This window comes from Podarcis bocagei (genome assembly GCF_964188305.1).
Source record: "Podarcis bocagei genome assembly, chromosome: W".
NCBI classification, from domain to species: Eukaryota; Metazoa; Chordata; class Lepidosauria; order Squamata; family Lacertidae; genus Podarcis; species Podarcis bocagei.
In genome coordinates, this window is record NC_138131.1 from 87,122,459 (window position 1) to 87,192,805 (window position 70,347).

General features: G+C 51.4%; 2 protein-coding genes and 1 pseudogene across 3 annotated transcripts; 1 reads left to right on the plus strand and 2 right to left on the minus strand.

Annotated features, from left to right (window-relative positions):
- Positions 1-11,757: 11,757 nt before the first annotated feature.
- On the minus strand, positions 11,758-13,374 carry LOC308578314 (zinc finger and BTB domain-containing protein 9 pseudogene; annotated as a pseudogene). The gene has a single exon. The product of its transcript is annotated as a zinc finger and BTB domain-containing protein 9 pseudogene (transcript).
- Positions 13,375-21,674: 8,300 nt separating this feature from the next.
- Positions 21,675-29,884, minus strand: LOC308578316 (carboxy-terminal kinesin 2-like). Its single transcript, XM_081178594.1, has 17 exons — positions 29,840-29,884; positions 29,581-29,718; positions 29,312-29,426; positions 29,163-29,228; positions 27,987-28,028; positions 27,668-27,884; positions 27,378-27,576; positions 26,413-26,559; positions 26,202-26,333; positions 25,434-25,550; positions 24,811-24,984; positions 24,236-24,403; positions 22,926-23,064; positions 22,607-22,746; positions 22,203-22,276; positions 21,936-22,011; positions 21,675-21,756 (listed from the first exon to the last, which is right to left on the minus strand). Exons 1-17 carry the CDS (start codon positions 29,855-29,857, stop codon positions 21,715-21,717), a joined length of 2,004 nt encoding a protein of 667 aa, XP_081034720.1. The 5' UTR covers positions 29,858-29,884; the 3' UTR covers positions 21,675-21,714.
- Positions 29,885-30,432: 548 nt separating this feature from the next.
- Positions 30,433-33,023, plus strand: LOC308578166 (PHD finger protein 1-like; the record flags this gene model as incomplete). Its single annotated transcript, XM_081178424.1, has 8 exons — positions 30,433-30,622; positions 31,279-31,490; positions 31,590-31,671; positions 32,085-32,180; positions 32,279-32,364; positions 32,453-32,601; positions 32,710-32,805; positions 32,901-33,023. 8 exons carry the CDS (start codon positions 30,433-30,435, stop codon positions 32,971-32,973), a joined length of 984 nt encoding a protein of 327 aa, XP_081034550.1. The 3' UTR covers positions 32,974-33,023.
- Positions 33,024-70,347: the final 37,324 nt, after the last annotated feature.

Sequence of the window (70,347 nt, forward strand, 5' to 3'; positions counted from 1 at the left end):
AGTTCTTAAGTTGGGTCTTTTCAATCTCTGACTTTGGTATGAGTGAAATATATGCTTCTTTCCACGATTCTGGTGCCTTTTTTCCCTCAAGAATCTCGTTACAAACTTCTTTTAGTGGTTGAATCAACCATTCCTTCAACGATTTGTAGTATCTGGAAGTCAGTCCATCTGGTCCTAGAGATTTGCCCAATTGCATATTCTGAATGGCAGCCTCTATCTCTTGTTCTGAAATTCTCTGGTTCAGATCCATCTTGCCTTGATGAGAGATTTTTTGTAGTCCATATTTATCAAGGAATTTGTCTATATCTTCTTCATTTTGCGGGCCTTGAGTGTAAAGTTTTTTAAAGTAACTCAAAAAGCAATTTCTAATTTCATTGGGTTTAGATATATTTTTTCCATCCACCTCTAGGCTTGTGACTGTATTTAATTTCTGCCTTTTCTTCAGTTGCCATGCCAAAAGTTTACCACATTTATTTGCTGATTCAAAGGTCTTTTGCTTCATTTGCTTTATCTTCCATTCAATCTCTTGATTCATCAATTCCATATATTGTGTTTGATATAGCTTGATCTCTCTTAAAATCTCCTGGGACTTTGGTTTTGTTCTTAATTTTCTCTCTCCTTCCTTTATCTTTTCCAAAATCTTTTCTTTTTTCTCATTTTGTTTTTTCCTCTTTATTGAATTTTGTTGAATCAAGAAGCCTCTCATCACCGCTTTACTTGCGTCCCAGATCACTCTTTTCTCCACGTCGGCCCTCAGATTTATTTCAAAATAGTCTTTTAAAGTCTTTTGGGCCTTCGTAAGGATCTCCTTATCTCGAAAGAGGGTGTCATTCATTCTCCATCTAAATTGACCAGTTATTGTAAGTTTCATCTCCATCCTCACGGCATTATGGTCGGAGCAAGTTTTTGGGCAGATTTCCACTTTCTTAATCTTTGGAGCCATACCACTAGTAATCCAAATTTGGTCAATTCTGGTCCAGGTCATCATTGCTTGAGAGAAAAAGGTTCCCTCTCTCTCCAGAGGGTTCCTTGTTCTCCATATATCTATCAAGTCCATGTTTTCCGTCATTTCAAAAAAAGTCTTAGGAAGTCTCCCTTCCTTACTAACTGTTAGTCTTTGTGCCTTGTCCATGTTAGTGGAGACCACGCCATTCATGTCTCCCATGATTATCATATTGTAATCCAAATAGTCCGTCAGGGTTTCATGGAGTCTCTTAAAGAAGTCAGATTTACCTTCATTTGGTGCGTAGATTCCAACAACTAAAAATTTTTCTCCTTGTACTTGTATCTCCACTGCCAGGTATCTCCCTTGTTCATCTTTAAATATCATTTTTGGGGCCCATTTCTCTTTCACATATATTACGACTCCTCTTTTCTTAACTTTATCTGATGAAATAAATTCTTGTCCTAGCCTTTTATTTGTGAGTAGTCTCCTGTGGGCTCTAGTTATATGAGTTTCTTGTAGGCATATCAAGTCCAGTTGTTCTCTGTTCAATATATGAAATACTTGTCTTCTCTTCAAAGGCCCATTGAGCCCATTACAATTCCAACTAAGGAATTGCAGAGCCATCTTGTTATTTTTCTAAAACTCCTCCAACAGCTCCAAGTTGTTGCTCTTCTTCTGATGGTGGTGGTTTTTGTCCAATCGAGAGATTCAGAATGTCTAGTGCTCTCCTCTGTTCTGCAAGTACGTCCACAGTCCCCTTCTGCAGGTCCTCCTGATTTCTTGCCAAAAATTTGTCTTTGTCTTGAATTGTCTTTATTTTCACCTTCTTTCCCTTGTAGTCAAATGACAGTCCTTGTGGAAATTCCCACCTGAAGCGGATGGAGTTTTTCTTTAACAGAAGAGCCAAGTCCTTGTAAAATTTTCTTAGATCCAAAATATATTTTGGGATGTCTTTAAAAATCTGTATAGCTGAGTTTCCAATTTGCAAGGCCTTTTCAAAGTGTAGTCCTAGTATTTTGTCTCTTTCATCCTTGGATCTGAATGTAATCAGGCAATCTCTCGGGGTCTTTCTGTCTTGCTTAATATCCTAGCCCTGCTCCACCTTTTCCGCCTGACTGTTCTCCTCTGGGTCCCTCTGCCCCCCGGGGTCTCTTCCCTCCGGGATTCCTCTGACGCCGACCCCCCGGACCCTCCTGTCTCCTTGCGCCGGGCTTTAGGACCTGGCTCCCTCTCCGGGCTGCCTATTGCGTCACTTTCCTGTGCATTTGAACTTGGCGCGCGCGCCCAACCTTCCACTTTCTGCTGACCGTTTCCTCGCTCCCCGATGGAGGTGTGGCCACTCCTGACTCGTGCCCTCCCTCCTGTTGTGAGCTGCCAGCGCTTGATCCCTGGCGCCCTTCCTCTTCCCTGCTCTCTGTTGGTGACGCTGGTCCCGATTTCCAACTGCTCCCCTCTGAGTCCCCTCTGGCCCTATCTTCCTGGGATGTCCCCCTAGGCTCCCCCCTTGCCCTGGCCACTGGTGCTCCTTTCTGTGAATCTTCTGATCTCGGGTCGTCGTCATCACTCATCTTTTCTTCTGCCTCCTCCCCCTCGCTCTCTGTTTCCTCCCTTGCCCTTGCCTTTGCTCCTGAACCCCTGACATATTCTTATTTGAAAAGCTAATAAAGAAGTATTATACAAAAAACCCCAAAAGCCTGCAGAGCACTGGCAAAACCCCCCAAAAATGTTCATACTCACATAAGAAACCATATCAGTGCCAAAGATTTCAGGCCTTCATCTGCCCAGATGCAACAAAACATGTCTCCCCCACATTGGTCTCTGCAACCACAGCAGGCGCTGTAACTCTTCAATGGTTTTTCCTCAATGACACACTCTCCCATTGTCTCTCAAGACAAGGGAGATGGATGCCTCACCAACAGGGAGGAACTGATCGATGAAGTAGAAGTACTGGGAAACTTGGGAGGAAGTGATCATGTTCTCCTGGGTTTCATGATACAGAGGCAAGGGGAAGCGGAGTGTAATTGTGTGGGAATGTTGAGGGTGGCAGGAGAGGATATATTGATTATCAATATCCTTCCTAACTTAGCAGAGTGCATTCCTCTTCTGATGCACCAGAAACCTGGTTGCAAACTCGTGTGAGTTTCTTAAGGCAATAAGCAATTCAATCTGGCTTGTCCAGATTGAAATATGTTCTACTATTCCTGCTAAGATCCCCTTTTAAATCCCTCCTAAAAGAATAAAGACACCACAGTCTTGTTCATAAGTAACAAAAAGTAAAAAAAAATATCCGTCTAGTAGCACCTTAGAGACCAACTAAGTTTGTTATTGGTATGAGCTGTTAACGACTGCAATTGGTCTTACAGGATAAAGCAAGGGATGAGATGGCTAAAAATAGCTTTATCATGTATAATGAGATAAGAATCCAATATCTCAATGTCAGAGGTTAACAGTCATCAACAGGTTTACCACACCTATCAGCCAATCACCCATTCCCACCACCCTTCTGAGTAATACCCCTCCCCACCTTCTCACTATATAGAAGGGTCTGGTGACTTCTGTTGCAGTGTAGCTGAAGAAGTGTGCATGCACACGAAAGCTCATACCAATAGCAAACTTGGCTGGTCTCTAAGGTGCTACTGGAAGGAATTTTTTTATCTTGTTTCAACTACGGCAGACCGACACGGCTACCTACCTGTAACAAAAAGTAGTTTTACTTACGAGCAGGCAAAGCACAGTGTGATCCCTGAAGGCAAGCTTAAAGCTTAAAGTTACAAATGTACAAACAGGTTTACCCCATATGGAAGATGACCTGGGGACTGCTGTGGCAGCTAGCAGTCCAGTCCAGGTGATGCAGGGAGGTCAAAAAGGAGAGAAGTAGAAGGTAGCAGCATGACTTGGCCTTTTACCAGGTCTGGAAGGGTCACATGCGAGGAAGGCTGCTCCAGGCCAGGAGGAACAGGAAGTTTCAACTGGCTGGACCAAACATTCCCTTGCATGCCCACTCTAGCAAAACAAGGAATATTGTACATGGCTGCTCCCAGTGGATTATATCCCACAAATTGGACATTGACCCTGGACTTTAAAAAAACTGAAAGAGTTACTGGGGATGTTCCCATGGTCAGAAATACTCAGAAAGAAGGGAGTCCAAAAAGGATGGGGATTTATTTAAGGTGAAATATTGAAGGCCCAAATGCAGACAATATCAACAAGAAAGAAAAGTGGGAGGCATCTAAGGAAACCGATGTGGCTGCATAAGGAGCTTACAGATGAGCTGAGAGTTAAGAAGGGAATGTGTAAGAAATGGAAGGAAGGGGAAATCACAAAGGAGGAGTAGACATGAGTAGCCAGCAGTTGCAGGGTGAAGGTCAGGTTGGCTAAAGCTCAGAATGAGCTCAGGCTTGCAAAAGAGGTTAAAAATTATAGGAAAGGTTTCTTTTACTATGTCCAAAGTAAAAGGAAGAGCAAGGAAGTGGTAGGAGAAGTCAAAATAAAAAAAATTGCAATTCAGTTGCAATTCAGCAGCTTCTCTTTCCAGTCTATTTCTGAAATTCCTTTGTAGTAAAACAGCTACTTTGAGATCTTGTATAGAATGTCCTGGGAGATTGAAGTGTTCTCCTACTGGTTTCTCTGTTTTGTGATTCTTGATGTCAGATTTATGTCCGTTTATTCTTTGGCGTAAGGTTTGGCCTGTTTGTCCAATATAGAGAGCTGAAGGACACTGTTGGCATTTGATGGCATACACAATGTTAGACGATGAGCAATTAAATAGTCCCGAGATGGTATGTGTGATGTTGTTGGGGCCAGTAATGGTGTTGTCCGGGTGTATGTGCCGGGTGTATGCAGCTGCTGAATTGCAACTCATTACCAAACTTAAAACAATGGAGACACCTGGTCTGAACAAAGACATTGGATTCTTATCTCATTATACATGATAAGCCATTTCTCACCTTCTCACCCCTTGCCTTTTCCTGTAAGACCTATTACAGTTGTTAAGAGTCGTCAACAGGCTCATCTCAGCTATCTGCCAATCTCCCATTCCCACCACCCTTCTGAGTAACACCCCTCCCCACCTTCTCACTATATAGAAGGATCTGGCAACTTCTGTTTCAGTGTATCTGAAGAAGTGTGCATGCACACGAAAGCTCATACCAAGAACTAACTTAGTTTGTCTTTAAGGTGCTACTGGAAGGAATTTTTTTATTTTGACTATGGCAGACCAACACGGCTACCTATCTGTAACTGGTAGGAGAAGAAGGGGGTATGCTATTGGGTGACCAAGAGAAGGCAGAACTGTTCAACACCTATTGTCTTCATCCAAAAGGAAAGTGATGCCCAACCTGGTGATAATCAAATAAATGATGTAAGGAGGGAACTGCAGCCCAAGTTAGAAAATGAGGTAACAAGAAATGAATTCAGATCTCCAGGGCCTGATGGGCTGCATCCAAGGCTACTAAAGGAGCTTGAGGATGTACCGTATGTTTCGCACCATAGGACGCACCGGACAATAGGACGCACTTTGTTTTAGAGGGGGGAGAACAAGGGAAAAAAATTCTCCCCCTCTCTGCCCAGTGCCCCTTCAGTGAAGCGGCAGGAGGCGCTGCACAGAGAGGGGGAGAACTTTCCCCCTCTTGTTTTCCTGCTCTAAAACAAGGTGCCGTTTAAGGTGCGTTCAGGCGGCTACCTTGGAAGCCTGGAGAGCGAGAGGGGTCGGTGTGCACTGACCCCTCTCGCTCTCCGGGCTTCAGGTTCCTTTCGACCTGCTCTTTGGGGCTGGGGGGGGGAAGCCCACCACCAGCCCCAAAGAGCAGGTCAGGGAGCAGCGGAAAGGCGCAGCAGAGAGGCTTCTGCCATAGCCGCATGCCACCTCTTCAGCCGGGCGAGGGTCGCGGGGCTATGGCGTCTTCGCTCCATAGGACGCACACACATTTCCCCTTCATTTTTGAAGGGGAAAAAGTGCGTCCTATAGAGCGAAAAATACGGTAATCTCAGAGCCTTTGTCTGTGATCTTTGAGAATTCTTGGAGAACAGGTGAGGTCCCTACAGACTGGAGGCGGAAAAGGATCTAGTAGCACATCTAGGCCACCAGCCCAAGTTGATCTAATGGAAATGAGATTCTGACTAAACAACAGGGAAAACATTCTGATGGTAAGAGACAGTGGAAAGGAACTACCTTGGAAACTGTGCTTAAAACACCATCTCTGCTTAAAAGCTCTTTCATTGGCAGAGCTTGAGATCCAACAAATATGAGGGAAGTTGAAGTCTCCCACGAGTTCTGTATCCCTCCTTTTGAATGTTTGGGAATCTGCTCTAGGAAGGCGTCATCCAAGTCTTCAGTCTGGCTTGGCAATCTATAACAGACACCCACCGTGAAGCCACTGCTGTTTCTCCTACCATTTTTATCCCTATACTCTCAATCTGCTTTCCATGCTCCCGGTCATGGATTTCTTCACAAGTGTACACAGTGGTACCTCAAGTTACAGACGCTTCAGGTAACAGACTCCGCTAACCCAGAAATAGTACCTTGGGTTAAGAACTTTGCTTCAGGATGAGAACAGAAATTGTGTGGTGGCAGCAGCGGGAGGCTCCTGGTACCTCAGGTTAAGAACAGTTTCAGGATAAGAATGGAGCTCCAGAACGGATTACCGTATTTTTCACTCTATAGGACGCACTTTCCCCCTCCAAAAATGAAGGGAAGATGTGTGTGCGTCCTATGGAGCAAATGCAGGCTTTCGCTGAAGCCCGGAGAGTGAGAGGGGTTGGTGTGCACTGACCCCTCTCGCTCTCCAGGCTTCAGGAACACATCCGCAAGCCTTCGGAGCGCAGCGGGAGTTCCCGCCGGGCTCCGAAGGCTTGCAGATAGCAGCCTGCAGCCCGGGGAGCGCAGCACTGCGCTCCCCGGGCTTCGGGCAGCTATCCGCAGCACTTGCCACCGCTCCCAGACCTGTTCTGGGGGCTGGGGAAGCTCGGGCTTCCTCCGCCCCAGACCCGCGGCTAAAAACGAAGCCGCGCGCAGCCTCTCCCGGCTGGAGAGGTTGTGCGTGGCTAAAGAGGAAGCCAAGACAGCCAGCAGGATGGATCCCTCTCGCTGTCTTGGCTTCTTTGCTCTTTGGGGCTGGGGGAGGGAAATAAAAATGTTTTTCTTTATTTCCCCCCCAAAAAAAACCTAGGTGCGCCCTATGGTCCGGTGCGCCCTATAGAGCGAAAAATACGGTAAGTTCTTAACCCGAGGTACCACTGTACTACTCCCTTCCAGTTTGGTCTGTTCCTTTTAAACAGGCTGTACCCCTCAGTTTCCACGTTCCAGTCATGAGTCTCATTGTTAGGGAATCATTCTGCCAGAAACAGAGGAGGTTCCAGAAAATTCATTTACATATGGGAGTGGCACTCTAAGCATGCATGGCTCTGGCTGGTAGTGCCAATAAGAAAGAGGAACTATCAGTTTCATTTTTTGCAGACGGCAAATGTCTACCCAATGAGTGCTGCCTGTAAATTCTGCTTTGCTGGGACTGCTGATGGACGCCGTTGCTGGAAAGAGAGACTTTTAACTCAAAGCGTGCTATTATAGCTGTTTGCTTTCAGAGTCTGTGAGTGATTCATCTCTAAGAATAACTTCAGTTACTGTTCACTGTTTCCGAGGAAAAACTCTTCTAAACCATTGAAAGCATGTTACTGAGGTGCCTTCACACAATTATCTACGAGCAGAGAAAGTGTAACGAACCATTAATATTCATTCCAGCAGGTTTCAGTAATGCCTTCTGAGTGATATTTGCCACCCTGTAGTGGAAGCGCCAATTTGTCTTGCTGAACTGAAACCACGAGTCGCTCCCTCCAGCTGCTTCCTTCTTGTACAGTCATACCTCGGGTTGAAGTTGCTTCAGGTTGAGCGTTTTCAGGTTGCGCTCCGTGGCAAGCCAGAAGTAACGGAACACATTACTTCCGGGTTTTGCCGCTCATGCATGTGCAGACGCTCAAAATGACGTCACGCACATTCACAGAAGCGGCAAATCGTGACCCATGAACACGCAGACGCGGGTTGCGTTTGCTTCAGGTTGCGAATGGGGCTCCGGAACAGATCCCGTTCGCGTCCAGAGATACCACTGTAGTTTCTTGCCCTTTATCGGGTTTCTGGAGCATCGCCTCAGTTTCCTGTGCATCAATGAGGCTAGAAATCCCCAGTACCAGGAGTTCTTCTGTCTTCTGCAATATCATCTCCTTCCCCCTCAAGATCTAGTTCAAAGCTCTCCTCATCAGGTTTGCGAGACTCTGCAAATGTTCTTGTCACTGGCCTAGTCATATGGAACTCCCTGCCACTGGAGATTCAGCAGACGCCTTCTGGGCTGACTTTTAAAACGCCTCCCAAAGACTGTTCAACCAAGCCTACGCAGGCAGCTAAGAATACATGGTCTGTGGAGGTTTTTAATTTCTCTCTTTTTTCCACTCATTACAATTTTTTGTTTGGGTTTTGTGTTCTTACATTGCTGTAAACCACTTTAGGATAAAGCGGCATATAAATATTTTTATAAACCAATAAATGATTGTCAGACAATGCGACTAGAAGTGTGTTTATTTGCTCCAAGCGAGACCTGCCATGAAGACACCCCCCCCCCCCAGGATGGGCTTGCCCCTTGTGGGCCTCTGGGATATCTGACCCCCCCCCCCACGCGCCTCTGGCCATTCCACAGCTACTGACTCTTTGTCCTTTTGCTCCCCCCTTTCATTAATATACTGGGTGTTCCTCCCCGCCCCCAGCATTTGCTTCTCACTGCTTTGGTTCTGCTGCTGATGGCACTGGATGTTCTAGCAGGCAGTGAGAGAAGCAACACGCGATGCAGAAAGGTGTCTAGCTGAAACACAGAAAACCAGTTTTAGCACCAGAACTGAGTGCACCCTCATCTTATTTTATTTTAAATAAATCTTCATGCCCTGGGCAGCTTCCGCCTCCTGCAGACTTCCAAACAAACCTTTCTCCTTTTTTGACATCTATGCTGCTCCTGCTCAGAACGGGGAGGTTGAAGAAACAGCAGGGCCCTGAATTTCTCCACCCGCCATAAACCCCCCACCATGGAAGAATTAAGTCTTTCCAGGCTTTTCCTGTACTGTCCAGCCATACCTAAAGGTAAAGGGACCCCTGACCGTTAGGTCCAGTTGCGGACAACTCTGGGGTTGCGGCGCTCATCTCGCTTTATTGGCCGAAGGAGCCGGCGTGCAGCTTCCGGGTCATGTGGCCAGCAGGACTAAGCCGCTTCTGGCGAACCAGAGCAGCGCACGGAAATGCCGTTTGCCTTCCCGCCGGAGTGGTACCTATTTATCTACTTGCACTTTGATGTGCAACTGCTAGGTTGGTAGGAGCTGGGAACTCGCCCCGTTGCAGGGATTCGAACCGCCAACCTTCTGATCGGCAAGCCCTAGGCTCTGTGGTTTAAACCACAGTGCCACCCGCGTCCCACACTAGCCATACCTAGGCCGCCATAAAAAGCCAGGTGGCAGAGGGGCGACATAGGAGACCCCAAATAAACAGCAAGAAGAACTTTCTGACAGTGGAAGCGATTCCTTGGGAAGGAGGTGGGTTCTCATGGAATCGGAGAGTTGTAAGGGACTCCCAAGGGTCATCCAGGCCAACCCCCTGCAATGAAAGCCCAGGTCCCTGGGGGTGGGGTTTGCAACCAACACAAAGACCCACACTTTCACTGCCACCTCCATGGAACAATGGTGGCCAGAAGCCAGGGCTCCTTGGCACCATTCAAGGTGCTGCTTTTGACCTGCTTTTAGAATCACGGAGCTGGAAGGGACTCCAAGGGTCATCTAGTCCAACTGCCTGCAAGGCCAAAAGCCTCTCCTGGGGGGCGCCTTCCTCAACTGTGTCTGCCTTTGGATGGTGGAAGTGAGCCGCCCCAGCAAGAGAAGCCCTCCAGGGAGAGAGGCGGCCAGGGAGCAGTCAAGGGGCGACTGGTTTACCTCTAGAACCTGCCGGCGACATCTGAAAAGGCCGAATGCCGGAAGATACAGGGCAGACGTGTGCAAACCATGGGACTGGCTCCCACAAGAGACAGGGATGGCCACCAATTAGGCAAATTAACGGAGGATCGGGGCCACCCCCCCCCATGGCTCGTTTCTCCGTCTGTGGCCAGGAGCTCTGGGTCTGAAGGGTAGCTTCTCGCTGGGGAGAGGGTTGCGGCAGTCTGGCGCTCCTCTGGGGCTCCTTCCCTTTGGGGCAGGATGCTGACCCAGAGGAGCCACTGGCCTGATCCGGCTGCAGGGGTCCTCTGTGCCTCTGGCATTCCTCAAAAAGACGCCCCCTGCTGGAAGGGGCTCCTTCGTGATTGTTGCGTTATATTGCTGGGAATCTTCTCCCTGGTCTGAACCTCATTTCGTGGGAGAGGGCCCCTCCCGTGGTTTTTGTGTCCTTGTGTTTTTCACTTCTCTCTCTCTCTCTCTCTATGTAATAAATTAAGCTAAACTTTCAAAAGAAAAGGGGGAAAGACCTGTCCTGCCCCATCTCCAGGATCTCTGCTCCCTACCAATCTCCACCCCACAATTTAATAGCAAAGACAGCTTTGGGGCTGCCTGTGCAGGGAAGTTTTCAAGGTGGGACGTTTGGTTCTGCTTCCATCTCTCTTGGAAGCCGCCCAGAGTGGATGGGCCAACCCAGAATACAGAATGAAATAATAAACATAGTTAGTATTTCTATATCCAGTCTGTTTCCCCCTCTGCAGTTCTGGGAAGCTTTGGAAGTTAGCATAGTATCCCAGAGTCAGAAGGGACCATCAGAGTCACGCAGCCCAGCCCAGCCCAAGATCCTTCTTTGACCAACGTGGGACTCGAACCCAAGAATCTCGCGCTCCACTGAGTTATCCCAGCTTATGAACGGAGGGGGGGGGGGAGAAGCCACCCTAGACAAAGTCAAGGCCATTGGGTCTGGTGAACCCAGGGCTGCTGACACTGGCTGGCAGCAGCTCTGCTGGATTTTGGACCTGTGGCCTGGAGATGCTGGGGACTGAGCGCCTGCTGCCACACTACAGTCCTGCGCTTCCCCCTGAGACAGCCCCTCTCCCTCCTGTCCTTCTGCACACAGCTGTGGGGCATGTGGGGCACCTGCAGCCTGCCAGCTCTTCTGGGAAAAGGGCGCTGGAGACCCCCTGGCTGCCGGCTGCCCTCCCTGCAGCCCCAAGGGCCAGACCCCTGGGCCGGCAGCAGGAGGAACCCGAGGGGCTCCTCTGCCCACCAAGCCCTTCCCCTGCCCAGGTCCTCTCAGAAGCAGCGTCCAGAAAGGCAGGGCAGCTCATTCTTACCTGGGGAAATCATAAGAGGGCAGAACAGCGGGGAGGGTTGCCGCCAGGGGCCCCAGGGATCTGGGACAGACGCGCTTTGGGGCACAGCGAGGCCGGGGGGCACAGGGCCGTGTGCAGGCCAACAACCAAAATGGATGTGAGGGAGGAAGAGGAAGAGCAGGGCAAGGCCACAGTGGAGCCTCCATGTCCAGAGCCAGTCCACCGGAAGACCAGGGAGGGCAGCAGCCGGGGAGGCCTCTCTCAGCCCCCCGTCTCCCCCCTGGAGCCGTTGGAGGGGCTGAACGAGAGCAGCTTTCCACGTCCTCATCCAGCAGCCAGTTTGTGTGAATGGCGGGGTTTTAATGTCGATTTCAAAATTGTGCATTGAATTAGATTTTAAATGGTGTCCAGACAGAGGCAGAGAAGTGGGGGGTGCGCAGACGCCACCTGGGGGCAGCAGGGACTCCCCCCCAAGAAGGTGGGGCAGGAAGAGCAGGCCTGTACAAGGCCCCACAGCTTACATGCCTGGGAAGGGGGGACTGTCCAGGAAGGGGAGAGCCCTCTTGACGGAGCCCCCCTCCCCATCACCTGGGGCTTAACCCTTCGCTCCCTGCCTTTCACGCCAGCCTGATCCCCAAAGTGGCGGGGCTGGCGAAGGGGGGTCTTTGGGCGTGTCTATGCCATCGCCCCCCAGCACAGGGGGAGGTGCCCTGCCCACCACACGTACTCTGGCCCCCTGACCCCCAAACCCGCCTCCGTGCCCCCAAGAGGGTCCACAGGGATTCCCATCCCTCCATCCATCTCTGGGTGGGCCTCTCCCCCCTGCTTCTACTTGTAGGTCCAGCAGGCGGTGGCCCAGCCCTGCCCCTTGCAGATCTCCTTGTGCTTGAGGAAGCAGCTCTGGACGCGGAACTTGCGCCCGCAGTCCTCGCAGGCGTACAGGTTGCCGCCGTGCGTCTTCATGTGCTCGGTCAGGTGGTGCTTCAGCTTGAACTTCTTGTTGCAGACGGAGCAGCCAAAGGGGCGCAGGCTGAAGGTCAGCATGATGTGGCGGTCCCGCTTGGGCTTGACCGCAAAGCGCTTCCCGCACAGGCAGCCAAACTTCTTGCCGTCGGGCGCAGACATCAGCTTGACGGGCGCGTGAACCACCTGCCCGTGCACGGCGTGCGCCAGGATCTCGTTGCCATGGAGGTCCACGGGCTTCCACGAACTCTCGGGGAAGGCCACCGAGTCCGCCTTTGTCGAGAAGCCGCCGCCAGGGCCGCTGGACGAGGATGCCGCCGGGGCGCCAGGGAGCAGGTAGCTGACCTCGCCGCTCTCCTGGATCTCGGCCGGGCACAGCCCCGACACGGCCAGCGGCCTGCCCAGAGACTTGAAGAAGCCAGCCTCCGACAGGCACGAGCTGCTGCCGGATCCGCCCAGCACCGAGGCCGAGGCGGCCGCCTCCTCAGCGTCAAAGCGCTCCTGCTTGATGTAGAAGACCTTGGGGGCCTCGTGGGCCGAGGCAAAGGGCGGCTCCTTGACTCGGCTCTCCTCGGCCTTGGCCGGCCCGTCGGTGGAGCCGCTGCAGATCTGCGCCTGGTGCTCCTCATCCTCCTCCTCCTCGTCCTCCTCCTCGTCAGGCGGCACGCGGATCTTCAGGACCTCGCCGTCGGGGCAGGTGCGCCGCCGCCGCCCAGGAGCCTCGGCTTCAGCCTCGTCCCTGGAGCCAAAGTAGTTGCTGCTGCTGGGCGACTGGCTCTCGCTGGCGCGGCTGGACCAAGGCCGGCAGGCGCCGCCCTCCAGCTCCTTGAGGATGCCTGAGCACTGGTCCACCACCTGCCACATCTGGAGCCCGCTGGCCACCAGGAGGTGGCTGGGCAGGGCCTCCAGGAGCAGCCTGAGGCGCCCCGAGTAGATGAGCTGCAGGAGGTTCTCGAAGGCGTCCGGCTCGATGACGCCGGGCAGCACGATGCAGTTGGTGTCGTGCAGGAGCAGCTTGTCGTGGAAGTAGGGCGAGGAGGCGGCCAGGACGCTCTTGTGCGCCTGGAAGACGCGGCCCTGGACGTGGATGGCGATGTTGCAGAACTTGCCCTCCAGCCGGTGCTTGTTGAGCGACTCCAGCAGGACGGCGGCGTAGTGAGGGAACTCAATCTGCACGCTGCGCGTCTCGGGCTCCATGGCCGCTGCAAGGAGGAGGGAGAGGGTGAGGGGCCAAGGGGGGAGGAGAGGGCACAGGGGGCTCCGCAGGCCAGGCGGGAGGGAGCCCAAGGGTCATCTAGCCCAACCCCCACAAGAGGCTTGCTTTATCAACTGTATTGCAGGGGGCTGGGCTCCTTTCCAAACCTTTCTCTCTCCTCTGCTGCTGCCTTGTCTCAGAAGCCTGGGCAGCCGCCCACCAGGGATTCCTGATGATACAAGGTGTTGGGATAAAAAACCATAAAACAACATTGTGATGCCCCCCTTTGGGAACGCTGCCTTCTGTAGGTGGCCACGGGAAGCCACAAGTTTGGCCAGGAGTTCCCTGTTTGACAGAAATCATATTTCTCTTTCGGAGGCTTCTGGCTGGACAAATTTTGGAGCCTCCTTGAGTCTGTTCATTTTCTAGTGCTGATTTGTGGGTTCATTTGTCTGTTTTACAGCACTGTTGCTGATATTTCACAGTGCTCCTAATTGTGTTCTGTGATTTGGAACAATGTGATTTGTTTATTTCTGTTAAAGTAAGCTGCTTTGAGCTTTCAGTAAACAAAAAATGGCATGTAGGCACATTCAATAATTTACACAGAGAGAGGAATTGGTAGGGACCTCGAGGGTCATCTTTTAAAATATTTTACTGCAAGCCGCCCAGAGTGGCTGGGGCAACCCTGTCAGATGGGAGGCACATAAGTAATAAAATCTTGTCCAGCCCCCTAGATAACCTTCAGGGTCCCTTCTGACCCGACATTTCTACGCTCCTCAGCTGCTGCTGCTGCTGCTGCCTGGCCTCCGGTGAAGCTCCAGGATCTCTCCAGCCACTGGAGCAGGACGGGGCAGGAGGAGAGTCCAGAATAGAATAAGGGGAGGGGTCTTCTTTTGCTGTTTACTTATTGACTTGTTTTCCTCTTGTATATTATGGTGTGAAACACCCTGAGATCTGAATGTGTTTTTTTTAATTCAGGAGTGTACGCCCGACAATGGAGGCGTTCCACAACCGAGGTTCCACTGTAATAATATGAATAATAAAAGCACCCTGCCTATCAGAGACGGAGGCGCCTTTGGGGCTCTCTTGGCTTCTCTCTTCTCGCCCCATCTTTCAAGGGGAATCTCTGCCACTTCATGTGCCTATATGCTCCCCCCCTTTCTTTCCTGAGATTTCCACTATTTACTTCCAGTAGCACCTTAAAGACCAACTAAGTTAGTTCTTGGTATGAGCTTTCGTGTGCATGCACACTTCTTCAGATACACACATACTGTACATACATACACACACACACACACACACACACACACACATACATACAGTGTATCTGAAGAAGTGTGCATGCACACGAAAGCTCATACCAAGAACTAACTTAGTTGGTCTTTAAGGTGCTACTGGAAGGAATTTTTTTATTTTGACTCTGGGGTGTTAGCGGAAAAATCCGAGGGCTCCCTTGGACGAAAACAAAGACACCAACTAGGATTACTTGGAGCAAAACAGCAGCCTGTAGGCTTGGCCTTGATTGAACTGTTGCAACAGGGTGCTCCCCTCACTTGCAGGAGAGAGGAAGGACCCAGAACAATGGTGCGCAAGGCCTTATAAAGACTTTTGAAATTGCCACCCTGTAGACCAAGACCACCCCCTGGAACATCATACATACATCACAGAAGGGGTGTAACCTAAGACCACCCCTCAGATACATCACACCTACATCACAGACAAGGCAGTCCAAAATAGAATTTTTAATATTGTTTTTCTCCCTTTTTTGTTTATCTCCTGTCTGGCAGGTTCCTTGATTGGATTGCCTGGGGAGCCTGGCCAGTCTTTTGTAATGATAAATACTTAGTTCCTGGGCCAGGTCACAGGCTGACACCCTATTCAAACACAGACATACCCTTAAGACAGGATTTGTGAAGGAAAAGACAATGGGGAGGCTTTTCCGGTTTGACCTTGCAGAGAAAACATTTGCTCAGTTTAGGAACCAAAAAGGTTCCAGGCGTGTCTTCCTGTGCTGATCTATATATGTGCTTGGTTGGTACACTTATGAACATTATCATATATTTAAGAGCATAAAATTCCTATTACAGGGTTGCGGCAAATGTTATGTGCAAATGGCTTTAGATACCTCTTAGGTCCATATACCATATATTCAACCAAAAAACAGCGACAATTTGTTATTGACATAGGATGGACATATTGGCTGGACATATTCTTATGAAAATTATGGGGGGGCACATCTTTAAAGTTGTTAAATGTTACAAATATTATGCCTGAATGTATTCTTTCAACTTGACAGCTTAGGTAAGTTACCTAGCTTTAAAAAATCATAAAATCAACTCCTTTGCCATTTTCCTCTATTCCAACGCTATTTTGCCCTTGGAAAAGGGACTCCAGGAAGTGCCCAGAGGTGACAATTGCTGAGCTGATTGTTTACAGGTGATGGATGAAGTTTATTCTAGTACACCTGATTTGAAGGACATGCCAAATCCTGCCTGGCCTTCCTGGTTTGTGGATGGTAGCAGCTTTCTGGAGGGAGGCCAACGAAAAGCGGGGTACGCTGTAGTAGCCCTGGAAGGGGAAATCATTGAAGCCTCCCCACTTCCCCCTTCTTCATCCGCTCAGCTTGCACTACAGTTGGCTGAAGGCATAGACATTAATATATATACTGACTCAAAATATGCTTTTCTTACCCTGCATGCCCACAGAGCACTTTGGAAGGAGCGTGGCATGCTCACGTCAAAGGGGAGCCAGGTGCAGCACCCCCAAGCCCTTATGGATCTTTTAACTGCAGTATGGGCTCCCAGCCAAGTGGCTGTGATACATTGTTATGGACATCAAACTGGACTAAGTGATGCGGCCAGGGGCAATCGCCTAGCCGACAAAACAGCTAAACAAGCAGCTAGACAAGAGGCACCTGCTCTCTTCCTGGGATCCCTGATACCAGAGAAGATTGTGGATACTAGCCTTAGACCACCATACACCACACAGGAGCGACAAGTGGCAGAAGCTGAGAAGTTGGCAACTACTGATGAGGGATGGTATCTTACACCTGACAACTGCCTATGGGTGGCAGAGTCCCTAGCCCCCCAAGTTGTGCGTCGGTACCACGACTCCTGTCACGTGGGGCCCGATGCTCTGGCCAAAGATCTTGGGAGCAGTTACTATAGATCCAAGGTTAGCGTCTGAGGCCTGGAGGCGTTGTGTTCTCTGCCAGAAAAAGAATCCCAGAACAGGACCCTTACCTCCTTCCGGAATTCAACATCAAGGGACAGCTCCCATGGAGGACTTAATTATTGATTTCACTGAACTGCCCAGGTGTGGCTTATACCATGATCTCTTAGTGGCTGTCTGCACTTACACAGGAAGGGTGGAAGCTGGAAACTTCACACAGCCTACAGGCCTCAAAGCTCTGGGAAAGTTGAACGTATGAATAGGACTTTGAAAAACCAGCTGTCAAAACTAACCCAAGAAACGAACTAAAATTGGGTTAGCATGTTGCCTCTCGCATTGCTTCGCGTTCGAAGTATTCCCGCTAAGCATATTCATCTGAGTCCTTTTGAATTAATGTTTGCTAGGCCCCTGCCTTATGTGCAAATGATATCTCCACATTCAACTCATGATATGCATATTGAAAACTATTTGCAGTCTCTCTCGCGTGTGTTTTCTTCTCTCAACAGGTGGCAATTTGCCAGGACGCCTTGCTCCTTGGTTGAGCCCCTCCATTCGTTTTTACCGGGTGATGAGGTCTGGATACGTGATTGGGCCCAGACGCCGCTCCAGCCCTGTTGGAAAGGACCACACATCGTCTTACTTTCTACTCCCACGGCTGTTAAAGTCTCCGGCATAGCTCCTTGGATACATCATACCCGTGTAAAGAAGGCCTTCTCGGATTGGACTGTTACACCGCATCAACAAGAGCCGCTTCGACTCACCATTTCCAGACGTGCTCCAGACTGCACTCCAGCTCCTGCAACCAGCGTGGATTGAAAGGGGACATTTTCTTTCCTTTCCTTTTGCATAACTGAACTTTATTGAAGGTACCTGGGCCTGGTTTGCTTTACGCCACCCCTGCAGAGGGGGGTGTCTAGTGGGTCTTTTCTTTCAGCGTAATTACACCCCAGCCCGCTCTCTGGCACTTACCTAAGCCCCTCCCCGTGCATAAAATGGCTCAGATACGACTGTTGGTACCCGTGCTGGTATTTTTGTTGCCTTTGACCTTAGAAATGCCAATACCACTCACACTGACCAGACAACTGCTTCAATCGTGGGGGGCCCACCACACAAATAATAAGTGGGTTCAGGTTGCCGAGATGGTTGCGTTCTCTGCGAATTGGACCAATTGTGCCGTCTGCACCCTGGCCCCTGTAGATGCTCTGGGAGGAATGCCACTCCTCCCTGTGCCTTGGAATGAGTCCTTGGTCACAACTCCACTTGTTGCCTTCCAGCCTCTGGGCAACCATTCTTCTTTATGGAATCATTCTGTCCCTTTCCTGGTTCACCGGATCACTGGCTGCCTTTGTGTCAACAAATCGAATGACGCCAGTGACGCTCAGACCTATGTGGGCACTTCCCACTGTGATCGTACCTTCCCAGCCCCAACAAACATGCCTGAGTCCGAGACAGGAACTTTTTCTGGTTCCAATTTGACTGCATGCCTGGCCCGCTTGCTAACAGGCACCATATCTGCCCATGGTCAGGACGTTTACTGGGTGTGTGGCAGGAAGGCCTATCAAGGGCATCCTGATCAAATTTGCAGATGACACCAAACTGGGAGGGGTGGCTAACACCCCAGAGGACAGGATCACACTTCAAAACGACCTTGACAAATTAGAGAACTGGGCCAAAACAAACAAAATGAATTTTAACAGGGAGAAATGTAAAGTATTGCACTTGGGCAAAAGAAATGAGAAGCACAAATACAAGATGGGTGACACCTGGCTTGAGAGCAGTACATGTGAAAAGGATCTAGGAGTCTTGGTTGACCACAAACTTGACATGAGCCAACAGTGTGACGCGGCAGCTAAAAAAGCCAATGCAATTCTGGGCTGCATCAATAGGAGTATAGCATCTAGATCAAGGGAAGTAATAGTGCCACTGTATTCTGCTCTGGTCAGACCACACCTGGAGTACTGTGTCCAGTTCTGGGCACCACAATTCAAGAAGGACACTGACAAACTGGAACGTGTCCAGAGGAGGGCAACCAAAATGGTCAAAGGCCTGGAAACGATGCCTTATGAGGAACGGCTAAGGGAGCTGGGCGTGTTTAGCCTGAAGAAGAGGAGGTTAAGGGGTGATATGATAGCCATGTTCAAATATATAAAAGGATGTCACATAGAGGAGGGAGAAAGGTTGTTTTCTGCTGCTCCAGAGAAGCGGACACGGAGCAATGGATCCAAACTACAAGAAAGAAGATTCCACCTCAACATTAGGAAGAACTTCCTGACAGTAAGAGCTGTTCGACAGTGGAATTTGCTGCCAAGGAGTGTGGTGGAGTCTCCTTCTTTGGAGGTCTTTAAGCAGAGGCTTGACAACCATATGTCAGGAGTGCTCTGATGGTGTTTCCTGCTTGGCAGGGGGTTGGACTCGATGGCCCTTGTGGTCTCTTCCAACTCTTCTATGATTCTATGCCCTCCCAAGAGGATGGTACGGGGTCTGTTTTCCAGCCTACTTAATACCCCCCCATGTGGATTCCTGACCAGATTGCCTCTGCACTCCCTAGAAGGAGGCGTTTCGACTGACCTGGCAACAATTGCAGGTGGGAGTTCCCAGAATTGGGGCAAAAATCAGTGGCCTCCAGAAAGGATACTGGCCCATTATTCTCCAGCCTCATGGAATCGGGGAGAGAAAATCTCTGGGGCAAGGGGGCTGATCTAGAACTTGAACCGCGTAATCAGACTCCAGGCAGTGGTAGAGATTGTTGCTAACACAACAGCCACGGCCCTTAGGTTAATTGCCACGCAATTGGATGAGACACGCGTTTCTCTCAGTCCGCTTAGCGTTGGACTTTCTCCTGGCGCAATATGGCGGCTTTTGTGCAGCGTTAAATCTCACGGGTGGGGCCTGTTGCTTTAACATCTCTGATCATGGTGAAGCCATTCGCAATTTGGCAGCAGGACTTGAAACAGTGGCCCATATTCCTACCGAAACCTGGGAGGGATGGGACATGTCATGGCTTGACTGGTTGCCAAACCTAGGATGGGTAAAAGGCCTGTTTTTGCTGCTGCTTGGCCCACTGTTCATCTTGCTAATTTTTTGCTTTTCTGTACCTTGCCTGCTGCAATGCTTGCATACAATGACACGCAATATGATTTCACGCATGCTTCGCCCCCAGATTATAGCTCTGACCCGAGTATATCAGCCTGTGCCTTCCTGGGACGAGCCTTGGAGGCTGCCCAAAATTGAGAGGTGTGGAATGAAGGGGTAGTTAGGGTTACCCCAGAAAGCCCTAAAAACTGTTTGTGAATTCCCCCCCCCCCCAGCCAGGCCTCGGCGTACGCATTTTAAAACTGCATTTTCCTCTAAGACAAAAAGCATGAGCTAAGCAGTCCTCTCTGTAACAAAAACGCTGTAACAAACCTACAGCTGAGAACAGTAAAGCCTTTCGCTTCCCAGATCCAAGATAACCTTGTCCTGGTACATTGACTTGCAACATACTTCCGGGAACAGAGTCAGAGAACGAAAAGCAACATTTCTATGTAAGAATCTGTGAAGGGGGAGAGGGAAGGAGGGGCTTTGGAGAACAGGATAAAAACCTGATGTAAAATACTTTTTGCTGCGGCCTGTCTTTTGTGAACTGAATCACACAGGTGCCTCTGCCCCCCCCCCCATGGCAGAATAAAACACTCTTTCTCTGGATTAACCCCTTGGTGTCGTTTGGCTCCTTTTGTCTCTGCTCGGGTGCAACAATTTTTCCTACCCATGGATTAAAAAGGCTACATACCAAGGAGAGCCTAATCCCATCCCCAAACTTGCCAAGGGGCCAGACATGCAAAGGAAGTTCTGTTTTACTTTGGGTGGTGGGACTTCAGAAGTGTTTGCCTATGCTAATCTAACACCTGGGTCTTGCCCTGACATGTCTGCTTATGCTGATGTTGTACCAAGGACTTGTCTGGACATGTTTGCCAAGGTTAACCCCTCCCCTTTGAACTGTATTCTGGGATATGGTGGGAAAGTTTTAAAAAGTCGCCACCCCATCCTCGGGGTTCCAAATTCCTCTTTGACCCTGTTGCGCAATAAACTTTGGTCTACAGCTATTTGCTCCGGTTGGTGGCTGGACTCCTCCTTTATTCTGGCTCTGCCCGACCGGTTGGGGGACTGAGCAGCCTCCCACCTAGATTCTTCCGTAACAGTATGTTGTTTGTTACTATGGTGTGTATTTTTGCTTGGATGAACCCCCCAACTCACAAACAAGCCCTGACACAACCAGCATGTTTTTCTCCTCTGAAACACAGCTAAACTTTTATCTCTTCGTACATAAGAACATAATAGCCTGTTCAGGAGTCTCTGGCGAGGTGCTGTGGCAGCTTTTTGCAGGAAGGAGTTCAACAGGAGTAGCCCATCTTTCCTGGCGGGCCATTTCTGCATGTTTTGGCCTTGCTAGCAAAGCCACATCATGCAAGAGTTGGTTGCTGAGAGCCCTTGAAGCCTCCTCTGACCACAAGGGTCTTACGGTTACCTACAAGGCTTTCCTGCCTCAGCCACAGTTAAAGTCCTCCCGTTGCCACAGGCTCCTTTCCAGAAGGGCCAAACTCAAGCTCAAGCCACCTATTTCCCTTACCCCTGAAGAAGAAGAAGAAGAAGAAGAAGAAGAAGAAGAAGAAGAAGAAGAAGAAGAGGGGGAGGAAGAGGAGGAGTTTGGATTTGATATCCTGCTTTATCACTACCAGAAGGAGTCTCAAAGTGGCTAACAATCTCCTTTCCCTTCCTCCCCCACCAGAAACCCTCTGTGAGGTGAGTGGGGCTGAGAGACTTCAGAGAAGGGTGACTGGCCCAAGGTCACCCAGCAGCTGCATGTGGAGGAGCGGAGACATGAACCCGGTTCCCCAGATTACGAGTCCACTGCTCTTAACCACTACACCACACAGGCCACTGCACTGCTGCCAACGAAAGGGCAGGGAGGCTTGAGAGGGAGGAGACGCCCTGAAGTGGAGCCTGGGCACGCAGCTCACCGGAGGAAGACAGCAGAAAAAGCCAAATTCAGCAGTGGAAGAAGAAAATTTCAGAATATAAATGCAGAAATATAAACATTTATTACAAAAAAAGTATCATGACTTTAGAAGACAAAAGAGTAAGAATGGGAGTCGCTATCCGAGACGCAGAAAGACCAGCCGCCTCCGCCGCCCTCACTTCCGCTTTGATGCTGTGCCAATGACACAGTCATTGACCTGCAAGGCAAGACCGGGCAGATTTGGGGGGCCAGAAACTGGTCCCCACAGCTGCTGCTGCCGCCACCTCCTCCATCCAGCTGCGGTCAGGATGCCCCTTCCGCAGAGGAGATTCTGCAAGCAGCCCAGAGAAAGGGACACCCCCGCCCCCCCCCCAGCCGGATGCTGCAGCCACTTACCTTTCTGGCAAAGCGAAGGGAATTGAGGGACTCGGCAAAGTTCTCCTCCGAGGGCGAGATGTTAACAAACATCAGCCTGGGGGGAAAGGCCAGAGGAGAGGGTGAGGAGAAACAGAGGCTGCCTCAAGGGGGGTGCATGGCCCCCCTGTCAGAGACCTCTGGGTTGAAAGGGGTCATCTAGCCCAACCCCCTGCGTTCCTGGCAGGACAGCGCAGACCAGGCCTCAAAGGGGAGGGGGAGCCATCAACTCCCTCCTTGCCGACTCACATCTTGGAATTGCCGCCTAAGGAGTTCTGGAGGAGGTAGGTCAGCTTGCTGTTCCGGTAGGGCACATGGGCCTCCTGCAAGGGGGCAAAGGAAGCGGACAAGGATGGGTGCAGGAGGGGGAAATGTGTGGGGACCCTCCTCCCCACTTAGGGCAGGCCGGTTCCGCCAGCATCATGAGGCTGTCCCATTCCCGATTGAATTGTAGAGTTGGAAGGAATCACAGCTCTAGAGCCCCCGATAGGTGGGCACCCCACACGTGAGACAGTGCTGGACGCCACATCCTCACCCTCGCAGAAGACCAGCGCACTGCGGGAGGCGGGCTGTGGGGCTGCAAAGGGCTGCCCCATGGCTGGCCAGGACTCCCCCCCCCCCGGAGGCACACGCGACCCCCCTCTCCCGCCTACCTTGTTGCTGAGGGCGGTGATGACCAGGCCCAGGTTGGAGAGGCTGCTGTTGATGGCCTGGGTCTCCTTGAGGCGGTCGCCGGTGGAGAGGGACCTGTCCAGGCGCTCACTGCCAGCCAGGTCCACCAAGCTCAGCACGGCTGCGGGGGGGGGGGGACAAAGGAGGGGTGAGGGTGGAGGGAGAAGGGGGGGGGTGCTGGGGACCAGGGACCCACAGAGGGCCTGGCCTAGAAGAGGAGGGAGAGCAAGGGAGCGCCTCTGGGCCAGGGCAGGGACAGAGGCCTCCGGCGAAGGGGGTCGTGGGGCCGGCCACACTCACAGGAGGTGTGCAGCTCCCGGTTGGGGTTGTGGCCCTCGATGCGCAGCTGGAAGAGGCTGTGGCTGCGGGAAGAGCGCTCGTTGAGATTCGTCTTGGCCACCGAGCGGTTGGCTTTGGCTCTCTGGAGCAGCTTCAGGACCTGAAGGGGCAAGCGGGGGGCAGGAGGCGGAGAATGGCGGTCGGAAGGGACCCCAGAGATCCTCTGGCCCTAGCCAGCCCCAGGCAAACAGCGTGAAGAGGCTAGCCGGGCACATTCCCCCCCCCCCGGCTATTGGCTACTTGCGACCAGACTGAGATGCCCGGGCGCCCGATGGCGTTGGACATCACCGCCTGGAGGGGAAGCCTGGGAATCCTCGGAGCAAGACTCTTTCCACACACGAGGACCTCGTCCTATAGAATTCTATCCGTTACACAATCAGAATGAGTATCAGGAACCAAAACGGTTTCTCTCAGCAGCCTGAGCAGGAGCAGTGAACAATGGCAGCTCCTTGTTCTCACCTGACTTCACTCCCCCGCTGCCCCCACTGCCCCACGCTCAGCTGCAAAGAATATTCTTATATTCTGAATGTACAGTTAAGAAAGAGAAGTTGGAATAGGCCAAGATATGTGGACTGCCCCAATCCCAGCTCAAGGTGGTCATCTGAACTGGCCAGATGTTTAACTGAGAATCAGTCAGTCAGTCAGGCCATCATTTGAAAAATAAGACTTTAGAACGCCTGGCCCCAAAATGGCAACGAGACATCCCATTTGGGTGAGTTTAAGCTTGGTTTAAGGAGCCGCTTGGTGCCTAGCCTCTACACTGGAGTTTCTACCATTGCCTGCAAATAGAAAGGGAAGCATGGGGGGGGGGAGTTCTTCCTCTGGGAACTCTAGGGCAGGCAGAAGCCCCATAAGGAGCCGAGGGGCCAAGACCCAGGTGATCTGAGCTCTCCAGACAGGCAGGATGGCTCAGGCCTTCATGCAGAAGCCTCTCAGAGAACGGCACAGTCGGAGGGGAGCCCCCAGGGTCATCTAGCCCAACCCCAGATTCCTCCCTCTGCTCCTCCCCTCAGAGGCTTTGGATGCAGACACACTCTGGCTGCCTTGTCCCCAGACCAAGGCCCTAAAACGGGTCACAATGGGGCTGGTTCTCTGGCTTCTGCCTCTCCTCCACCCCTTGCAAGCAGGCTGGTGGCCGGACACAGTGCAGAGAGCGGGAGAAGAGTAGTGTTGGAAGGGGACCCCCAAGGGTCATCTACCCGACCCCCTGCACCGCTGGAACCCCCCAGGAAAATCCCAGACAGACAGCTGCCCCCCCCCCACCGCGGTACCTCTTGCTCCGAAGCAACGGGGACGTAGCAGAGGTTGGGAACGTGCAGCTCCTCCGTGCATTGGCTCACTCGCCGGATCTCCAGCTCAGAGCCCTGCTCAGGGCGCAACACCAGCAGGTCCCGCAGAGACTCATTGTAGATCTCCAGGAAGTTGGCAGTGAAATGGTACTGGGAGGAGACAGGCAGAGGGGCAGGATCAGACCAGGGAAGGCGGCTGGGGTGGCGCGTGCCCAGCCAGCACATCGCTCCCAGCTCAGACTCGGGGACCAACTGGCATGGCTATTCCAAGAGGAGGCTTCCAAAGGTGAGGCCCAGGAGTTCAGACAGGCCAGCCCTCGGGTGTTCAGGGGATCTTGTGAGGCTGAACGGAAGGCCCTGCAGAAAAACACTGGCGGTCTCACCATCCTGTGGGGTGGGTGAGGGTGAAGGAGGCAGCCCTCTCTCACCAGCGCCCTCTCTGGGAGCTCCCAAGCCCAGTGCGAAACCCCCCTGGCAATTGCAGCATGGCGAGTGAATGCAGCGGGGGTCTCCACCCCCTTTGGACACCTGCATCCGCTTTCCCTCTCTGCCCCCACCTTCCAGCCTTTGGCCTCCATCTCCCGGGCTTTCCTGAAGATCTGCTGCACTGCGCGGGGGATCATGCCGGCCGTGGAAGGGTCCTGGCAGTCGGGGCCCTCCATGGTGTACGTCTTGCCGCTCCCCGTCTGCCCGTAGGCAAAGATGCAGACGTGGTAGCCGTCCAAGGCCGACTGCGGGGAGGAAGGGAAGCCGTCAGGCTGGCGTCCACCAGACCCCACCTGCCCCCGGAGGGGGAGAGCCGCCCTATGTGGAATTTCCAGACCATCCTTCAGCCACGACTCACAGGACAAACCAGCCAAATCAGCCAGGGAATCATCCTCACGATCATCATCATCATACAGTGGCACCTTGGTTGTCGAACCGAGTCCGTTCAAAAACTAAGGCTGCCAAAGAATGTTGGGGAGTTGGAACACTTACTTCCAGGTTTTCAGCGTTCAGGGGCCAAAGTGTACGAGTACCAAGGTGTTTGAGGGCCAAGATACGACTGTACCATGCTCAACATAATAACAAACTAGAAGAACTGGGCCGCTTCCCCCCTTAATGTATTTATTCTATATATTTATTTGATTGATTTATGTGCTCTTCAGGGTGGTTGACAGAATAATATGCTTTTCCTTACCTGCACAAGCAGAGAGATCTCCTCAAAGACCTCCTCCTGGGAGCTGGACGGAGGGAAGACCTGGTCAAAGTTGAACTCATAGACAATGTCCTCTTTTCGCTCCCGACCAACGTGGGACTGGCAGAGAATCAAAGAATTGCAGAGTTGGAAGACCCACGAGGCTCATCTAGTCCACCCCCAAGCAAGACTTGAACCCACAACTCTGAGATTATGAGCCTCTACCGACTAAGTGGTGACAGGGGCCGCGTTCCCCCTTGGCCAGCTCTCCCGGGGCCACAATGCTCTCTCTCGCACACACACACATATCCTCCAGCTGGCATTGGGTCTGTTGGCCTTGGGCCGGCCATCAACATTTGGGTTTCTCCTGCTCCTGCAAAGGTCATTGCAGGAACAACACTGGCTTATTTGAAGAAGAAGAAGAGTTTGGATTTGATATCCCGCTTTATCATTACCCAAAGGAGTCTCAAAGTGGCTAACGTTCTCCTTTCCCTTCCTCCCCCACAACAAACACTCTATGAGGTGAGTGGGGCTGAGAGACTTCAAGAAGTGCGACTGGCCCAAGGTCACCCAGCAGCTGCATGTGGAGGAGCGGAGATGCGAACCCGGTTCCCCAGATTACGAGGCCACCGCTCTTAAGCACTACCCCACACTGGCTCTCGGCAGGCTTTGCGGCAGGTGGAGACTTCCTGACGTCCCCTGGCAACTGTGACAGCCCAAGATGCCACCAAGACTTCGACAACCGCCTTGTCCCCCCACCCCCAGACTGACCTCCTCCGCCTTGGATAAGACCAGGCTCTTGCTGTTGTCTGGCGGGAAGCGGAGGTGGCTCACCCCCTGTTTCTGGGCCTCCTTCTCGCTGCTCAGCAGGGGGCGCACGCGGCAGAAGACACGGATGTTGCCCTGGAGGGAGCGGGGAGTCGTCAGCACCCAGCCCCACAAAGGGTCCCCCAGTGCCAGCCCCCCACCACCACCGGCCCACCTTCAGCTCCTGGACGGCGTTGTGCAGGGAGCGCCGCTCCATCTCCGACTCGTGCTGCTTCTGCTCCAGCTGGGCCTTGTGTGCTGCCAGCGCCTCATTCTCCTGCGCCCGCCGGGCCAGGCTCTCCTGCGCCAGGCGCAGTTCCGCCTGCGTCAGAGAAACCCCAGGGCCAGTGAGGGACGGGCCACCTCAAACCCAGAGCCGCCCACCCGCCCTCTCAGCCAGGCAACAATTCAGGGAGGAGGCGGCAAATGCAGGCTTCCTCAGCTGGGAAAGGAAAAGCACCAGCAGGAACAGACACAGCAGAGGTTAGCACTTCCCCCAGACAGATATCTAGGGCCCTCTTGCGATGGATAGAAAAGGGACTTGTGTGAGAAACAGGGTGTGAGGCTGAGGAGAAGGGAAGCGCTTCCAGCGAGAGCCGAGAGGGATACACTTCTCTGTATGGGGGGGATTGAAGATTAAGATATAATTATGATAGAGGGCTAGACACATAAAATTTTGTGTTTTATTGCGATTATTACTATTACTGTTGTGATTTTTATTTATTTTCTTGCTTTTTCTCCTTATCTTCCCACCTTTTATTGCTTTTTTCTGTATTTCTTATTATCTTTTATTAAAAAATTCTTGTTTTCCAAGAGTGTTTGCAACATCTTTCTCTCATCTTATTATCTTTTTTAAAACTAGTTTGGTTTGTATTATATGTTGAAAATATTTAATAATTTTTTTAAAAAAACATTTTTTAAGGTATCTAGCTCTCTTTTCTGGGGCTGAGGACCCTTAACTGTGATCTTGAGTCTGGCATTGTGGAATCAGAAGGGTACCTACGGGACATCTAGTCCAACCCGCTGGAATGCAGGCGTCACAAGCGGATGTTGGCTAGTCCCAAGGATTCCTCGCCTCACCTTGGGATTCCAATCACCATTCAAGGGCGGGTGGAAGGGTCCCCAGCCCCCCCCCCTCACCTCTCTGGCCTCCAGCTGGGCAGCCAAATCCTCCTTGGCCTCCCTGGCTTTGCGGCCAGCGGTTTCCAGCTCCTGGATCGTCTGGCTCTGGCTCTTGACGGTCTCCTCCAGCTGCTGCTCCTGCTTCACCAGCTGCTCCACCCTCTGCCGGCTCTCTGTGGCCTGCGCTTGGCAGGTCTGCAGCTCCAAGGCCAGGGCACTGCCAAGAGAGGGTAGGGCAGAGGTCAGGTCCTGCTGCAGGAGGAGCAGACGGAGCCCGCCATGCCCTTCTCAGGCTGCTGCTCGCTCACCTGTTCTGCCCCTCCAGCTGCTGGTTGCGGGCCGTCGCCTGCTTCAGCTCCCCCTCCAGCTGGCTCAGCTGATGCCTCAGGGCCTCATTCTCCCCGGCCAGCCCCTGGGCCTTCTCCTTGTAGGTCCCCCCTTTGGCCCGCAAGTCGCTCACTTGCCCCTTCAAGTCCCAGGGGGCCCGCTTCTTCTCACCCCCGCCAGCAGCGGCAGGAGCAGCGGCTGCCAAGGGGAGAGGGAGAGAGAGAGGACAGTGTGAGGGTCCCGGTGGCGGCTCAAGGATGGCACGGGGGGGGGCACCTCCCTCCCTTCTCTAGACCTTACCTGGCTTAGGGGCTGCCGCAGCCACCGTCCGACGGGATCCTGCTGGGAAACAAGGAACGAGACATGAAGCAGTGAAAGGATTCCCAAGGGGACCCTGTCTCCCCTCCGTTGCTTCATGAAACATCTCCAAACAATAGTAATACTTCAAAACATAAAATCAGCAAGGAACTCAAGACAGATTAAAGCAACATATGTGGGGGTTCCCTTCCACGGATTGCGCCTAAAGTCAAAATCACGTATAGCTGAAATATGCTGGATTTAATGGTGGGCAGGATTGCCAGAGCATTTTCCCCAGCCCCTCTCCAAACTTTTTATATTGTTTCCTACACTGAATGCACACAAGTTAAAGGGGCACCAGATGCAGGATTACGGGGAACCCACATTCTACACATCTGAATCAGCTTGAAAAAACTAAAATGGCTTCAGCAGGTGCCAAAAAGAGTCCAGCAAAGATAGCTGCCTGGTGTTGTAAGAACATAACTGGATCAGGCCCAAGGGGGCCTGTCTAGCCCAGCATCCTGTTCTCAGTGGCCAAACAGTTTCCTGTGGGAAACCAGAGAGCAGGATTCAAGTCCAAGAGCCCTCTCCCCCTTTGTGGCTTCCAGCAACAGGTATCCAGAAGAATTTCTGCCTCCAGCCATAGAAGCAGAGCACAGACATCACGGCTAGTAGCCACTGATTGCCCTCTCGGATGTGCATCTGTTTAATCCTCTTGTAAAGCCATCCAAGTTAGTAGCTATCACTACCTCCTGTGGGAGGAAGTTCCATAGGTTAGCTATGCAATGCCATTGTTTTTTATACAGAGGTGGCTTGGTTCTCAAACTTCATCCGTTCCTGGAGTCCAAGACTCCAGAAACCATTCGCAAACCAAGGGACGGCTTCCGACTGGCTGCAGGAGCATCCTGCACTCATTCGGAAGCTGTGTCGGATGTTCAGCTTCTAAAAAACGTTCGCAAACTGGAAAGCTTACTTCCAAGTTTCCAGCGTTCAGGAGCCAATTTGTTCAACAACTAAGCCGTTTGAGAAGCAAGGTACCACTGTAATGGAAATCAATACAACAATATTTATAATATTTTTGAAAAATAACACGATGGGTGCTGCTCCTCTAAATGATCAATTCCTTACAGGTACGATATGGCACCCTTAACAGGGACGCTTCTGCAGCCCGCTGCCTACCTGTGGTGGACGGCCCTGCCACACCCGCAGTCCCCCGGGTCCGAGTGCTCGAGCGGCGGCGCCCCCCTGCCAAGAAAGCGGTGTTACAGCAAAGTCCAGAAGGGCTCCCCAGGTTCTGCCCCGCCCCCCCCCCCCCGACCTGAGCTTACCGGCCTGGCGGTGGCCTCGGAGCGCAGGGGCCGCTGGCGGAGGCTTCGGAACGGAGGGGGCTGCTGTCACAGGTCCTCCCTGCTTGGTAGGGTCCAGGGGAGCCCGAGCCCGTTTCTGGGAGGAAGGAAAGGGCAGCCGCTTGTTATTCTCCAGGGCCAGGCTGGATGCCCCCTCACCGGTCCTATTCCACGTCCCTCTCTGCTGGAAATGGCAACGCCCCATTCGCACCCCCCCCCATGCTGCAGAAGGGAGGGGCTTGGGAACTCACCCGGTCCACCTTGGGGGGCTCATTCTCATCGCTGGCCGGGCGCTTGAGGTGCAGCGCAGACACAGGGAGCCGGGAGGGGCCTTTCGGCAGCAGGAAACTTTTCCCCTCAGAGTTCATCTTCTGCTCCCGGAGTGGCAACTGAGGAAGGCCGCTGAGTTCATTTAATGAAGCATCTCAGAAGCAGGGTGGAGGGGGGGGGGAGTCGAAGGCCGAGGCAGGCAAGAGAGAGGCGCCCCCCCGGCCCCCGAAAGGGACTCACGGGAGGTGGACCATCCATCAGCTCCAGGCAAGGCCTTCGGGGAGAAGCCAGTGGGAGGCCAGTAAGGAAATGAAGCCCAGCCTGCAAGGTCAAAGGAGGCCCGGCTAGTCCAAATGGCCCCCAGCACCGAGATAGGCTGCCTCTGGGCCGGGAGGCAGCAACCCTTTCCCGCAGGGGGCCGGTCCGCTGTCCCGCAGGCCCTGGGGGGGCCGGACTACACGGGGAGGGGGGGGAAGAGAGCGAATTCCTCTGCCCCGCAAAGAAGCCAGAGATGCCTTTTCAAGGAAAGGACACCTTCTGCGCATGTCCAAGGGCGCTGATTGCCGGGCCCTCCGCGGGCCGGAGGGAGAAGGCGACGGGGGCCGGATCCGCCCGCGGGCCTCAGGCCGCCTCCCCCCGATCTGCTGGGGCTTGGCTGGTCCCCCCTCCCTCCCGCCCGAGGAAGGGGCCCCTCTGCCCTCTGCCCGCGCCCCGAGGCCTCACCGGCGCCCCTCCGGCTCCTCCGCCTCGCCCTCCGTCTCCCTCTCCGACCCAAACGCCGTCGATTTAAACGGACAGCTCCCGTCCTCCTCCGCGGCGCCGCCCGGCAGCCAATGGCCAGGCGGCGAGAGGAGGAGACCAATCCGCGCCGCCCGTCGCGCGGGCCGGACCCGCCCTCTTCGTCTTACGCCCACGGCTCCGCCCCCAAGTCCCTCCTTGGCGCACGGCCCGAGCGGAGGACGCACTGCGCACGCGCGCCGCGAGCCCGCCTCCGCCGGAAGGAGCGTCGGCGGGAGGGCGAGCGTGAGTGCACGCGCGCGCGTGCCGCAGGCGGCCCCGCCCCTCCCTGGCAACGGCCGCGGCGCGCAGGGAGCGGGCGGGGGGGCGGGCGGGGGCGGGGCCTGCGCCGGAGGGGCGGGGCCAGGGAGATCTAGGGGGAGAGAGATCAATGTCTAGGGAGATCAATAAACAAACGGGAGGGGCCCCCCGGGGGAGGCCGGCGGAGCGCGCCTTGGCCACCGGGGCAGCAGCTTCCCCCGTTGAACACCCGCCTGCCCCTCTGCGCAGGTGGGGCGGGGCCTGGAGGGGGGGACCCCGAGTGACCCTGGCCCCTTTCCCCTCCCCCCCATGAAGGGGGATCGGGGGGGGCCTGAGGCAGGGGGGGCACACAGGGACGCTGCAGCGGGGCGATCCCCTTGGAGGGGGGCCGGGGGGTCCTGGCATTGGGGGGACCCCCGGGCGCTGCCACGGTCTTTCCCCCGCTGCCCCCCCCAGCCCGGCGGGGGCGTGGCGGGCCCGGGTGGGGGCGCTGGGGGGGGGCTGGGCCGCCCGGCCCTCGGCATCCCCCCTGGCGGCCCCCCGCTCCGGCTGCTGCGTCACTGGCGCTCGGCGGGAGGCTGGAGCCGCCGAGGGTCCCGCTCCGCCGCCCCTGAGACCCCCCGCCCCCCCCGCGGCGAGAGGGACCCCCAGAGCGGAGCCGGCAAGGGGGCGCCCCCCGCCCCTCCCCCGCCTCGGCCCGCCTGACCCGGACCAGCGCCCGCCTGACCTCGGGGCCCTGGAAGCGGCCGGCGGCCGGCAGCGGAGGGGCGCCCCCCTCGCCCGGCTGGCCCCGCTTCTGGGAGGGCCAGGATGTCCTGGCGCGCTGGACCTCTACCTGGGCACCATCAAGAAGGTCAGTGGCTGCCCCTCCCCTCGGGGGGGGGCAGGGGGGTCCGCCCCCGTCCCCCCCCAGCTGGGGGTCTCTGCTCACCCCCTCCGCCCCCCCCCGCAGGTGGACCCCCTCCGGCAGGTGTGCCTGGTGCAGTTTGAGGACGACTCCCAGTTCCTCGTGCTCTGGAAGGACATCAACCCAGGTCAGTGGGCAGTGAAGCCCCCCACCCCCACCCCCCCCCACTTTGGGGTCCCCCCCCAGTCTCCGCCCCCTGCAGGCCTGGCTGCTCCCCACCCCCCCACCCCCCGCCTTGTTCTGTAGGGATGACCCCAGTGCAGAGTTCACCTGTGGAACTCCCTCCCACTGCCGAGATATCAGTGGTTCTGAAGGGCCGGTTCCTGGAAGCCGCTTTTTTTGGGGGGGGCATTCCCTGGCTCCCCAGGGTGAGGCGGGGGGGCTGGATCAGAGGATCCCATCCAGAAGACACTTCTTATCTCCCGATGGAGCCTCCACCTCCAGAGGCAGTCTATCTTGCTCCTGAGGCTCTTGGGGCAGGAACCCAGCTGCCCTGGGGGGGGACTGGCCCCTCACGCCCCCCCCTGCCTTTTCTCCTAGCGGCTGTGCCTGGGGAGGAGCAGTCCTGCTGCGTGTGCCACTCGGAGGCCGTGAGCCCAGACAACCGGCTGGTGCGGTGTGAGAAATGCAGCCACGGTGAGTCCGCCAAAGGAGCCCCACAAGCTGCCCCTGGTTCCCCGTTCTCCCCCCCACTGCCCCACTGATGACCCTCCTTCCTCTCCCCCCCCCCGCAGCCTACCACCAGGAATGCCACCTGCCCCGGGTGCAGAGCGATGGGGCCTGGACGTGCCGGCAGTGTGTCTTTGCTGTGGCCACCAAGGTAAGTGTGGTCTCCTCTGCCCCCCCCCGAGGTCCTCTGTCCCAGCCCCGCGCACTGACTCTGCCCCACGGCTTTCCTCCTTCTGCAGCGGGGCGGCGCCCTCAAGAAGGGGCCCTACGCCAAGGCCATGCTGGGCATGAAACTGGTCCTGCCCTACCAGCTGAAGACCCTGGAGTGGGACGCTGAGCACCTCGCCAACCGCCAGCAGTGCTACTGCTACTGCGGGGGCCCCGGAGAGTGAGTCTGCCCCCCCGGAAGAGGGGGGCTTGTGGGGAGGAGGGAGGGCGCCTCTGGAACCGGAGGGGGGCGCTCAGCTGACCGGCCCCCTCTCTCCCTCTGCCTCAGGTGGAACCTGAAGATGCTGCAGTGCCGCGGCTGCGCCCAGTGGTTCCACGAGGCCTGCACCCAGTGCCTCAGCAAGCCGCTGCTCTACGGGGACAGGTGAGGGGCAGCCCTGGGTGGGGGGGGGAGGGGGGGGGTCAGAGGGCGAGGGCATCTTGTGACTGACCCCCCACACACCCGGCTCCACCCGGCAGGTTCTACGTCTTTGAGTGCTGCGTCTGCACGGGAGGCCCAGAGAGCGTCCGGCGTCTCCCCCTGAGATGGTGAGGGGGCGCTTTGGGGCGGCAGGGGGGCATGAGCACAAGAAAGCAATGCAGCGGCCTGGCCCCAGACTCGGTCACGGGATCGGGGCCCCCGTTGGGCAGGACGTCCCTGCATCTTGGGGGGCTGGACTGGATGACCCTCGGGGTACCTGCCAACTGTGATTCCATATAAAAGCAGCTTAAAGAGAGCCAAAGGAAGGTGGGTCCTTAAAAAAACAACAACCCCACATCTGGAGTGTATCCGGATCCACTTGGGCCCTTTAATTAACAGCTTCCTGCTTCTCACTTGATTTCCTAATACTCCGCTTGGGATAATTGGGACACTTAGAATAAGTCGGTCAGAATTCAGCAGCTGATCTGGAAAGCGAAGAGAGAGCAGAAGGGGGAAGGAGGTTTTGGCGCCAGAGCGAAGGAAGCCGCCACCTCAAGGGCCAGGAGGCACCGGGCGGGAGTGGGGGGCCGGGAGGGTGGGGGGCTGCGCTGGCTGCGCTGAGGGATTCCCGCCTGCCCCCCCCCCGCAGGGTGGACGTGTCACGGCTAAAACGGCCGCTGTTTCTTTAATGCGAATAAAGCTGGGTCAGCATGACTCAGCGGTCTGAACCAAGTTGTATATATAAGTGAGAAATGTTAGTTTGGGCTGTGGCTGGTGTTTGGGTTGGTTGGTGCTGGTGTGTATAGTTATTCAGTCATGTTTTGCACAAAGACTTTTAAGAATAAAACTCTGCAAGGATATTCCCGTGGACTCTTTTTGTGACGACAAGGAGTCTGAGAAGATAAAGGGAGGTCAGAACCCTTTCCTTCTTTTTTTTGCTTTCTACAAACACTGACAGGTTATGGGCCCAGTGTTTCTGAGCATGTGCAGAGTGCAAAACGACTAACAGCATTTCAGCAAAGAGCTGGTGAGTCCTGGTGGTGTACGGAGACAGTGGCTGTGCGTTGGAGCAGTTGGTGGCAAGCTGTAACTGTCTGCAGCGACGCTGGAGCGGCTAGGATCTGAGGATCAGGAAAGCACTCAGCGTCAGCTACTGGAACAGTTTGAACTGCTAGAGGACCACAGCAGGCGACTCACAGAGCGGCTACACCAGTTGCAGAGCCAGGCGGGACTTGAGGGTCAACAGAGGCAGCAGCTAGAAGCCGGTGAGTGCCAGCCAGGACCATCCAGTTGGACTCTAAAGAGAGAGTCAGGAGAGATTGCTGGAGGCCCCACAGAAGGGGCTCAGCAAGCACCAGCAGAGATGGCAGATTTCCAGTCTTCCCAAGTTGTAAATATTGGGGGAGGCATCCCTTTTGAACTTCTCTCAGAAAGCAACTGGCTGAGTTGGTCAATTAAAATGCAGCAGTTGTTAAGGAGAGATGGACTATGGGACTGTGTTGAAACTGAGGTTTTGAGAACTGACTCTGCTGAGAAAAAACGGCTGGATGAAAGGGCCCGTGCCCAAATTATGCTGTGTTTGAGAAACTCTCAGTTATTGCATGTAGCAAATGCCAGCACAGCATTTGAGTGCTGGAATTTATTAAGGGCAATGCATGTCAGAGAAACTGCCGGAACTATCATTTCTCTGACCAGAAGGCTGTTCAGGACTGTTATGAAGGAAGGTGAGAGTTTGGCAACTCATCTTCAAATGCTGAAATCTCTGTTTCTTCAACTACAGCAGAGAGGTAAGCGTTATGATGAGACTGACCAAACCTACATTATCCTTTCAAGTTTGCCTGAAAGCTGGTTGCCTGTGATTAACAGCATGGAGAGTATGCGTCCCCGAGATCTGACCCTTGAGTATGTGGTTGGCAGATTGACCGAAGAAGCAGAAAGAAGGTCAGATAGGCAGGCTGAACTCCAAGAGCGGAGGAGTTACAGCCGAGGGGGCCAGCAGCAGAATCTGCCAATGGAGCAACGCCAAGGTTTGGACTTGGCCATGGCGGTGAGGAGATGCTATAGATGCAACCAACCCGGGCATCTCCAACGTCAATGCAGGGCAAGACTTCCAGGAGACGACATGGAGCAGAGACAGCAATCGACGCAGAAACGTAAGCAGAAGGGGTTCTCTTCAGGGAAGAAGAACACGCGTTCTACTCAGTTTGTGTCTGCATTTTCTAGGGAGGAGAGAAAGATACCTCGAGGAACATGGTTGCTGGACTCTGGCAGCAGCAGGATTATCTGCAATAGTCAGGAGGACTTTAAGACCCTGGAGAAGCCAGCTGATGGAAAAGACTCAATTTATCTTGCTGATGGTCGTAGAAGCAAGATTGATGGCCAGGGAACATGTTTCCTGCAGTGCTTGAACACTACTCTACCAGAGACTCTGTTTATCAGCAGTTTGGACTATTGTTTACTGTCTGTAAGCTGTTTGATTAATGCAGGGTATAGTGTTAAGTTCACGCAGGATGGCTGTCTGATAAAGAATGGAACTCAGGTATGTGGCCATGCAAAGTTGGAAAATGGGTTATATGTAATGCAGGACAAGCCTGTTAAAGCAGCCCAGGTGGTTCAGGATAATTTGCCAGTTCATAAGGGGTGTGTACATCAACTGCACAGAAAACTGGGTCACGCCAATTTCCGTGTGCTTTCAGAGATGCAAAAGGTGTGCAAGAACCTAAAAGTAAATAGCTGTAACTGTTTTCTAGATTGCAATGTATGTAAAATGGCCAAATCTAAGAGGAAGCCTGTGGCTTCTAAAAGCGACAGAGTATCTAAAGAGGTTTTAGAACTTGTCCATTGTGACGTGATAGGCCCTTTTCCACAGAAGACTGAAGGGGGCGCCAGATATGTTTTTCTGGTAATAGATGACAAATCACGTTTTAGTTGGCTGTTTTTGTTAAAGCAGAAATCTGAGTGTTTCCCCACATTCAGAGAATGGGTTGCCCAAGCTGAAAAGCTCTTCGCTCGGCCTGTTGTGCAGCTGCAAACAGATAGGGGCGGAGAATTTCTGAACAAACAATTTGGGACATGGTTGCGACGTAAGGGGATCACTCACCGTTTGACTAACCCTTATAGCCCTGCTGAAAATGGTCTGTGTGAAAGATGTGGGGCTGTGATACAGTCAGTAAAGGACTGCCTGCTAGTGGATGCAGGATTGGGCCACAACCATAGGCTGTGGGGCGAGGCTTTTCTGACCGCGAACTTTTTGATTAATAGAACCTGGTCTAGCTCTATAAAAGATATTCCATATTGTGTGTTGTTTGGGAAAGAACCAGAGTGGACAATGCTCCATAATTGGGGTTCTTGGGCACATGTAAATATCCCCAAAGCTCAGCGCCAGAAAGGGGGCGCTAGAGCACAGAAACTGCGGTTTGTGGGATATCAGTCCTATGGCAAAGGGTGGCGTTTCAATTTACGCCCAGGACGCGTGGTTCTGTCACGAAGCGCAGACTTCGCTGACCAGGACAGATGGACTGCGATCCATGCCAACCCTGACTGCCTACTGCCCCTGCAAGTAAGAGAAGAGGCTTCTTCTCAGCCATTGGCAACACAGGAGCAGAATGAGGAGGAGGCACAGATTTCCCCAAAAGATGTGGCAATAGATAATACTTCTCTAGAGGAAGAGGAAGAAGAGCCAGAGATAAGGGGGGAAGAAGAAGTAGTTGTACCTAAGCGCTCCCAGCGTTCAAACAAGGGTGTACCTCCTCAGCGTTTGACCCTAGGAGGAGTGAGAGTATGCAATGTGAGTTGTGTGGAACCACAAAGTTATAATGAAGTCTTAGACTTACCCCCTGGGGAACGTGCTTTGTGGGAACAAGCTATGAAAGAAGAAATGGACTCTTTTAAACGTAACAAAGTGTTTGAGGTCATAATGCCGCCACCTGGTGGCAGAGTGGTCACATGCAAGTGGGTTTACAAAAGGAAAACCCTTGCATCTGGGGAACCACGTTTTCGAGCCAGATTAGTAGCCAGAGGGTTCACTCAGATTAAAGGGGAGAGTTATGATGAAGTGTTTTCTCCCACGGTAAAGAGTGAAACTTTTCGTTTAATGCTTTCCATTGCTGCTGTAAGACAACTAGCAGTGCACCATTTTGATGTTGATGCTGCATATCTGCATGCAAATTTAGACCATGAAGTGTTAATGAGACAACCCCCTGGGTTTGAAGAGGAGAATGGTGCAGTCTGGCGTTTGAGAAAGGCTGTTTATGGTCTCAAACAAAGTGGAAGGTGTTGGAACCAGTGTTTAAATGAAGCCCTTGTAAAACTTGGTTTTAAAAGGAGTGTGGCTGATCCATGCCTGTACACCAAGGGGACAGGCAACAAATATCTAATGCTCTTAGTCTTTGTTGATGATTTGCTTGTGGCAGGGAGTTCCACAGATGAGATCCAGAAGCTCACAAGTCAACTAGAAAAGAGGTTTAAGCTTAAAGCCTTGGGGCCTGTAAGCAATTACTTGGGAGTAGAAGTAAGGCAGGAAGCTGATGGAAGCTTCCTATTGAGTCAGAAAGAGAAAATTCTTCATTTAATAGAGCAGTTTGGCATGGAAAACTGTAAGCCAGTTCAGACTCCCATGACACCAGATTTCCCAAAGACACTGTGTGATGATGAATTTGATCAGCCTGAATTGTATCACTCAAAAATAGGATCACTGTTGTATTTAAGCCAGTGGTCAAGGCCAGACATTGCATGTGCTACAAATGTTCTGAGCCAACGTGTATCTAAACCCAGTACTGCCGATTGGTGTGCTTTGAAAAGGCTTATCAGATATCTAAAGGGGACATTAAATGCATGTTTAAAGATATCTAGTACACAAGATGAAAAACTAGAAGTATTTGTTGATGCGGACTGGGGAAGCTGTGTAGCTACTAGAAAATCTACAAGTGGAATGGTTATGATGTTTGCCAATTCCATAATTGGATGGAGGTCAAAGAAACAAGGATTTGTTGCGACCTCATCCTGTGAGGCAGAATATGGGAGCCTGTCGCTAGCATGCAAAGAAATCATGTGGTTTATACAGATACTAAAAGATCTAGATTGTAAAGTAGATTTGCCTATCCAAGTGTATGAAGATAGCCAATCGTGCATTGCATTAGCGGGCTCGGAAATAATGAAATCCGCATCAAAACATATTGCTATCCGTCATGCGAATGTGAGAGATTGTGTACAGAATGGGGTAATCAAACTGGAGTACTGTCAATCACAAGATAATATTGCTGATTTGTTTACCAAGCCTTTGCCAGCAACATGCCATAATGAATTGATGACAAAACTGGGTTTATGTATATAATGTATTGTTTCTGTTGGGGTTTTTCGCATTTAAGAAACAGAAGGGGTGTCACGGCTAAAACGGCCGCTGTTTCTTTAATGCGAATAAAGCTGGGTCAGCATGACTCAGCGGTCTGAACCAAGTTGTATATATAAGTGAGAAATGTTAGTTTGGGCTGTGGCTGGTGTTTGGGTTGGTTGGTGCTGGTGTGTATAGTTATTCAGTCATGTTTTGCACAAAGACTTTTAAGAATAAAACTCTGCAAGGATATTCCCGTGGACTCTTTTTGTGCCGACAAGGAGTCTGAGAAGATAAAGGGAGGTCAGAACCCTTTCCTTCTTTTTTTTGCTTTCTACAAACACTGACAGGACGTAGCCCACCTGGTCCTCTACCACCTCAGCATCTGCTGCAAGAAGAAGTACTTTGACTTTGAGCGCGAGATCCTGCCCTTCGCCAGCGAGAACTGGGACAGCCTCCTGCTGGGCGAGGTGAGAGGCCGGTGGGTGGGGGGAGGGATCCTGGGGGCAGGAGGAGAAGAGGGGGGGGGCGAGACTCCGAATCTCAGGGTTGTGGGTTCGAGTCCCAGGCGGGGCAAAACATTCTTGAATTGCAGGGGATGGGACCCGATAAAAGTCTAGGATCCCTTTAGTGTTGGGGATTGGCCGTGTGTTTTAAAATTCATCTTGTTTGTTTTTGCCCAGTTCTCTAATCTGTCAAGGTCGTTTTGAAGTGTGATCCTGTCCTCTGGGGTGTTAGCCACCCCTCCCAGTTTGGGGTCATCTGCAAATTTGATCAGGATGCCCTTGAGTCCATCATCCAAGTCGTCGATAAAGATGTTGAATAAGACCGGGCCCAAGACAGAACCCTGTGGCACCCCACTAGTCACTCTTCTCCAGGATGAAGAGGAACCATTGATGAGCACCCTTTGGGTTCGGTCAGTCAGCCAGTTACAAATCCACTGAGTGGTAGCATAGTCAAGACCGCATTTTACCAGCTTCTTTACAAGATCATGGGGCACCTTGTCAAATGCCTTGCTGAAATCAAGGTAGGCTACATCCACTGCATTCCCTTCATCTACCAGGCTTGTAATTCTGTCAAAAAACGAGATCAGGTTAGTCTAACATGACTTATTTTTCAGAAATCCATGCTGACTATTGGTGATCACAGCATTCCTTTCTAGGTGCGCACAGACTGTTTGCTTAATGATCTGCTCCAGAATCTTCCCTGGTATTGATGTCAGACTGACTGGGCGATAATTATTTGGGTCCTCTCTTTTCCCCTTTTTGAAAATAGGGACAACATTTGCCCTCCTCCAGTCTGCCGGGACTTCGCCTGTTCTCCAGGAATTCTCAAAGATGACTGCCAGTGGTTCTGAGATCACATCTGCCAGTTCTTTTAATACTCTTGGATGCAGTTCATCTGACCCTGGAGACTTGAATACATCTCGTTTCTCTCTGATCGGGGACAGAGGGTGGCGCTTGGGGGGGAATTGTCATCGCGTCACTCCTTGGTGTGTGGAGTGCCTCAGGGTGCGATTCTCTCCCCGATGCTTTTTAACATCTTTATGCGCCCCCTCGCCCAGCTTGTCCGGAGTTTTGGGCTGGGCTGCCATCAGTATGCTGATGACACCCAACTCTATCTGTCAGGGCTGCCACTCAGTCCCAGCTCACATAGGACCACGTTAGCCAGCGTTCCGGTTAAAAGAGTCTTTATTGGATTACAGGTTCCATTTCCAAACTGCAATGTGCAGCCCTACTTCTTCTAGGTCAGACCGGCGAAGACCCGTCTGAGTCTCCGCCTCTAGCACACCAGCTTAATACCCTAGCCTTGCTCCACCTCCTGCGCCTTTCCTTCCGTCTCTGGGTCCTTCTGCCCCCCGGGGTCTCTTCTTTCCTACTCTCTTCTGACGCGGATCCCCCTGACCCTTCCGCCTCCTTGCGGCGGGCTTTGGGACCTGGCTCACTCTCTGGGCTGCTTACTGCGCCAGCTTCCGCTACATTTGAACTTGGCACGCGCGCCCAACTCTCTACCTTCCTCTTGATCGTTTCGTCGCTCCCCGAGGTGGGCGTGACTACTCCTGACTCATGCCCTCCCTCCTTCTGAAAGCCTCCGGAACCCGATATCTGGTCCCCTTTCTCCCCGCTGCTCCCGGCTGGGCACGTGGGTCCCGATCTCCAACTGCTGCTCTCTGATCCCTCTCTGGACCCTTCTTCCTGGGGTGTCCCCCTGCTTTCCCCCCTTGCTCTGACCGCTGGCGCTCCCTTCTGGGAATCCTCGGACTCACTGGACAGGCTCGGTGATCTCGGGTCGTCATCCCCACTCATCTTTCCTTCGTATTCCTCCCCCTCGCTCTCTGTCTCCTCCCTTCTCTGCGTCTCTGCTCCTGAACCCCTGACATCCATCCCCCCCTCGAAGCCCCCCCTTCCCCCCCTCCCCGCTTTCAAGGGTGGTTGCTGGGTGCTCCATCATCACAGGAGTGAATGCCGGATACAGTTCGCTCCTCGTCGCTGGCCGCCAACTGAAGACCTCCGAGTCTTCCTCCTCGCGTTCGTCAACGGTGAGCTGCTCCGCCTCCATTTCAGTGCCGCCGTGCTCGAAACCGAGATCCTCCCCGCACACGTCCATGTCAGTCTCTGCGTCGGTCGCTTGACCTGGCATCTCCAGCCACCTCCGGCGCCACTGCTCCTCTGGCCGATCGTCCCACCAATACGAGGTGTCGGACGCCGAACCCTCCGGTGACCCCTCTGGGGAACGTGTGCCCTGTGCGGGCTCCCCGTCCGAGTCGAAGCCATGGAACGTGCTGGAGGAAAGTGTGGGCGTGAACAACCAGTCGTCGAAGAAGCCTGCTGGCATGGGTCTGTGTGGGAAAAGGGCATGAAACTCGTCCTTGAGCAGGGGTTCCTCCAAAGCGTAGTCTGGCACCCAGCTATTAGCACTGGCCCGGGTGCCCTCTCTGGCTAGGAGGTATTCTACTCCGTCTTCCCCCCATCTGGAGTCCAAAATCTCCGTGACTTCGTTGATGGGGTCCTGCTGTGGCAATCTCCCCGCCTCCGTCCGCTCCTGAGACGGACTCGGTGCCGTTCCTGGTTCCTGGAACCTGTGAGGTGTCCTGTAGGGAGTGAGCACCGACCTGTGGAACACCGGATGCATCCTGGAACCCTCCGGTAGCACCAGCCTGAAAGCTACTGGGTTGATCTGCGCTTCGACTTGGTATGGACCGAGTTGCTTGTGCCCCAACTTCTTCTTGGCTAACGATCTGGTCGGCACTGCGTGGGCTGCCAACCAGACCCAGTCTCCCACTCGTATCTCTTCGCCAACCCGCCTGTGCTTGTCAGCTTGCACCTTGTATGCGTGCTTCGCTAGCTCCAGCTGCCGTCGGAGTTGATCGTGGACCTCCTGCAACTCAGACGCGAAAGCGTCCGCCGTCTGCGGTTCCCCTTCCCCCACTCTGTCCAGTCCCGGGAAGGTTCTGGGATTCCTCCCATTGTTGGCGAAGAACGGCGTCACCCCTGTGGACACGTGCTTCGTGTTGTTGTAGGCGAACTCGGCGAGCGGCAGGTAATCCACCCACGTCGCAGGCTGTTGATTGGCATAGCATCTCAGGTACTGCTGCATGATGGCATTGACCCTCTCCGCTTGCCCGTTGGTCTGCGGGTGTCTCGCTGATGTCAGGTTGATCTTGACGTTCAGGAAGCCCATCAGCTTCTGCCAGAAATTCGAGATGAACTGGCGGCCGCGGTCGGACAGTATAGACCGCGGCAGCCCGTGCACTTTGAACACGTGATCTATGAACAGTTTGGCTGTTTGTTCTGCTGTGGCCACCTTCGCACACGGTATGAAATGTGCCATCTTGGTGAACAAGTCCACCACCACTAGTACAGCTGTCTTGCCTCTCGAGCTGGGTAGATCCGTGACAAAGTCCAGGGCCACCCTCTCCCACGGTTCAAACGGCATTTGCAGCGGTTCCAGCAGTCCCGCCGGTGGTTTGTGCACCGGTTTGGCCCTCTGGCAGGTGTCGCACCTCGCGACGTAGTCCGCGACTTCCCCTCTCAGTCTGGGCCACCAAAAGTCCCTTGCGACTAATTCCACCGTTTTTTCTGTGCCAAAGTGCCCGGCCGTGGGTGCGTCGTGCAACTGCTGCAGTACCTTGGCGCGAAGTTCGTCTCCCGGCACGTAGATGGCCCCTTTACGTAAGAGCAAGCCGTCTCGTATCTGGAACTCGTCGCTCTTCGCCGTGCCCTTGTGCACCTCGGCCATCTTCGCCTGCGCGAATGAGTCGTCCTGCAACGCCCGCCGCACCGCATCCAGGTCTACTGTGGCTGAAGCGCACGCCCACGCTGTTGGCGCGAAGATGTGCATGGCTGCCGCTGGCGTCGCCTCTTCGAGGTATTGCGGTTTTCGGGACAGTGCATCCGCCATGATGTTGGTGTCGCCTGGGACGTACTCTATTCGGAAATCGAAGTCAGCAAAGAACTCCGCCCAACGTATCTGCCTCTGGTTCAGGAACTTCGCCGTGCGCCAGTGCTCCAGATTCTTGTGGTCCGTGCAGACCTGCACCGTGTGCTTGGCGCCGATCAGGAAGTGTCTCCACGCCTTGAAAGCTGCATGAATGGCAAGCAACTCCCTGTCCCAGATGGTGTAGTTCTGCTCCGACTTGCTGAGCTTTCTGGAGTAGAACGCTCCCGGCCTCCAGACCCCCTGTGGGTCCCTCTGCAGCAGGACAGCTCCCACTGCTCTATCGGACGCGTCTGTCTCTACCCGCATCGGTCTGCTGGGGTCGATATGCAGCAGTTGCTCTTCCGACGCGAAGAGACGCTTGAGTGCCTGAAAGGACTGCTCCGCCTGCTCCGTCCAGATGAATTTCTTTTTCTTGGAGCTTAGCGTGTCCGTAATAGCTGCCGTCTGCATCGCGAACCCCTTGATAAACTTGCGATAGAAGTTGGCGAAGCCGACAAACCGCTGGACCTCCTTCCGGTTGCGCGGGCTCTTCCAATCCAACACCGCGCGAACCTTGGCGCTGTCCATGGCTAGCCCCTTGTCCGACAACTTGTAACCCAAGAAATCCACCTCCTTCGTGTCGAACTGGCACTTCTCCAGTTTGGCGTACAGTCTATGCTGCTGCAACCTCTCCAGCACCTCCCGAACGTCTTGGTCATGCGCTTGCTGCGATTCGGAGAATATCAGGATGTCATCCAGAAAGCAGACGCACTTCTTGTAGAGGAGTCCCGCCAACACATGATGCATGAAAGCTTGAAAACAGTGAGAACCGTTTTGCAATCCAAACGGCATCACTCTGTATTCGTAGGTGCCCAGAGGCGTGAACATGGCTGTCTTCCACTCATCGCCCTCCCTCATGCGGATGAGATTGTACGCCCCTCGCAGGTCCAACTTGGTGAACACGCGTCCCTTGCGCACCGTCGCCAGTAGGTCGTCAATCCTGGGCATGGGGAAATCAGAGGGCTTGGTCATCTTGTTCAAGAGGCGAAAATCCACCACCAGTCTTTTTTGGGGCGTGTCCTTCTTCTTCACGAAGAAAACAGGACTGCCCCCTACTGCCCTGGACTCCCGGATGAAACCGCGCTCCAAATTGTGATCTATGAACTGTTTGAGTTCCTGTAGTTCGTCCTCAGACATGGAATACAGCTTCCCTTTCGGTAGCGTCGCCCCTGGTAGGAGGTCAATCTTGCAGTCATATTGCCTGTGTGGTGGTAGCTTGTCTGCCTCCTTCTCGCAGAAGACCTCCAGAAAGTCTGCGTATTTGTGGGGGACTGCTTGCAACGTTCCCAACTGCAGTTGTGATTCCTCCTCCTCTCCCTCCTGTCTGGGCAGGATGCAGTGTTCTGCGCAGTAAGAGGAGCCGAAGATCAGCTATCGCTGGTACCAAGCCAGTGTCGGACTGTGCCTGTCCAGCCAACTCATGCCCAACACAATGGGTGTGTCCGACAGTCGGGTGACATTAAAACTGATGACTTCCATGTGGTTACCAAGGCGCATCACCATTGGCGGCGTCTGCTTCACCACCTGCCCCCCCAGCAACTCTCTGCCATCCACTGTGACGACTTGCAGGGGCAGAGTGGCAGGTAATAGCTGTATAGCGTGCTGCTCCACAAAATCCTGCGCTATAAAGTCTGCGTTGCTTCCAGAATCCACAGAAAGCGGCACTTCGATAGTGACGCCATCGGGTAGCTGGAGAGATGCTGTGAGCTGCACTACTGGTTTGGGTGGGAGGGGGTCCGTGGGTTGCAAGATCGCTGGGGACTGCTTCAGTGATGCGTCTGGCTGGGCCCCAGTGCCTCTGTCTCCAGCCAGACATCGTCGTTTCCCTGCTGGGGTTCGCTGTGTTGCGTGGCCGCTTTCACCGTTGCGGAGGCTGCAGTGTGCTTGGAGCTCCTCTGGGGACACTCTTTCGCCAAGTGTTGAGAGCTGTCGCATATGTAACACTTCCGGGTCCCTCTAGGAGGTTTAGTCTTGACTGCCGCCGGTGCAGGGGCTCTGGTAGCTGACTGAGCCCTGGCGCCTCCCACCTCCATAGGTTCCACTCCCCCTCCTGGCGGAGGTGTGGATTGCGCACGCGCAGCTTCCCTGGGAACGAAAGAGAAACTTCTCGCTGCTTCGCGCCCTCCACGTCCTTCGTCTCTGCACCATGGACGTTCTTCCAGCCTCACCCCCACAGTCAGCGCCCTTTGGACCACCTCCTGCGTGCTCCGGGGCCTCTCCCCCCTCGCAATTTCGTCTTTAACAGCACTGCTCAGACCCTCCCAGAATAGGTCTCTGACTGGGGGCGAATCCCGGTCCCATTCCAAGGCACTGACCAGCGCAAAAAAGCGGGCGTGGTACTGCCGTACGCTCGCCCTCCCTTGTTCCAGTCCATGAATCTCCCGTCGGGCAAGATCCACGTCAATGGTAGATAAAAAGCACGCATCCATCGCTTTGATAAAGGCATCTGCACTCTGAAGCGCCGGATCTTTATCCCTCCACAAATTGCGTAGCCACGCTTTAGCATCCCCATGCAAATGGGATAGTATAAACCCCACTTTCTCTTCCTCATCTCTAAAGTCTTTTGCCAGCAGTTGCAGTGCGCACATTACGTCTGCTCGAAAATTGGGGTACTGTTGTAAATTCCCATCGAAGTGAGCCACAAGCCCTCCTGCTCTCCGTGCCAACCCAACCCCCTCCGGTCTGGGTCCTGGCTGCCCATGCTTAACCAATGCTTCAAACCTGGCGTGGAGATCTCTGTAGGCGGCTGCCGCATCCTCCTCCCTTTTCTTGGATGCCTGTACCTCCGCGTTCAATTGGGTCACTGCCTGTTGCAGCGCTGAAATTTTCTCTGCTTCCGTCATCTCTGCCAACCGTTGTGAGCTTGCTCCCAAACACCAATTTCCTCCTCTCGCTGCTTCTGCCTCCGCTGCGAGGTATCAGGTGTCCGAAGCTAATGGAGACGGGTCTTACTGTCAGGGCTGCCACTCAGTCCCAGCTCACATAGGACCACGTTAGCCAGCGTTCCGGTTAAAAGAGTCTTTATTGGATTACAGGTTCCATTTCCAAACTGCAATGTGCAGCCCTACTTCTTCTAGGTCAGACCGGCGAAGACCCGTCTGAGTCTCCGCCTCTAGCACACCAGCTTAATACCCTAGCCTTGCTCCACCTCCTGCGCCTTTCCTTCCGTCTCTGGGTCCTTCTGCCCCCCGGGGTCTCTTCTTTCCTACTCTCTTCTGACGCGGATCCCCCTGACCCTTCCGCCTCCTTGCGGCGGGCTTTGGGACCTGGCTCACTCTCTGGGCTGCTTACTGCGCCAGCTTCCGCTACATTTGAACTTGGCACGCGCGCCCAACTCTCTACCTTCCTCTTGATCGTTTCGTCGCTCCCCGAGGTGGGCGTGACTACTCCTGACTCATGCCCTCCCTCCTTCTGAAAGCCTCCGGAACCCGATATCTGGTCCCCTTTCTCCCCGCTGCTCCCGGCTGGGCACGTGGGTCCCGATCTCCAACTGCTGCTCTCTGATCCCTCTCTGGACCCTTCTTCCTGGGGTGTCCCCCTGCTTTCCCCCCTTGCTCTGTCCGCTGGCGCTCCCTTCTGGGAATCCTCGGACTCACTGGACAGGCTCGGTGATCTCGGGTCGTCATCCCCACTCATCTTTCCTTCGTATTCCTCCCCCTCGCTCTCTGTCTCCTCCCTTCTCTGCGTCTCTGCTCCTGAACCCCTGACACTATCTGTTGATGGATGGCCATCCTGACTCGGCCCCAGACACACTGACCAGATGTCTGGAAGCTGTGGCTGGATGGCTACGTGGGAGCCGGTTGAAGTTAAATCCTTCGAAGACAGAGGTCCTCTGGCTGGGGCGGGACGATATGGGATCGAGGGGGCAACTCCCATCTCTTGCGAGGGTGCAATTAGTGCCAGCACCGTCCGTTAAGAGTTTGGGTGTAATCTTCGATACCTCCCTCTCTATGGAGGCGCAGATTACAGCTATAACAAAGGCGGCATTTTTCCATCTCCGCCAAGCTAAGCAGTTGGCCCCTTATCTCTCTCGCCCTGACCTAGCCACTGTGATCCATGCGACGGTCACCTCCAGACTGGATTATTGTAACTCGCTCTACGTGGGGCTGCCCTTGAGACTGACCCAGAAACTCCAGCGGGTGCAGAATGCCGCGGCGAGACTCCTTATGGGGTCTTCGCTGCGAGATCACATTCATCCGGTACTATACCAGCTGCACTGGCTCCCGGTGGAGTACAGGATCAGGTTTAAGGTGCTGGTTTTAACCTTCAAAGCCCTACACGGCCTAGGACCCTCGTACCTACGGGACCGCCTCTCCCGGTATGCCCCACAGAGGAACCTACGGTCTGCAAATAATAACATCCTCAAGGTCCCAGGCCTCAGAGAGGTTAGGCTGGCTCAACTAGAGCCAGGGCCTTCTCGGCTGCGGCTCCAATCTGGTGGAATGCTCTGCCTCATGAGACCAGGGCCCTGCGGGACCTGACATCTTTCCGCAGGGCCTGCAAGACAGAGTTGTTCCGCCAGGCCTTTGGTCAGGGCGCAGCCTGACTCCCTCCTCTGGCAACCTGCACAGAATTTTGTTTAATCGGTTGCCATCAATTTGATTTTAACTAATTTTTATAATGAAATATTTTTAGAATGTGTTATTATTTGATTGTTTATTTGATTGTTGTTAGCCGCCCTGAGCCCGGCTTGGCTGGGGAGGGCAGGATATAAATAAAATTTATTATTATTATTATTATTATTATTATTATTATTATTATTATTATTATTATTATTATTATCTAAACTAGCCAAGTATTCTTGTACTATCTCCTTAGTTATTCTGGGCTGTGTTTCCTTTGCTGAATCATTTGCTCCAAATTCTTCAGGTTGGGCATTCTTTTCTTTATCGGAGAAGACTGAGGCAAAGAAGGCATTGAGGAGTTCAGCCCTTTCTGTGTCCCCTGTTTGCATTTCACCATCTTCTCCTCTGAGTGACCCCACTGTTTCTTTGTTCTTCCTTTTGCTACGAACATACCCTACAAACATACCCATAGTCCTAGTATGCTTGGCTGCTCCTTTCCGCTGTATAGTAAACTTCAGAAGAGCATGATCACTCGCGCCTAATGATCCTTCCACTTCTACCCCACTAACCAGGTCATCAACATTGGTTAGGACCAGATCTAAAATGGCTGTTCCTCTTGTTGTTCCTCCCACTTTCTGGACAATGAAGTTGTCTGCAAGGCCAGTGAGGAATCTGTTTGACCTTATGCTCTTGGCTGAGTTTGACATCCAACAAATATCCGGGTAATTGAAGTCCCCCATTACTACTATCTCCCTTCCTTTTGCATGCTTGGCCATCTGTCCCAGGAAGGCATCATCTATGTCCTCCGTTTGGCTTGGGGATCTATAGTAAACTCCCACAATGAGGTCTCTGTTATTCTTCTCTCCCTTAATTTTGACCCAAATGCTCTCACTTTGGCTTTGAGGTTCTAAATCCTGGATCTCTTCACAGGTATACAGATCCCTGACATATAACGCCACTCCTCCTCCTTTCTTGTCTGGTCTGTTTCTCTGAAATAGATTGTATCCCCCCATTATTACATTCCAATCGTGGGACTTATCCCACCAGGTTTCAGTGATGCCTATTATGTCATATTTAGTTTGCTGTACCAAGAGCTCAAGCTCATCTTGTTTATTTCCCATGCTTTGCACATTAGTGTACAGACATTGAAGTCCATTAATCATTCCCCCGTGTCTCTTATTTAAGGATTTTTTCCTCCCACCACTAGGTCTGCGTGCTGTTTGCTCCATTTGGTCTATGACATTTGGATGATCATCTTCATTAATTGATAGACTCCTACCTTCAGGAGCACTGTCTCCCTCCCCCACATTAGTCAGTTTAAAGCCCTCCTGATGAGGTTTCTGAGATTTTTGGCAAAAACATTTCTCCCAACCATTGTGAGGTGCAGCCCATCGCTTGCCAGAAGTCCATCTTCAAGAAACTGCAGTCCGTGATCTAAGAATCCAAACCGTTCCTGTTTACACCATTTGCGAAGCCAGCTGTTCACTTCCACTATTTTTCCCTCTCTCCCTGGGCCACGTCGTTCAACTGGGAGGACAGATGAGATGACTACTGTGGGCAAGAAACCCATAAAAGAAATGGAGTGGCCCTCATAGTCAAAAAAAGAGTGGCGAAAGCTGTACTGGGATGCAATCTCAAAAATGATAGAATGATCTCGATACGAATCCAAGGCAGACCTTTTAACATCACAGTAATCCAAGTTTATGCACCAACCACTGAACTGAAATTGACCAATTCTATGAAGACTTACAACACCTTATAGAAATGACACCAAAGAAGGATGTTCTTCTCATTATAGGGGATTGGAATGCTAAAGTAGGGAGTCAAGAGATAAAAGGAACAACTGGCAAGTTTGGCCTTGGAGTTCAAAACAAAGCAGGGCAAAGGCTAATAGAGTTCTGCCAAGAGAACAAGCTGGTCACCACAAACACTCTTTCCCAACACACAAGAGACGACTCTACACATGGACATCACCAGATGGGCAACATCGAAATCAGATTGATTATATTCTCTGCAGCCAAAGATGGAGAAGCTCTATACAGTCAGCAAAAACAAGACCTGGAGCTGACTGTGGCTCAGATCATCAGCTTCTTATAGCAAAATTCAAGCTTAAACTGAAGAAAGTAGGAAAAACCACTGGGCCGGTAAGATGCAATCTAAATCAAATCCCTTATGAATACACAGTGGAAGTGAGGAACAGGTTTAAGGATTTAGATTTGGTGGACAGAGTGCCTGAAGAACTATGGATGGAGGCTCGTAACATTATACAGGAGGCAGCAACGAAAACCATCCCAATGAAAAGGAAATGCAAGAAAGCAAAGTGGCTGTCCAACAAGGCCTTACAAATAGCGGGGGAGAGAAGGCAAGCAAAATGTGAGGGAGATAGTGAAAGATACAGGAAATTGAATGCAGATTTCAAAAAAAAATAGCAAGGAGAGACAAGAAGGCCTTCTTAAACGAGCAATGCAAAGAAATACAGTGGTGCCCCACAAGACGAATGCCTCGCAAGACGGAAAACTCGCTAGACGAAAGAGTTTTCCGTTTTGGAGGTGCTTCGCAAAACGAATCTCTTATGGGCTTGCTTCGCAAGACGACAATGTCTTGCGAGTTCCTGCTGGTTTTTTTCTCCCCCCCCCCTTTTTCTAAGCCGCTAAGCCGCTTATCAGCTGATCCGATCACCAGATAAGCCGCTAAAAGCCTCTAAAAGCCTCTAATAGCGCTAATAGCGCTAATCCGCTAATCCTTCAATGGGCTTGTTTCGCAAGACGAAAAAAACTGCTAGACGAAGAGAATCACAGAACGGATTCTTTTCATCTTGCGAGGCACCACTGTATAGGAAAACGACAGAATGGGAAGAACCAGAGATCTGTTCAAGAAAACTGGAGATATGAAAGGAACATTTTGTACAAAGATTACCATAATAAAAGACAAAAGTGGAAAGGACCTAACAGAAGCAGAAGACATCAAGAAGAGGTGGCAAGAATACACAGAGGAATTATACCAGAAAGATATGGATGTCTTGTACACCCCAGGTAGTGTGGTTGCTGACCTTGAGCCAGACAGCCTATGGCAAGTTCTTAAAGAACTGGGAGTGCCTCATCTGTCTCCTGAGAAATCTCTATGTGGGACAAGAAGCTACAGTTAGAACTGGATATGGAACAACTGATTGGTTCAAAATTGGGAAAGGAGTACGACAAGGCTATACATGGTCTCCCTGCTTATTTAACTTATATCCATAATTCATCATGCGAAAGGCTGGGCTGGATGAGATTGCCAGAAGAAATATAGAATCATAGAATCATAGAGTTGGAAGAGACCACAAGGGCCATCGAGTCCAACCCCCTGCCAAGCAGGAAACACCATCAGAGCACTCCTGACATATGGTTGTCAAGCCTCTGCTTAAAGACCTCCAAAGTAGGAGACTCCACCACACTCCTTGGCAGCAAATTCCACTGTCAAACAGCTCTTACTGTCAGGAAGTTCTTCCTAATGTTTAGGTGGAATCTTCTTTCTTGTAGTTTGGATCCATTGCTCCGTGTCCGCTTCTCTGGAGCAGCAGAAAACAACCTTTCTCCCTCCTCTATGTGACATCCTTTTATATATTTGAACATGGCTATCATATCACCCCTTAACCTCCTCTTCTCCAGGCTAAACATGCCCAGCTCCCTTAGCCGTTCCTCATAAGGCATCGTTTCCAGGCCTTTGACCATTTTGGTTGCCCTCCTCTGGACACGTTCCAGTTTGTCAGTGTCCTTCTTGAACTGTGGTGCCCAGAACTGGACACAGTACTCCAGGTGAGGTCTGACCAGAGCAGAATACAGTGGCACTATTACTTCCCTTGATCTAGATGCTATACTCCTATTGATGCAGCCCAGAATTGCATTGGCTTTTTTAGCTGCCGCGTCACACTGTTAGCTCATGTCAAGTTTGTGGTCCACCAAGACTCCTAGATCCTTTTCACATGTACTGCTCTCAAGCCAGGTGTCACCCATCTTGTATTTGTGCCTCTCATTTTTTTTGCCCAAGTGCAATACTTTACATTTCTCCCTGTTAAAATTCATCTTGTTTGTTTTTGCCCAGTTCTCTAATCTGTCAAGGTTGTTTTGAAGTGTGATCCTGTCCTCTGGGGTGTTAGCCACCCCTCCCAGTTTGGTGTCATCTGCAAATTTGATCAGGATGCCCTTGAGTCCATCATCCAAGTCGTTGATAAAGATGTTGAATAAGACCGGGCCCAAGACAGAACCCTGTGGCACCCCACTAGTCACTCTTCTCCAGGATGAAGAGGAACTATTGATGAGCACCCTTTGGGTTCGGTCAGTCAGCCAGTTACAAATCCACTGAGTGGTAGCATAGTCAAGACCACATTTTACCAGCTTCTTTACAAGAATATCATGGGCACCTTGTCAAATGCCTTGCTGAAATCAAGGTAGGCTACATCCACTGCATTCCCTTCATCTACCAGGCTTGTAATTCTGTCAAAAAACGAGATCAGGTTAGTCTGACATGACTTATTTTTCAGAAATCCATGCTGACTATTGGTGATCACAGCAATTGAAGTCCCCCATTACTACTATCTCCCTTCCTTTTGCATGCTTGGCCATCTGTTCCAGGAAGGCATCATCTATGTCCTCCATTTGGCTTGGGGATCTATAGTAAACTCCCACAATGAGGTCACTGTTATTCTTCTCTCCCTTAATTTTGACCCAAATGCTCTCACTTTGGCTTTGAGGTTCTAAATCTTGGATCTCTTCACAGGTATACACATCCCTGACATATAACGCTACTCCTCCTCCTTTCTTGTCTGCTCTGTTTCTCTGAAATAGATTGTATCCCTCCATTATTACATTCCAATCGTGGGACTTATCCCACCAGGTTTCAGTGATGCCTATTATGTCATATTTAGTTTGCTGTACCAAGAGCTCAAGCTCATCTTGTTTATTTCCCATGCTTTGCGCATTAGTGTACAGACATTGAAGTCCATTAATCATTCCCCCGTGTCTCTTATTTAAGGATTTTTTCCTCCCACCACTAGGTCTGCGTGCTGTTTGCTCCATTTGGTCTATGACATTTGGATGATCATCTTCATCAATTGATAGACTCCTACCTTCAGGAGCACTGTCTCCCTCCCCCACATTAGTCAGTTTAAAGCCCTCCTGATGAGGTTTCTGAGATTTTTGGCAAAAACATTTCTCCCAACCGTTGTGAGGTGTAGCCCATCGCTTGCCAGAAGTCCATCTTCAAGAAACTGCAGTCCGTGATCTAAGAATCCAAACCGTTCCTGTTTACACCATTTGCGAAGCCAGCTGTTCACTTCCACTATTTTTCCAGCACGCTTCCCGAGACATCTTGTCAGGCCCACAGATCACTGCTTCTGTTCCCCTCAGTAGGGAATCCCCTATCACCACTACACGCCTCCTCTTAGGTTTGGTCGGGGTTCTTCCGTGAGCTGTCCGTTCCAAGGTCGCCTGCACATTCCCTGAGGACTGACTTTGCTGCTCGTCTTCATATACCTGATTGACTGTAATGAGGGAGAGATCCTCAAATGGAGTCTGCTCTTTGTCTTCCATGCTAGGGGAGAGGACCTCAAAGCGATTGTGTATTTCTAAACAATCAGAGCGAACCCTGGTCCTCCTACTTCTTTGAGTCACGTTTCTCCATATATCTGGCTCCTGTGTTGGTGAACTAGCCTCCTTCTCAGGGGAGTCCCATGTCTCCTCCTTGGTGGAGACGGTGTGCTCTGTTGCTTCCAAGAAGAGCTCCAGCTCTCTAATTCTTTGGAGCGTAGCTACATGTTCCTCCAGTTGCTGGACTTTGTCTTTTAAGAGGGCAATCAACATGCAATTGCTGCAGGTAAAGCTGCCTGCAACCTTTGGCAAGATGGCAAACATTGCGCAGAAACCGCAGGCGACTGCAGCTGTTCCCTCCCCCTCCATCTTGAGAACGTGTCTTTGGGGGTGGCTACAGCGGTCCTCCATCATAAAAAGCGTGAAGACAGGACAAATAACTCCCCCCACAAAAAAACCTAGGTCTCCTCCAACAAACGTTTGAGACTAGCTCCCCTAAATCTAAAAGATGGATCAAACTACCCTGCAAGCTCTGATAAGCTCCTCCAACAGCTAATCACCTGCCTCAACAGAAATCCTGCCCCCTCTGACCTTTGCACAGGGAGAACAGCTAATCAGCCACAAAGAAACACACACACACACACACACACACACACACACACACAAAAAAAAAACCCACACCCCTTTTTGCTCCTTCTTCAACTGCTGCCCTGCAAGCTCAACTGCTGCCCTCAACAACCTCAGATATCAGGTTACATACGCTTCAGGTCACTGACTCCGCTAACCCAGAAATAGTGCTTCAGGTTAAGAACTTTGCTTCAGGATGAGAACAGAAATTGTGCTTCGGCAGTGCGGCGGCAGCAGGAGGCCCCATTAGCTAAAGTGGTGCTTCAGGTTAAGACCAGTTTCAGGTTAAGAACAGACCTCTGGAACGGATTAAGTACTTAACCCGAGGTACCACTATACAAGGCTGAGATGCTTCCTTTCTCCCAACAGCTTCACGGGCCCAGAGTGTTCCTGATAAGCATCACCAGTCTCCTCCTCAAAATACCCAAACAGAGAGACAGTCTTTAGACAGTCAGGGATTTGAGGTTAGAGTAGGAAAAGGTTTTTGGTTGCTGCACTTCTGCATTGTTACTTGATTTAACTTTTGGCCCAGTATTTAGTTCTGGTTTTTCTGGTATACTGCTGCATTATTTCCTCCTTCTAGTCCCAGCTTTTGCCTTCTCTTTGAGAGAAGATAGAATTTAATGATTTCAAACACCCATCCCTTCATTATTTTGTTGCTCAGTCTAACTTTTGAGCTGCCATCCTGTGTTGGGGATTGGCTTAGGAACAGTTGTATTTCATTTTTTTTCAGTCTCTCTTTTCTCATTACAGAAGTCAGGTTAATTTTGGTTTTTTGATTTCATTTTGTTTCCTTTGTTCTCTGGTGATGCTCAGACAAAACTATTTTCACTTTTAAAGCTATTTTTTACTCTAATGTATTAACTGGATTAATTTTCCCTGGGCTTCCTTTGCTGGATTGATTTAAACTTCTGCTTTGAATAGTTAGCTGTTTTTCTTTTTCTCCCTTTGGAAACCTAATATACTTTTAGGGGGGGTGGGGTGGAGGAGGAAGGCCAGGAGCAGAATTGTCTCAGCAATAACTAATTTTGCCTGCTCTAATCAATGCATGTCACCATATGCTTTAATACAGTTTTATTTCACATTTAATTCACAGGCTAATTATTGTACTCTTCTTTTCTGTGAAGATGCTGTTCCTTAATTTTTCTTACCCCTAAATTTCATTGGGCTGTAGCCAATGTTAGTCCCACTCAGAGTAAACCAATTGAACTTTATGAACATGACTGGTGTACATTAATTTAAATGTGTCTACTCTGAGTAGAGTGAGGTCAAGTGGGCCTTAGAAAGCACTGCAAATAACAAGGCCAGTGGAAGTGATGGTATTCCAGCTGAACTATTTAAAATGTTAAATGATGATGCTGTTACGGTGCTACACTCAATATGCCAGCAAGTTTGGAAAACTCATAAGTGACCAGAGGATTGGAGAAGATCAGTCTACATCTGAATCCCAAAGAAGGGCAGTGCCAAAGAATAATAATAATAATAATATAATAATTTATTATTTATACCCCGCCCATCTGGCTGAGTTTCCCCAGCCACTCTGGGCAGCTCCCAATCAGTGTTAAAAACAGTACAGCGTTACATATTAAAAACTTCCCTGAACAGGGCTGCCTTAAGATGTCTTCTGAATGTCAGGTAATTATTTATCTCTTTGATATCTGATGGGATGCCGTTCCACAGGGCGGGCGCCAGTACCGAGAAGGTCCTCTGTCTGGTTCCCTGTAGCCTCACTTCTCACAATGAGGGAACCGCCAGAAGGCCCTCGGCGCTGGATCTCAGTGTCCGGGCTGAACAATGGGGGTGGAGACGCTCCTTCAGGTATACAGGACCGAGGCCGTTTAGGGCTTTAAAGGTCAGCACCAACACTTTGAATCGTGCTCGGAAATGGACTGGGAGCCAATGTAGGTCTTTCAAGTTCTGTGGTCTGGGCGGCCGCTCCCAGTCACCAGTCTAGCTGCCGCATTCTGGATTAATTGCAGTTTCTGGGTCACCTTCAAAGGTAGCCCCACGTAGAGCGCGTTGCAGTAGTCCAAGCGTGAGATAACTAGAGCATGCACCACTCTGGCGAGACAGTTCGCGGGCAGGTAGGGTCTCAGCCTGCGTACCAGGTGGACACAGAATTAACCTGCGCCTCCATGGACAGCTGTGAGTCCAAAATGACTCCCAGGCTGCGCCCCTGGTCCTTCAGGGGCACAGTTACCCCATTCAGGACCAGGGAGTCCCCCACACCCGCCCGCCCCCCCAAAGACCGTGCTTCTTTCTTGTCAGGATTCAACCTCAATCCGTTAGCCGCCATCCATCCTCCAACCGCCTCCAGGCACTCACACAGGACCTTCACCGCCTTCACTGGTTCTGATTTGGAAGAGAGGTAGAGCTCAGTATCAGTAGAGCTGGGTACTATTTCTGGGTTAGCGGAGTCTGTAACCTGAAGCTTCTGTAACCCGAGGTACCACTGTATTGGGCAAACCAAGTCCTGCCTATTTAAACAGACAGGAATAGCTTCCCTAAGCAGGTCACCATTTGGAGTTTCACCATTTGTCTAGAGGAAAGTAACTCAGTTATAGCGGTTCTGCCAGTCTCTGCTTCCTCTTCCTCCATTTGTAATCTAAGGGGTAGCAAGGTTGGTCTGCAATACAGGGGTATAAGAAGTGCTGGAAAAAATGATAATAATAATAATAAAAAATTTTATTTATATCCCGCCCTCCCCAGCTGAGCCGGGCTCAGGGCGGCTAACAACAATCAAATAAACAATCAAATAATAACACATTCTAAAAATATTTCAATATAAAAATTAGTTAAAATCAAATTGATGGCAACCGATTAAACAAAATTCTGTGCAGGTTGCCAGAGGAGGGAGTCAGGCTGCGCCCTGACCAAAGGCCTGGCGGAACAACTCTGTCTTGCAGGCCCTGCGGAAAGATGTCAAGTCCCGCAGGGCCCTAGTCTCTTGTGACAGAGCATTCCACCAGGTTGGAGCTGCAGCCGAGAAGGCCCTGGCTCTAGTTGAGGCCAGCCTAACCTCTCTGAGGCCTGGGACCTTGAGGGTGTTATTATTTGTAGACCGTAGGTTTCTCTGTGGGGCATACCAGGAGAGGCGGTCCCGTAGGTACGAGGGTCCTAGGCCGTATAGGGCTTTAAAGGTTAAAACCAGCACCTTAAACCTGATCCTGTACTCCACCGGGAGCCAGTGCAGCTGGTATAGCACCGGATGAATGTGATCCCGCAGCGAAGACCCCGTAAGGAGTCTCGCTGCGGCATTCTGCACCCGCTGGAGTTTCTGGGTCAGTCTCAAGGGCAGCCCCACGTAGAGCGAGTTACAATAATCCAGTCTGGAGGTGACCGTCGCATGGATCACAGTGGCTAGGTCAGGGCGAGAGAGATAAGGGGCCAACTGCTTAGCTTGGCGGAGATGGAAAAATGCCGCCTTTGTTATAGCTGTAATCTGCGCCTCCATAGAGAGGGAGGTATCGAAGATTACACCCAAACTCTTAACGGACGGTGCTGGCACTAATTGCACCCCCGCAAGAGATGGGAGTTGCCCCCTCGATCCCATATCGTCCCGCCCCAGCCAGAGGACCTCTGTCTTCGAAGGATTTAACTTCAACCGGCTCCCACGTAACCATCCAGCCACAGCTTCCAGACATCTGGTCAGTGTGTCTGGGGCTGAGTTAGGATGGCCATCCATCAACAGATAGAGTTGGGTGTCATCAGCATACTGATGGCAACCCAGCCCAAAACTCCGGACAAGCTGGGCGAGGGGGCGCATAAAGATGTTAAAAAGCATCGGGGAGAGAATCGCACCCTGAGGCACTCCACACACCAAGGAGTGGCGCGATGACAATTCCCCCCCAAGCGCCACCCTCTGTCCCCGATCAGAGAGAAACGAGCGCAGCCATTGAAGGACTGTGCCCTGGATCCCCACGTCGGCAAGGCGGTGGTCCAGGAGTTCGTGATCGACCATGTCAAAGGCTGCTGACAGATCTAGAAGAATCAGCAGCCCTGACCCGCCTCGATCCAGCTGCCTGCGGAGATCATCTGTTAGGGCGACCAGAGCCGTCTCGGTCCCATGACCAGCACGGAAGCCGGACTGGAATGGATCCAAAGCAGATGTTTCATCCAGAAACCTACCAAGCTGTTCAGCAACCGCTCTCTCAATCACCTTACCCAGGAATGGAAGATTCGAGACCGGGCGGTAATTGGATAGATCTAAGGGATCTAACGATGTTTTCTTTAAGAGCGGACGCACCACCGCCTCCTTCAGTTCCCCTGGGAATATCCCGGTGCCAAGGGACAAATTGATGATATCCCCCAGAGGGGCCCGCACCTCGTCTGGACACGCTCTAATCAGCCATGACGGGCACGGGTCAAGAGGACAGGTGGTGGGCTTTCCAGCTTGGAGGAATCTGTCCACATCGGCTGGAGATATCCGGTCAAAGTGGTCCAATACTGGACCTGAGGACAGTTGAGGGGCCTCCAGTTCCTTTATTGTATCCAAATTGGCAGGGAGGTCATGGCGGAGCAACAGGACCTTCTCCGCAAAAAAGCTCGCAAATGCCTCACAGCTGTGTGTCAGATTGTTATTTAAATTTGGCTGTCCTTCAAGGGACGTTAAAGACCGAATTATACTAAATAATTGCGCCGGGCGAGAGCTAGCGGATGCAATGGAGGCCGAGAAGTAAGACTTCTTAGCGGCCTTCACTGCCATCTCATAGGTTTTCATAAAAACCCTATAAGATGTTCTTGAGGCTCCGTCACGGGCACCCCGCCATACTCGCTCTAGCCATCTGAGGTCCCGCTTCATTTTCCGAAGCTCCTCGGTAAACCAGGGAGCCCGATTTCTGCGGGGTCGCAGAGGGCGCTTAGGTGCGATCTCATCGATGGCTGCCAGGAGCTGGGTATTCCAGCCCTCAACAAGCTCAGTCAATGAGTCGCCAGGGGGAGCAAGGTCCCGCAATGCTTGACGGAATCTATCAGGGTCCATCAGCCTCTGCGGGCGAGCCCAAATCGGCTCGCCACCTAAGCAGGGTGGGGGTGGAAAGTCAATCCTGGCTTTCAGAGCGTAGTGATCAGACCATGGCACCTTCATCGAAGGAGACATGATCACATCTATACCGGCGCCAAAGATCAAATCCAGCGTGTGGCCTGCTTGATGTGTGGGGCCCGAAACAAACTGGGAGAGCCCTAGTGTCGCCATGGAAGACACCAGGTCCAGAGCCTGTGAGGAGGGAGTGGCATCAGCGTGGAAGTTGAAGTCTCCCAATACCAATAGGTTAGGGAACTCCAAGGCCCAGCCGGCCACCGCCTCCAGCAGGCCTGACAGGGTGGCTGCTGGTGTGCTAGGTGGCCGGTACACCAGCCAGACAGCCAAGCTCTCCTCGGAGCCCCACACTAGGCCAACACATTCAATGCCGGGGATCGATGGCGATGGTAGAGCCCTGAAAGAACAATCTTCCCGGATTAATACTGCCACCCCTCCCCCCCGGCCCACAGTCCGTGACTGGTGGAGGACGGAGAAACCCGGGGGCGCCATCTCTCGTAAGGTAACAGTTACCCCTTCGCGCACCCAGGTCTCCGTCACACAAGCCAGGTCGACCCCCTGCGAGGTAAAGAAATCTCGCAGGGTAGCGGTTTTGTTGCCTATAGACCTGGCATTGCACAACACCAGTGAAGGAGGTGAGTAATCCTTGCTCACCCTACCCTCGTCCCTCGGGATGGGGCGCAGATTGGAAGGGGTACGAGCATATCCGTATCTCGATCCCCTTCGCCTATAATATCTGCCCCCACCGCCATACCTCCCTCGCCCCTCCACGGTAGCAATCCCAGGCCTCATACAAGCCTCCATTTATAAAATAGAAAACAAAACTACCAAAAACAATTGTGCCCAAACAAAACCAATCCCCACCCCACTCAATGACCGACCCCAAAACAAAACAAAACAAAACAAAATACATGGATAAAAACCACCGTTCACGGTGGTACAACAAAATAAACAATAAAAACACCTTTAAAACACCTTAAAATATATAAAAACATGTTTAACATATGCTGCAGCAGCACCAGTGTCCTTAAAGCTATTACGGGGGTGAGCCTGGGCCCCGCCCCCTAGGCCAGATGGAAGGTGAGCCTGAGGGGGGAGAGGCCTTCTCCGACACTCACGATGCAGCAGCAGCGATGTCCCAGACCCCAATGAGGCCTCTTAAAGCTGTGGCGAAGGTGAGTCTGGGCCCCGCCCCCTAGGCCAGATGGAAGGTGAGCCTGAGGGGGGAGAGGCCTTCTCCAGCACTCACGATGCAGATGACTTTTTAAAAATCCCACAACCAGTTCTAACAATTGTAGGCGACATGTGCCCTCATAAAATATGCATTTAGTTCTGTGTGTGAGAAGGGCGGGGGGAAGCATCTTTCAAAAACAATTAATTGGCAGGATTAATAGAGGACACCAGGATTAACAGAAGACATCAGTGATCACTTGTATTTACACAGACCAGAGCTGCTGCTTTTGGGACAAAACACTAATAATAAAAAGGTAGTGGATCAAAACAAAGAAAGCCCCCTTCCCCAAATGCCTGACCATGTGATTCATTTTGCAAACAAAACAAAGCGAAGCTAAACACACTCCTTTCTGAACTTCATGAAAAGGCGAGTCAGGTATCTCCCTTAAGACGCTTTATAGGATAAAACCATCTGCATAGTGACTGTTCCTGTTCTATGATTCTTTGAGGATGACTTTCATCTTATGCAGGGATCATTTGCCTTCATATTATGGTGGTTCCAACAGCCCTAACATTTGGCGTTCTCTTTTTTAAATTGTTAGGTGAGCTGTGTGTGGAGGCTCTTTGTAAAATGGAGGAAATCAACTGCTCCTACCAGGTGGCTGGGAAACACCCTGGGATCTATCTGCTCATGGTACATCCTAATGAAGTGGTGAGCTGCTTTAATTTCCTTTTTCCGGTTATTCTTTTCTTCCTTTTCAGTTTTGCTACGTAGGATTAAGCTGTCCTAAACAGATGACAGATGAAATAGATCCTCCTTGACACAGTGCACAGTTAAACTATGGAACTTGCTCCCACACAGTGGCATGTGGTCAATGGACATGGGGGACTAGGCTAGTCCCCTAAATCAGAGGTTTTCAACATGTGTGCCTTCATAGTCTGAAGCAATAATGCTTCTGATTGCCAGTTGCTGGAAACCACAGGAACGTAGATGCTCTTTTGCTTGGGTCCTGCTTGTGGGTTTCCCACTGGGGCATCTGGCTGGACACTCTGAGAAGAGGTTATAACAACAACAACAAATTTATTATTATTATTATTATTATTATTATTATTATTATTATTATTATTATTATTATTATTATTATTACCCCGCCCATCTGGCTGGGTTTCCCCAGCCACTCGGGACGGGTCCCAACAGAATATTGAAAACACGATAAAACATCAAACATTAAAAACTTCCCTAAACAGGGGTGCCTTCAGATGTCTTCTAAAAGTCAGATAGTTGTTTATTTCCTTGACATTTGATGGGAGGGCATTCCACAGGGTGGGCACCACCACTGAGAAGGCCCTCTGCCTGGTTCCCTGTAACCTCACTTCTCGCAAGGAGGGAACCGCCAGAAGGCCCTCGGAGCTGGACCTCAGTGTCCGGGCTGAAAGATGGGGGTGAAGACGCTCCTTCAGGTATACTGGACCAAGGCCGTTTAGGGCTTTAAAGGTCAGCACCAACTCTTCGAATTGTGCTCCGGAACATTCTGGGAGCCAATGTAGGTCTTTCAGGACCAGTGTTATTTGGTCTCGGCGGCCACTCCCAGTCACCAGTCTAGCTGCTGCATTCTGGATTTGTTGTAGTTTCCGGGTCACCATCAAAGGTAGCCCCACATAGAGCATATTGCAGTAGTCCAAGCAGGAGATAACTAGAGCATGCATCACTCTTGCAAGAGAGTCCACGGGCAGGGAGGGTCTCAGCCTGCATACCAGATGGAGCTGGTAGGCAGCTGCCCTGGACACAGAAATGACCTGCGCCTCCATGGACAGCTGTGAGTCCAAAATGACTCCCAGGCTGTGCCCCTGGTCCTGCAGGGGCCCAGTTGCCCCATTCAGGACCAGGGAATCTTCCACACCTGCCTGCCTCCTGTCCCCCCAAAACAGTACTTCTGTCTTGTCAGGATTCAACCTCAATCTGTTAGCCGCCACCCATCCTGCAACCGCCTCCAGACACTCACACAGGACCTTCACTGCCTTCACTGGTTCTGATTTGGAAGAGAGGTAGAGCTAGGTAACATTTGCATACTGATGAACACATAGCCCAAACCCCCTGATGATTTCTCCCAGAGGCGTCATATAGATGTTAAAAAACATGGGGGGGGAGGACAGAGCCCTGAGGCACCCCACAAGTGAGAGCCCAGGTTTCTGAACACTTATCCCCCAACACCACTTTCTGAACACGGGCCAGGAGGAAGGAGCAGAACCACTGTATAACAGTGCCCCCAGCTCCCAGCCCCTCTAGACGGCCCAGAAGGATGTCTTGGTTGATGGTATCAAAGTTTGCCCTGCGCCTTTGGGGGAAGCAGCCAGCGCCTGCCCGCCCACCCTGAACCCATCCCAGGGTGGTAGATTACTGCCAGTTTTTTATATTGGATCGTAGCTCACAGCCTACTTGAAGATAGACATGCCTGCCCTAGGATAACCAAACTAGGTGTCTCCAGGAGAACATCTGCTACGACTTGAAGCAGCTTGGGCAGGGAATCCTTGGTGCAGCGGGGAAGTTGGTACACCAAAAGAAATCCTGTACTGCCCCTATTGCCCAACTTCCAGAACATGCACTCAGTAAACTGGGTCTTCCCAATAGGACGCCCGGTGTACGCTAATGACTTCCTAAAAATCACTGCAACCCCCCCCCCCCATATGACCTGGGTGGCTGTGGGTAAGAGAAACCTGGTGGACAAGCAGCGGCAAGGACAGGCCCATCTGCTTCATCCAACCAAGTCAGGTTACACATGCCAGGTCAAGTCCTCCATACTGGAGTAGATAGATGGGCCTGTTAGAACACGCTTCCTGCAAAAGGATGGTTGCTTCAAGATTGCATTACTACAATGCACTCTATGTGTGACATTCCTTGCGCTTGATCCAGAAGCTGCAGTTAGTGCAGAATGGTGCATCATGGTTGCTGACAGGAATGAGACCGTGTCAGCATATAACACCTATGCTCACATACCTGCACTGGTTGCCCATTTGATATATAAAACACTGAACAACTTGCAACCAGTTTACTTGAGAGATGGCCTTACCCCATGTATGCCCATTTGACTGCTTCAGTCTGCAGAACTGACACCGATACAGGTGTCACATAATACTCGTTCTGCCGTTGAAGGAAATCAATCTTTTAGCATGGCAGCACCTACACTTTGGGGCTCCCTGCCTACTAACAATACTCTACTCTTTTCAGCACCTGCTAAAAGCCAAGAAGAACACCATTCCAAAAATGAGTTTGACGATTCCCTTGCCTTTGATGAAAAGAGACACTTTTTAGCCCTCCCTTACCAGTCACAGGAAGAAATCATTAGCAGAATGACTTCCTTACAATACACCCTTATTCACTTTCGGCCTCCAGAGAAAGCTAATACAATCACGGATCAAATTATGGAAATAATGTCTAACCAACACAGAGGTAAACAAAGGGAAGAGGTGGAGAACCCCCCCCCCCCAATAAACAAAGATAATCAAATTGATAAGGAACACCCTCCTATCAGAGAGTATAACTATGCTGTCCCTTCAAGTTATTCTATAACCTCTGTTGAATGGCTCCAAAGAAGATTTCTTAATCTGGAAGAATTAGCTCTCCCTGACCTGAAATCAACAACCCAAATTCTAACTACTAAAAAGGAGTTCTCTAACCCTTTGATAGGAGGCGGGTCTGTGTTTGTGGACAAAGTTGGGGAATCAAATCAAATTGTAGAACTGGATTGATATAATGATTCTTGTAATGAACAGTTCAATAGAGTTTTCAGCACCCAGTGCCACACAAACCTAGGGGGGGGGGGGCACATGAAGTTCAAGCCTTGTCTGACTATGAAGTTATAACTCCAATAAGGAATTCAGCAGGCCAGCCGCACAATCAACCTGTCCTCAACAATACATGCAAGGTCTTATCATGGAATGTGGCAGGATGATCCCCCAAGTTAAAAGATATGAATTTTAAAGAATACTACATAAATTTTAATATTCTCTGCCTACAAGAAACTTAATAAAAACATTCCTTCCAGTAGCACCTTAGAGACTAACTAAGTTAGTTACTGGTATGAGCTTTCGTGTGCATGCACACTTCTTCAGAACATTATCTGTTGCTGGAATTCAGAAGCTGACAAAGACTTGACCAGCAATGAACTTTTTATTGCTTCACACACAGAGATAGCCAGGCACACTCCACATTAGTAAGTTGCAGGATTGAGTTTCCGACTTCTCCTTCCCTCTTTTAAGCCTCCCTCCCGGCAGCCTTCTGTGACTCAGCTCTAAATTGCTTTGCCCTTTTCTCTGCTCTACCCTCTCAAGCTCTGAAGGGGAGAGGGAAAGGGGCTGGAACAGAACTGTCTTGCAGAGCAGGAGACGTAGCCCTGTCAGAGTCTGTGCCCACACTGAGCCAATGTCAGGAACTGGCTAGATAAGTAGTGCTGGCAGCCAGTTAACCAGGAGGGACCAGGGAGTGACACTGGGGAAGAAGAGGATTTTGAGCCTGGTTCAGACTGGTGGGACATGGAAGAGCAACCCACGGAGGGAACTAGCAAGGAAGCATCAGAGCTGGAGAGTTTTGGGGAGGGGGGTCCTCTGATTTCCAGCAACAGACGGTGGCCAACGCCTTCGCCAAAGACAATTTGGCTGCGCCGAGGGAGTGAAGCACCAGGATGGAGCTTTTTTCAGAGAAAGATGGCCAAGTTCTACGTCAGTGCCACGACAGCTCGCTTCGGACAGCATAAAACCTTGTATCACTTGATGTGGCAGGTTTTGGTTTTTCAAAAAATCATTTTTATTGGTTTTCCAATAAAAACAGCCAATCAACATATCCGGATCATAATCCAATTAAAAATAATAAACTAATTTTTTTTAAAATGACAGAGCTTGCAGGGCAGCAGCTGAAGAAGGAGCAAAAGAGTTTTCTTGTGTGTGTGTTTCTTTGTGGCTGATTAGCTGCTCTCCCTGTACAAAGGTCAGAGGGGGCAGGGTTTCTGTTGAGTCAGGTGATTAGCTGTGGGAGGAGCTTATCAGAGCTTGCAGGGCAGCTTGATCCATATTTTAGATTTAGGGGAACTAGTCTCAAACGTTTCTTGGGGGAGACCTAGGTTTTTTGGGGGGGTTATTTGTCCTGTCTTCACGCTTTTTAAGATGGAGGACCACTGTAGCCACCCCCAATGACACGTTTTCAAGATGGAGGGTGAAGGAACAGCTGCAGTCGCCTGCGGTTCCTGCGCAATGTTTGCCATCTTGCCAAAGGTTGCAGGCAGCTTTACCTGCAGCAATAGTATGTTGATTGCCCTCTTAGAAGACAAAGTCCAGCAACTGGAGGAACGTGTAGCTACGCTCCAAAGAATTAGAGAGCTGGAGCTCTTCTTGGAAGCAACAGAGCACACCGTCTCCACCAAGGAGGAGACAGGGGGCACCCCTGAGAAGGAGGCTAGTTCACCAACACAGGTGCCAGATATATGGAGAAACGTGACTCAAAGAAGTAGGAGGCCCAGGGTTCGCTCTGATTGTTTAGAAATACACAATCGCTTTGAAGTCCTTTCCCCTAGCATGGAAGACGAAGAACAGACTCCATTTGAGGATCTCTCCCTCATTACAGTTGATCAGGTATATGAGGACGAGCAGCAAAGTCAGTCCTCAGGGAATGTTCAGGCAACCTTGGAACGGACAGCTCACGGAAGAACCCCGACCAAACCTAAGAGGAGGCGTATAGTGGTGGTAGGGGATTCCCTACTGAGGGGAACAGAAGCAGTGATCTGTGGGCCTGACAAGAGGTCTCGGGAAGTGTGCTGTCTCCCCGGGGCTAAGATCCAAGATGTAACTGAACGACTGCAAGAAATCATAAAACCCACTGACAAATACCCCTACATCTTGGCTCATGTGGGAACCAATGACACTGCAAGCAATAGCCTCCAGAAGATCAAAAGAGACTAGGAGGCTCTGGGCAGGAAATTGAAGCAACTAAATGCACAAATTGTCATCTCATCTGTCCTCCCAGTTGAACGACGTGGCCCAGGGAGAGAGGGGAAAAGAGTGGAAGTGAACAGCTGGCTTCGCAAATGGTGTAAACAGGAACGGTTTGGATTCTTAGATCACGGACTGCAGTTTCTTGAAGATGGACTTCTGGCAAGCGATGGGCTGCACCTCACAACGGTTGGGAGAAATGTTTTTGTCAAAAATTTCAGAAACCTCATCAGGAGGGCTTTAAACTGACTAATGTGGGGGAGGGAGACAGTGCTCCTGAAGGTAGGAGTCTATCAGTTGATGAAGATGATCATCCAAATGTCATAGACCAAATGGAGCAAACAGCACGCAGACCTATTGGTGGGAGGAAAAAATCCTCAAATAAGAGACACGGGGGAATGATTAATGGACTTCAATGTCTGTACACTAATGCCCAAAGCATGGGAATTAAACAAGATGAGCTTGAGCTCTTGGTACAGCAAACTAAATATGACATAATAGGCATCACTGAAACCTGGTGGGATAAGTCCCACGATTGGAATGTAATAATGGGGGGGGGGATACAATCTATTTCAGAGAAACAGACCAGACAAGAAAGGAGGAGGAGTGGCGTTATATGTCAGGGATGTGTATACCTGTGAAGAGATCCAAGATTTAGAACCTCAAAGCGAAAGTGAGAGCATTTGGGTCAAAATTAAGGGAGAGAAGAATAACAGTCACCTCATTGTGGGAGTTTACTATAGCTCCCCAAGCCAAACGGAGGACATAGATGATGCCTTCCTGGAACAGATGGCCAAGCATGCAAAAGGAAGGGAGATAGTAGTAATGGGGGACTTCAATTACCCGGATATTTGTTGGATGTCAAACTCAGCCAAGAGCATAAGGTCAAACAGATTCCTCACTGGCCTTGCAGACAACTTCATTGTCCAGAAAGTGGGAGAAGCAACAAGAGGAACAGCCATTTTAGATCTGGTCCTAACCAATGTTGATGACCTGGTTAGTGGGGTAGAAGTGGAAGGATCAATAGGCGCGAGTGATTATGCTCTTCTGAAGTTTACTATACAGCGGAAAGGAGCAGCCAAGCATACTAGGGCTCAATTTCTTGACTTTAAGAAAGCCGACTTCATAAAACTTAGGGAAGTGCTGGGTGAGATCCCATGGACAGTAATACTAAAAGGAAAGGGAGTTCATGATGGCTGGGAGTTTGTGAAGAGGGAGATAGTAAAAGCACAACGTCAGGCAATACCAATGAGACGGAAACATGGAAGGTGCCTAAAGAAGCCAGGGTGGCTATCTAAAGAACTTTTAACTGAGTTAAGATTAAAAAAGGATGTGTACAAAAAATGGAAAAGGGGGGAAACCACCAAAGAGGAATTCAAACAAATAGCCAGCACATGTAGACACAAAGTCAGAAAAGCTAAAGCACAGAATGAACTCAGGCTTGCTAGAGAGGTTAAAAGCAACAAAAAAGGCTTTTATGGGTATGTTCGTAGCAAAAGGAAGAACAAAGAAACAGTGGGGTCACTCAGAGGAGAAGATGGGGAAATGCAAACAGGGGACACAGAAAGGGCTGAACTCCTCAATGCCTTCTTTGCCTCAGTCTTCTCCGATAAAGAAAACAATGCCCGACCTGAAGAATTTGGAGCAAATGATTCAGCAAAGGAAACACAGCCCAGAATAACTAAGGAGATAGTACAAGAATACTTGGCTAGTTTAGATGTATTCAAGTCTCCAGGGCCAGATGAACTGCATCCAAGAGTATTAAAAGAACTGGCAGATGTGATCTCAGAACCACTGGCAGTCATCTTTGAGAATTCCTGGAGAACAGGCGAAGTCCCGGCAGACTGGAGGAGGGCAAATGTTGTCCCTATTTTCAAAAAGGGGGAAAGAGAGGACCCAAATAATTACCGCCCAGTCAGTCTGACATCAATACCAGGGAAGATTCTGGAGCAGATCATCAAGCAAACAGTCTGTGAGCACCTAGAAAGGAATGCTGTGATCACCAATAGTCAGCATGGATTTCTGAAAAATAAGTCATGTCAGACTAACCTGATCTCGTTTTTTGACAGAATTACAAGCCTGGTAGATGAAGGGAACGCAGTGGATGTAGCCTACCTTGATTTCAGCAAGGCATTTGACAAGGTGACCCATGACATTCTTGTAAAGAAGCTGGTAAAATGCAGTCTTGACTATGCTACCACTCAGTGGATTTGTAACTGGCTGACTGACCGAACCCAAAGGGTGCTCATCAATAGTTCCTCTTCATCCTGGAGAAGAGTGACTAGTGGGGTGCCACAGGGTTCTGTCTTGGGCCCGGTCTTATTCAACATCTTTATCAACGACTTGGATGATGGACTCAAGGGCATCCTGATCAAATTTGCAGATGACACCAAACTGGGAGGGGTGGCTAACACCCCAGAGGACAGGATCACACTTCAAAACGACCTTGACAGATTAGAGAACTGGGCCAAAACAAACAAGATGAATTTTAACAGGGAGAAATGTAAAGTATTGCACTTGGGCAAAAAAAATGAGAGGCACAAATACAAGATGGGTGACACCTGGCTTGAGAGCAGTACATGTGAAAAGGATCTAGGAGTCTTGGTTGACCACAAACTTGACATGAGCTAACAGTGTGACGCGGCAGCTAAAAAAGCCAATGCAATTCTGGGCTGCATCAATAGGAGTATAGCATCTAGATCAAGGGAAGTAATAGTGCCACTGTATTCTGCTCTGGTCAGACCTCACCTGGAGTACTGTGTCCAGTTCTGGGCACCACAGTTCAAGAAGGACACTGACAAACTGGAACGTGTCCAGAGGAGGGCAACCAAAATGGTCAAAGGCCTGGAAACGATGCCTTATGAGGAACGGCTAAGGGAGCTGGGCATGTTTAGCCTGGAGAAGAGGAGGTTAAGGGGTGATATGATAGCCATGTTCAAATATATAAAAGGATGTCACATAGAGGAGGGAGAAAGGTTGTTTTCTGCTGCTCCAGAGAAGCGGACACGGAGCAATGGATCCAAACTACAAGAAAGAAGATTCCACCTAAACATTAGGAAGAACTTCCTGACAGTAAGAGCTGTTTGACAGTGGAATTTGCTGCCAAGGAGTGTGGTGGAGTCTCCTTCTTTGGAGGTCTTTAAGCAGAGGCTTGACAACCATATGTCAGGAGTGCTCTGATGGTGTTTCCTGCTTGGCAGGGGGTTGGACTCGATGGCCCTTGTGGTCTCTTCCAACTCTATGATTCTATGATTCTATGATTCTAGGTCAAGAGCCACCAAGGGTCTTATCCTTGAAGTGAGAAGGTGAGTGAGAAACCTTTTCAGCTTGTTCATGCTGATGTGTGTGGTCCTTTTAAACTCAGCAGGGGTAATTCCCAGTATGTGCTAACTATAATTGATGATGCCACAAGGTTTAGTTGGGTTTATCCCATGAAGCACAAGGCAGAGGTTTTCCTCTAAGTTTAAAGACTGGGTGGCATATGTTGAGAGGCAATTCCCACACAAAGTTTAAAAGTTTCAATCTGACCGTGGAGGCGAATTTCTGTCAGGTGCATTCCAATCATGGTTACAAAGGAATGGAATTGGGCACAGAAAGACAAACCCTCATAGTCCAGAGAAGAATGGAGAGGCAGAGAGAAAGAAAAGGTCTCTGCAAGAAATGATGGACTCAATGCTAGAGGATTCTGGCTTGTCCAAACGCTATTGATGGGAGGCGATCTTGACAGCCAATTATGTTCAGAACTGCTTGGTCCACAGCACGATTGGAACAACACCCTATTTTATGCTGTTCAGAAAAAAGCCCAAAGCTGATCATTTGCGCACATTCAGTGTGAAGGCATGGGTTCATGTGCCACGATCACAGTGCAGAAAGGGTGACCCCAAAGCACAGCAGCTTATGTTTGTTGGTTACCAGGATTTGGGCAAAGGGTGGAGCTTTGTGGTTGGAAATAGTGGGCTACATGCTAATTCAGAGGTTTGGTTCCAGGCATCAAAGGGTGGTTCCTCACATTTGAGTGTTAAAAGGGAACCAGGCAATGTAAACACTGAAGAGAAAGGTGACAGGGCTGTAAAATCTGCATCTCCTGAGGCTAGTGAACAGAATGCCAGTCATTTTTCACCAACATCAAAGGATGAGTCTTACTCTCCTCTAAGGGGGCGAAAATCTGAGGGGGATGATAGTGAAGATGAGGCCAGTTTTACTCCAAGAAGATCAGAGAGGAAGAACATAGGAATTCCGCCAGATCGTTTTATGCCTGGTACAGCTCACATGTTCCATGTAGCTATAGAGCCTCAAAGCTACAAACCAGTAATGGATTTACCTAAGGAGCAAATTTTTGCTCTGGAAGGGTGCCATGGAAGAGGAGATGAACTCTCTCCGTGAGCATGGAGTGTTTACATCTACGTCACCGCCAAAGAGTGCCATGGTGGTGGGATGTAGATGGATTTAAAAAATAAAGCCTCTGGCTACTGGTGGTTATAAATATAAGGTGCATTTAGTGGCACAAAGTTTTTCCCAGAGACCAGGACTGGATTTTGATGAAGTGTTTGCACCCACAGCTAGAAGTGAGAGCATGCGTTTGTTGCTTGCAATTGCAGCAAAGCGCAATCTTAAAGTTAATCATTTTGACATCCAGATGGCTTATCTGAATGCCAGTCCTTATGAAGAACTTTATTTATCAGAGCCACCAGGTTTTGAAACAGGATAAGGAAAAGTGTACAGATTACACAAAGCCCTATATGGTTTGCGTCA

Bases quoted from the DNA above. Each gene is read 5' to 3' on its own strand.
- LOC308578316 (XM_081178594.1), bottom strand. The intron at 26,560-27,377 runs GTGAGGGGGGGG...TCTCTGACGCAG, and splicing joins CCCAGCTGGAGGCCAGAGAG to GCGGAACTGCGCCTGGCGCA. The intron at 22,012-22,202 runs GTGAGTCGGCAA...CTTTCCCCCCAG, and splicing joins TTAGGCGGCAATTCCAAGAT to GCTGATGTTTGTTAACATCT.